The sequence below is a fragment of the Pongo abelii genome, chromosome 7 (assembly GCF_028885655.2).
Source record: "Pongo abelii isolate AG06213 chromosome 7, NHGRI_mPonAbe1-v2.0_pri, whole genome shotgun sequence".
Classification (NCBI taxonomy): Eukaryota; Metazoa; Chordata; class Mammalia; order Primates; family Hominidae; genus Pongo; species Pongo abelii.
The window spans coordinates 159,774,965-159,840,454 of record NC_071992.2 but is presented as its reverse complement, the minus strand read 5'-3'; the positions used below and the strand labels follow the sequence as shown (position 1 = coordinate 159,840,454).

Here is a 65,490-nt window from a genome sequence, read left to right as displayed (position 1 = left end):
CAGATGAGTTGAGGTCAGGAGTTCGAGACCAGCCTGGCCAACATGGCGAAACCCTGTCTCTACTAAAAATACAAAAATTAGCTGGGTGTGATGATGTGCGCCTGTAATCCCAGCTACTCAGGAGGCTGAGGCTGAAGAATTACTTGAACCCACGAGGCAGAGGTTGCAGTGAGCCGAGATCGTGCCAGTGTACTCCAACCTGGGTGACAAAGCAAGACTCTGTCTCAAAAGAAAGAAAGAAAGTGTAGAGATGAATCTCTAAACAAAATGTTTTATTTGGAAAAACAGAATTGCAGTTCAGGCATACACACAGACCAAAGTGGTCTTTGGTCCCAAGAACGAAGAGCATGCTGGGGGGTTTATTGGAAAGAGAAATGTTCCCTGTTGTTTTGAAAGAAAACACATTGGCACTAGTGAAGTTTTGGGGAGCTGGCAAGCTCAGATTGGTGAAAGACACAGTCGGTAAACCTAGTCTTTGAGTCAGGTAGGTTGTTCCGGCAGCCATTAGGTACATACGCCTGGTCGTAAGGTTGCAGCAGGTCATTTCTGCATTTAGACTTGTGGGGGGCGGGGGGCGGGGAGGGTGGAGGGGGGCTCTGGGAGCAGGTGCCGTGTGCCTGAGAGCTTTTCCTGGGTCCCTCGACTCTGATTTGGTTGGGTGTGGTAGAAAAAGCTCAATTTGTATGATGAGTTTTCATAAGCTGTTCTCTCTCTGTGTGTGCTTGAGATTTTCTGCAATGAAACATTAAACAGAAGAGACTCCTGGCCCGCCTGTTGGCCTCTGGTGGGTAGTTTTGTGGTGAGGAGCTGAGAACCTGCCTCCTGAGGAGAGGCTCCTCAGGTGATTTGGCTGCTGCCCTGGAGGACCACGGTTCTGCCCTCTAAGCCAGCTACGAGCGTTCTGTGCAGGTGTTAAGCAACGCCTGGTCATAGCTCACAGTTCTGTAGGTCAGATGCTAAAGTGGGTTTGGCAGGATTCTCAGCTTAGGGTGAGATGGGGTGCGCTGAGCCAGGGTGCATTGGCCGGGCTGGGCTCCTGCCTCAAGTCACCAGGCTCCTGGGAGTTGGGTCAGTCCCTGTAGCTGTGGAACCAAGGGCTGTTTTCTTGCTGGCTGTCAGCTGGGGTCTGTTCTCCCGTACCCCTCCATTTGGCCCTTCATCCTCACAGCCAGCAGAGGCACCCGAATCCAGTCTCTGACTCTCCCTGTCACCACCTGGAGGAAACTGCTTTTCAGTGGCTCATGGGGCTAGATCAGGCCCACCTGGAGGGCCCACCACCCCCACCCCCCCGGCTGTCAGTGAGTACAGGAGTGACACAGGGTGAAATGTGCTGGTCTTCTTAGGACCCTCCTGCCACACCCCTGCAGGGCACCCCTTTACGTGGCAGGATTAACAGGCTACACAGCTGGGCTTGTGGGGGGGGTCAGTGGGGGGGATGTCTGTCAGGTAAGTGTGGGACAGAAGGGCCACAGAGTCACGTGGAGTCCTGAGCCGAAGCTGCGGCTCAGGGCATGAGGTCCTGGGCCCTCTCAAAGCTGTGACTGGGTTTTTTGTCAATTCTCTTATTGCCCCGAGTGGTCTCATGGCCTTACCACTCCTCGTGCTGTCCTCTGTGTGGACATTTTCTTGTGATTTTCTCACATGTCTGCTGCTCACTATTTGTGACAATGACTGAGGGACTTTGGAGCAGGGAGCTGGTGGGAGTGTCTCTGGATGGGGCGGGCCTGGGTTTACCAGTGGGCTTTGTCCTGACTGGGGCCTCTCCAGGGTGGTAGGGCATATGGGGCAGGACTTTCCAACTCCAGGAACTCCACTCTTAGCACAGAAGGAGGCCCTGGGTGGAGGTTCCCTCCGGCTTGCAAGGCTGCTGTGGGATGCAGAGGCCCTGGTCAGGCCCCACATCTCCTGGGCACCTTCCATGGCAGCCACCCCTTCTCACCCTCCTCAGCGTGGGGAGACCCCTGGCTGCTGCAGCTGCGTCACAGAGGAGCCTGCTGAGCTCCAGGTACCCGTCTTCACCTCGATGCCTGAGCTTTGAGGCCTGGCCTGCTGTGGGGATCGAAGCGGTGGTCCCGCACAGCCCACCTTGGACTGAGGGTGGCTCTGCCCTCTCTCCCATTGTGCTTTATAAAGTTCCTGGATTGTTTCAACTCTTCCCACTGGCTAGCTGGCTGCTGTGGTTTCAATGTTCCTTCTAAAACTCAGGTTGCAATTTAGTTGCCATTTGTAATACTTAATACTAAATAGTAACTACTTTTAAGAGGTGAGGCCTGGCTAGGCATGCCTGTAATTCTAGCACTTTGGGAGGCCGAGGCGGGTGGATCACTTGAGGTCAGGAGTTCGAGACCAGCCTGGCCAACATATAGTGAAACCCCGTCTCTACTAAAAAATACAAAAATTAACCAGGCGCGGTGGCTCATGCCTGTAATCCCAGCACTTTGAGAGGCCAAGGCGGGCGGATCACGAGGTCAGCAGATCAAGACCATCATGGCTAACATGGTGAAACCCCATCTCTACTAAAAATACAAAAAAGTTAGTTGGGCATGGTGGCAGGTGCCTGTAGTCCCAGCTACTTGGGAGGCTGAGGCAGGAGAATGGCGTGAACCCAGGAGGCAGAACTTGCAGTGAGCAGAGATCGTGCCACTGCACCCCAGCCTGGGAGACAGAGCGAGACTCTGTCTCAAAAACAAAACAAAACAAAAATTAGCCGGGTATGGTGGCGCATGCCTGTAATCCCACCTGCTTGGGAGACTGAGGCAGGAGAATCGCTTGAACCTGGGAGGCGGAGGTTGCAGTGAGCCAAGATCGTACCACTGCACTCCAGCCTGGGCAACAGAGCAAGACTCCATCTCTCAAAATAAATAAATAAATAAATAAATAAGTGAGGCTTTTGAAAGGTGATTTGGCTCTACCCTCATGAATGGACAATGTTGTTATCTTGAGAGTAGATTTCTTACCATGGGAGTTGGTTCCTAATCAAAATCGTGAGTTTGCTCAGTATCCTCCCTCTGCCCTGTGCGCTAGTTCATCTTCTGCCCCTGGGGTAATGCAGCAAGAAGGTCCTTGCCATATGCAGCTTCTTGATCTTGGCCTTCTCAGCCTCTGGTGAGCCAGATAAATTTGTGTTCTTTATAAATTGCCCAGTCTGTGCTATTTGTTACAGCAGCAGAAGATGGACTAAAATACATCCTCCTTCCTTCTCTTTTTCTCTTTTTCTCTTTTTTAAGATGAGGTCTTGCCGTGTTGCCCAGGCTGGTTTCCAATTCCCGGGCTCTAGTGATCCTCCCACTTCAGCCTCCCGAGTAGCTGGGACTACAAGCATGCTGCCACACCCAGCACAGCCCCCTTTCTTATTCTCTTGTGCTGCTTTTTTTGTTTAAAATACATCTTTTTAAAAAAAATCCTTTTGTGGGATCTTGGCAAGGGAAAGCAAATTTGAGGGGCAATACCTAGTCCAAGAACCAAGTTTCTGGGTGTCTCAATATCCCATTAGTTGGGTGGTAAAAGTGCCCTGTGAAGATAACCCCTCTGGGTGTTCTGTTCCTGCATTGCCTGTGAGGAGTTTGGAGCAGCCTCATATTTAGGAACCTGGCATTTCCTCCTCACTCCTGAGCTTCAGGAGGCCTGGCATTGCCTTCGGAGCTGTTCTGGAGGTGAAACAAACCCTTGGCCAAGAGCCAGAAGAGCTTCCCATTCTCCTGGCCTCTGGAGTCACACAGGAGCACTTTGTGAGGAGTGAACTTTACAGACACATTATCTACACGTGATAAATTGTACTCGTTGACAGTGACCATTGGATGAGTTTTGGCAGAATTGTCCCTCTGCAAAGCCACTGCCACACTCAGAATACAGACATGTCCACACACACTTGACCATCACCCCTGCCCCCAGCATCTCCCTGGTTATGATTTCTGCAGCTGTTTCCTGCTGGTGCCGATAGGGCAGAATCAGACCCCTCCACGGTCTACCCCATTACCAATGGGTTGTTAGATGACGGTTTGTTTGAAAAGCAATGCAATAATAAATGCTTCGTGGGATTTCAATTTAGAGAAAGTGTTGATGATTTGGATTTTTCCATTTTACTGATGACTGACTTTATCAGTATAGTTTAAGTGTGAATTACTTTATCTCTTCTCTGTGTTCTGGTACTATGTAATGCGTTCTTGTATATTTTATGAAAGCCCTGAGTTGGTGCTAAACTTTTCTACTAAATTAATGCAAGCCTTATCTGTATTTGCATTTAAAACAGTGAAAAACTCTCTGCTGCAGTGCCAGCCAGAGGTGTGGGGGTATAGCCCGAGAGGCTCTGTTCCACGTGGGGTGTGAGTGACACCTCCCAGCCGCGCATGGCAGCAGGAGCTGGAGGGGCCAGTCTGCTTCTTTCTGTCTGTGTAGAGTTTGCAACTGTGTCCTCCAGAGACCAGCAGACGCCTCGGGCTGGCATTGCTGGGCTCCTGTGCCTAGTGCTGGTTCAGACCTTTCAGCCACCAGGGATGCCCTGTGGACCTGCCTCCTGCAGGGCTCTGCCAGGTCAGGCATGGGGTGACCTTGGCTGCCAGTGGGCTTGTGGGCTCTGCCTCTCAGTGCGTGGCTCTGCCCAGTACGGGTAAGCTCCTCGAGAAGAACTGGCTGGTGCCTGCAGTGTGGTGCGTGTCTGTGTTTGGGGACCGGGATCTGTCTATGGGGAGTCTCCCACGGGTACCCTTTTTACAAGCCCCGGTGCTGGCCCAGGTGGAGCCAGAATTGTGTCATTGAGTTGGGATGAGGTAGAGAATGAGTTACCTTTTCTTTTTTTTTGAGATGGAGTCTCGCTCTGTCGCCCAGGCTGGAGTGCAGTGGCGCGATCTCAGCTCACTGCAAGCTCCGCCTCCCGGGTTCACGCCATTCTCCTGCCTCAGCCTCTCCGAGTAGCTGAGACTACAGGCGCCCGCCACCACGCCCGGCTAATATTTTGTATTTTTAGTAGAGATGGGGTTTCACCGTGGTCTCGATCTCCTGACCTCGTGATCTGCCCGCCTCAGCCTCCCAAAGTGCTGGGATTACAAGCGTGAGCCACCGTGCCCTGCCAATGAGTTACCTTTTAACATGGCCCCTGGGTCTCTTATCACTTAAAACTTTAACGTTTCCTTCTTTCCGATTTTTCTACCCCAGACTGCAGCCTGTGCTGATGACTGTGGCTGTGATGAATTCGTGCCTGTGACCACAGCAGCTCTGCAGGTGCTGGGTGGGCTCCTCCCGTGGCGCCTGTCCTCCCGTGGCGCCCGTCCATCGTGTCCCCTGCTTGGCCTTGTTCACTGTTGCTCACCTCGCTCAGCTGAGGTCGCTCCTCCTCCGCTGTTTGGTGTCTTTGCCAGTTAATCACCCTTAGGTGCTGGGCCCTGCACTTACGGACAACATGGAGCCTGGCTTGTTGACAGGACAGTGTCTGCGCCTCTCCATCTGTACCCCCCACGACAGGGGTTACTGGGGAGGGGGCATCTGGGAGTGACAGGGATCGCTGTGGGGTCCAAGTGACCATCAGCTGTCCCTGTAGCTGGGGAATGGTGCTGCGCAGTGGGCGGATGGCACAGTGAGCAGCCGCGGGTCCTCACTGAGTAAGGGAGCGGCTGGAGAGTGGGGAGCCTTGCCTTCGTCTCCTGGGTGGGCATGGGGCTGGGGGAGTCACGGAGACCTGGAGGACCAGCTGCTGCTGGCCAGTGCGGGGTGGTGTCTCAGGGCCAGCCCAAAGCCTCCTGAGCTTCTGCCACTGCTCCTGAGTGCTTCCTAGCCTGTCCCTCTGGTGTACCCCGTCCTCCTTCTTCCTCAGGCAAGAGGGCTGGGCTGGGGCAGAGGGGGCCTCTCATGGCCTCCCTGTGGGATTCTAGGCCTCTGCAGTCAGCACATCCCAAGAGGAGCGTGGATGTCTGCCGCCCTTCCCTCCCTAGTCCTCTCGTTTCGGTGAAGTGGCTCCTTCTGTCTTCTCAAGCACAGACCTTGGTGTCATCTTTGAGGGCCCCATCCTTGAGGGCCTAGATTCCACGTGAAATCCATCTATGAATCCTGCTTTCCAGCTGTGTTACAACAGGGCCTCCTCTCATCTTTCTCGGCTGGCCCAGGCCTCTGCCTCCGTAGGGCTCTAACATGATTTTCAGAAATCTCACAGGTTTTTCCTTGCAAGGCGCGTGTTTCACTGTGTCTCCCGTCTGCATGGATGTGGGCATGTGTTGTGATGTTCAGATGATGGAGAGAGAGCAGCCGTAGTGTGAAGTGTGAGTGAGGATGGGCAGTCAGCTGATGAGTGGGCAGGCTCAGACCGGGGTGCTTGATGCCCCCATAATCTCCTTGGGGTTCCCGGGGACAGCGCCTCTGACCCAGCGTGCAGCCCGAGGTGGGCCTTGTGCCATTCCCACTTAAGCGAAGTGTCTGTTCCTCTCTCTGTTCAATGTGGGTTTTGTTTCTGAATATATTTTCTCACACTTCTTCTTCAAAAATTACAAGGCCACAAGGGCTGAAATCAAGAAGCCATTTTCCAAATTGATGATTTCTGAACTGCTGTGGTGTTGGTGGGGACAGAGATGGGCCTAGAGGGGACCTGGGAACTGCCTTTTACTGCCCGCCCACTCTTCCCGGGGGCCGGGAGTTGCCTGAGATGTGTTCGCAGCTTCTGGCCTCAGGCGGGGACTTCCCACCACCAGCTGGTGCTGTGCTCAGAGTCAGAGGCTCCTTGATGCCCCAGCGTGTGGGTCACCAGCAGCTTTGCCAGGTGTACTTTTTAAAAATGAGAAAAAAGGGTCATTAAGAGCTTGGGAGGCTTCCATGAGGTTGTTTTGACTCTCTATTGTTAAAATGGCAACCCTAAATGAGCTGCAGAGTTGCATATTTATGTATAAATTTGTATTCTAGATTTGCACAGATCACCAAGCCAGTGAAGACCAATAACCATGAAAAGCCACCGAAGAAAAAAGGCCAAGTCGGCATCTTAAATAGTAAATAGAGGTGTGAATGTGATTCTGATGAGCAACTTCACAGGCACTGATGCCTGGCAAATGCTTATTCTTGCAGATATGAGAAAACAACAAACGAACTTAGTGTCTGATTTTCTTCTAAGATTTTATTGTGAAATAAGCAGGCCGGGCGTGGTGGCTCGCACCTATAATCCTAGCACTTTAGGAGGTGGAGGTGGGTGGATCACCTGAGGTCAGGAATTTGAGACCATCCTGGCTAACATGGTGAAACCCTGTCTCTACTAAAAATCCAAAATTAGCTGGGTGTGGTGGTTGGGAGGCTGGGGCAGGAGAATCGCTTGAACCCAGGAGGCAGAGGTTGCAGTGAGCCGAGATCACACCACTGCACTCCAGCCTGGGTCACAGAGCGAGACTCTGTCTCTAATAATAATAATAATAATAATAATAATAATAATAGAGTGAGACTCTGTCTCTAATAATAATAAGAAGAAGAAGAAGAAGGGGAAGAAAGAAAGAAAAAGGAGGAAGAAGGAGGAAGAAGAAGGAAGAAGGAGGAGGAGGAGGAAGCAGTGGATGGGGCAGTGGTGTCGGAATAGTGCAAGAAGAAGAAGGAAGAAGAAGAAAGCAGTGGATGGGGCAGTGGTGTCAGGATAGTGCTCTGTGACCTTCCCTTTCTGGTGTTTTGTGCCTAGGTCAGGGTGGACGCTGGCAGCGTGGCCTGTTGCGGCCTGTACCTGCTCCGGAGTTGGGAACAGCCCCAAGCTGACCCCTGACCCTTTTGTTCATTGCCCTTGGTTTCTGCTCCTGACAGAGGCCACAAGGGCTGAGATCAAGAAGCCATTTTCCAAAGCTCAGTTAAAAGCATCTGTTAGGCCCATGAAGGGCAGTCGTTGCTGGGGTGGGGAAGGTGAACCTTCCCTCCTCCTCTGGCGTCTCTGGGCGGGTATGTTGGTAGCCCTGTGGCTCCTCTCATGGTGTGTGCTCTTTATTCTGAGCAAGGTCCCAAGGCCACACGGAGGTTCCTGCAGACGAGATGAAGATGGCCCTTGGTGGATGTGCCCGGGGTCCTGACACCCAGGAGAAGAGTTAGAAGGACACGGCCCTGCAGGCGGTGCCCAGCCAGAAGGGGGCTCTGGAAGAGGACCTGGACTGTGAGCTCACAAACACTGGCCGGGTCAAGGGCTTTGTGGAAGAGAGGTACAAACCGAGAAAAAAGAAAGAATATCCGAAGAGAAAGGGGAGAAAGGGCTTCAGGACAGACGTGTGGGGAGATGCACTGGGGCGGCAGCACGAGAAGGGGGTGGCGGGGACGCGAGGAGCAGGCCTGAGACCCTCAGCTGTGGGGAGCGGAAGAAGGCAGGGGCCGCGGTGGGAGCTGGGGAGGAGTGTACTCTGGGTGGCAGGGATAGACAGAGCGGCCCCCACAGGAGAGGTGCGAAGCGTGGCCATGAGCAGGTGCACAGTGAGGGCATGGTGCTCACCCCAGCACAGAGGACGAGCCGGGGCCACACTGAGGAGAAAGGAGAGTTACGGGCCAGGAGACGAGCACAGAACGAGGATGAGGAGGAAAAAGAAGTGTGGGTGGGAACAACCAAGAAAGAAGAAAGTGACAAATTAGGTAGTGGCATAAAAGTGGGACAGGAGGCCTTGGTTTCCAGAAAAGAAAAGAAGAGGGAGACAGACAAAGCTGGGGAAGAAGGGACTCGAATACCAAAGAAATGAAAATTAAAAGCTCAGGACCTGGAGGAAGACAGACAAGTGCAGTGTGGGAGTGAGCTGGACAGGACACCACTGCCAATGAGGGACCTCGCCATTGCCCTGGGGCAAAGGGCGACTGGGAGGTGGGGGGCCTGGTGAAGAAGCCCCAAGAAGAGAAAGCTTGGGGCAGCCGGAAGCCAGCCAGAAGCAGACAGAAGTGGAAGGAGGAGGAGCCAGTTGATGCTGGGGTGTCCAGAGGGAAAGAAGAAAAACGGCCAGGAGGCAGCTAAGCCATAGGAGGAGAGCCAGAAAGGCTGGGAGAAGGCCGAAGGCAGCAGGTGGAAATGGTATGTACCCCAGTCCGCCCCTTCTCTCCCTCCATGTCCTGACGGGGTGGTGGGAATGCTGTGTAGACCAGTGCTGGGACGGGGGGAATGCTGTGTAGACCAGTGCTGGCCTGCCTCCCTTCCCTGTGCCTGGTGGGGGAGGGTGGGAATGCCATTGTAGACCAGTGCTGAGAGGGGAGGAATGCTGTGTAGACCAGCGCAGGCCCACCTCCCCTCCCTGTCTCTGGTGGGGGAGGGTGGGAATGCCGTTGTAGACCACTGCTGGGAGTGGGGGAATGCTGTGTAGATCAGCCCTGGGAGCAGGGGAATGCTGTGTAGACCAGCGCAGGCCCACCTCCCCTCCCTGTCCCCGGTGGGGGAGGGTGGGAATGCTGTGTAGACCAGTGCTGGGAGTGTGGGAATGCTGTATAGACCAGTGCTGGCCTTTGCCTGCCCACTGTAGGTTGCCAGGGAGCCTGGGTGCCCCCCAGAGTGCCCTCTTGCATCGGCAGCTTTGAGCTGTGGGTTGTAGGGTACTGGGAGCAGCCAGCAGTAAGTGAGTGAGTGCTGTGTGTCTGGCATTGCTTTTGGTCAGTCCTCTATGAAGTAGGTACTGCTATGTCCATTTTTCGATGAGGAAACTGAGGTACAAAAGGGTTAAGTAACCGGCCCAAGGTCACACGGCCACAAGTGGGCCACACTACAGTTGTAGCCGTCACCCCTGCTCTGTGCTGTACGCAGCCACGAGCTGCGCAGCTCTCCCAGTGGAGACGTGCTGGGGGTGTGACACGCACGCCTGCTTTGAGAAGAACGATGTGTACCATCGCATTAGCATATTATGTTGAAATGACAGTATTTTGGTTGAAATAGTTGGAAATAAGTATATCATTAAGGTCAAAGTCACTGTTTCTTTTGCAGTGTGGCTTCTGGATGGGGTAAACTCCACCGCTGCTCGCAGCTGTGTCTGCTGGACAGCGCTGCCTCCCACCTGGGCAGTCCCTGCATAGCCTTGGAGCTCCGGCTTCGGGTGGGAAAGGTCTTTATGGGTATCAGCTCCTGCATTCAGCACCTGTTTGATTCTGGGAAAATTCTTTAAATTTTCTAAGCCTAGTTTCTCTCATGCAAAACAGGGGTCCTCCTACCTGCTGTGAGGAAGAGTGCGTGAAGCCCTGTCTCCGCTCCCTTGGGCAACCCCTGAGTGGCCTGGGGAAGAAGAGGGCACAAGGGGAGGAGGCCGCCAACCCCAGGAATATTGGCAGACAGTTCATAGAAACCCCTTCTGGTCTGCAGGCCCAGACTCCCCAACTGTGTCTCTGGCCTTGTGCAGTGGGTGCCACTTTTCCATGCCCTCCCCAGCATGTTGACTGCAGCCACCCAGGTGTGAGGTGACCTCACTGTGGGTTGGATTTGCATTTCTCCCATGGCTGATGATTGTGGGCATCTTTTTACAGGATTGTTGGCCTTTTGTATCTCGTCTTTGGAGAAATGTCTATTTAGATTATTTATCCCCCTTTTTTAAATTAACATTTTTTTTTTTTTTTGAGACGGAGTCTCACTCTGTTGCCCAGGCTGGAGTGCAATGGTGCGATCTCAGCTCACCACAACCTCCACCTCCCAGGTTCAAGTGATTCTCCTGTTTCAGCCTCCCGAGTAGCTGGGATTACAGGCATGCGCCACCACACCTGGCTAATTTTGAATTTTTAGTAGAGACGGGATTTCTCCATGTTGGTCAGGCTGGTCCTGAACTCCCGACCTCAGGTGATCCGCCCACCTCAGCCTCCCAAAGTGCTGAGATTACAGGTGTGAGCCACCAAGCCCAGCCCAAAAAAAATTTTTTTTAAAGAGATGGAGCCTGTTGTTCAGGCTGGAGTGCAGTAGCCTGATCATAGCTCACTGCAGTCTTGAACTCCTGGGTTTAAGCAATCCTCCCACTCAGCCCCCTGAGTAGCTAGGACTACTGTAGCAGGACAGGTTGCAGACAAAACCTCTCGGACACCGGTTTTAGGGAATAAGAGGTTTTAATCAGCTGGGAGCATCAGTAGAATCGCTTCTCAAGATCTGGGCTCCCCGAAGTCCAGATTCCTGTCCCTTTTAAGGGCTTACAACTCTAAACGGTCCATGTGAAAGGGCCGTGATACATTGTGCAAGCGGGGGCTATGTAACTGGGGCCGCATGCACTGGTGATCAGAACAGAACCAAACAGGGAGTTACACAGTGCTTCCTCATACAATGTCTGGAATCTATAGATAACATAAGCGATTAGGTCAGGGTTCGATCTTTAACTACCAGGCCTGGGGTGTGGTGCCGGGCTGTTTTACTATTGAATTTCACTTCTGCCTTTTCTTTAACTCCTACTTTTTCTTTTCTTTGAGGCAGAAATTAGGCAGAAGACAATATGAGAGGTGGTCTTCTCCCTTATTACAGGCGTACACCATCATGCCTGGCTAATTTAAAAATCTTCAGTACAGATGGGGTCTTGCTGTGTTGCCCGGGCCAGTTTTGAAGTTTTGAAATCACCAAGTATGAATCCTCCAACTTTGTTAGTCTTTTTCAGACATTGTTTTGGCTATTCTGGGTCCCTTGTATTTCCCTGAGAATTTTAGGATCAGGTTGTCAATTTCTGTAAAAACGCCAGCTGGAATTTAGTGGAGATTGTATTGAGTTTTTAGATCAGTTTGGGGAGTATTGCTGTCTTTTTTTTTTTGCGACGGAGTCTCGCTCTGTTGCCCACGCTGGAGTGTAGTAGCGCGATCTCGGCTCACTGCAAGCTCTGCCTCCTGGGTTCACGGCATTCTCCTGCCTCAGCCTCCCAAGTAGCTGGGACTACAGGCGCCCACCATCATGCCGGGCTAATTTTTTTAGCAGAGACGGGGTTTCACCGTTTTAGCCAGGATGGTCTCGATCTGACCTCGTGATCCACCCGCCTTGGCCTCCCAAAGTGCTGGGATGACAGGCGTGAGCCACCGTGCCCAGCCAATGCTGTCTTAACCATATGAAATCATCCAGCCCATGAACATGGGATGGCTGCTCATTTATTTAGGCTGTCTTTAATTTCTTTGGGAAATGTTTTACAGTTTTCGGAGTATAAGCTTGATACTTCCTTTGTTAAATTTATTGTGCAGGATTTTATTTTTTGATGCTATAGTAAATTATTTTCTTAATTTCATTTTCAGTTTGTGTATGGCTACTGGTTAGAAATAAAACTCATGTTTGCATATTGATATTGTACCCTACAATTGTGCTGAATTCATCTATTAGCTCTACTAGTTTTTGTGGATTCTTTTTTTAAATTTTATTTTCTATAGAGATAGGGTCTCACTATGTTGCCCAGGCTGGTCTTGAATTGGCTCAAGTGATCCACTTGTTTTGACCTCCCAAAGTGCTTGGATTACAGGCATGAGCTATGGTGCTCAGCCAATTTTTGTGGATTCTTTGGGATTTTCTATATACAAGATTATGCCACCTGCAAATAGACATAATTTACTTCTTTCTTTCTGATCTGGGTGTCTTATTTCATCTGCTTGCCTGTTTGCTCGGTTAGAGCCTCTGGTACCATGTTGAGAGGCAGTGGTGAGAGTGGACATCCTCGTCTTATTCTTGATTTCAGCGGGAGCGTCCAGTCTTTCTTCTGGCATATGAGGTTAGCTGTGGGGTTTTGTAGATGCCGCTTTTCAGGTTAAGTTTCCTTCTGTTCTGTTCTTGAGTGGGTTTTCCATTCTGTTTATCATGAAATGGTGCTGGATTTGTCTGCTGCTTTTTCTGCATCTATTGAGAAATCTTAGGGTTTTTGTCCTGCCACACTCCCTCTTACAAAACCTGAAGAACCAACTGGGCATAGTGGCTCACACCAGAAATCCCAGCACTTTGGGAGGCCGAGGTACTTGAGCCCAGGAGTTTGAGACCAGCCGGGGCAACATAGGGAGACCCCATCTCTACAAAAAGTAAAAAACAAAAAATCAAAAACCCTTAGAAACCTGAACTGGAAAACACATTGACCTCAGGATTCTGTTGAAGGAATGGTGGGCCTGGGCCAAGGCCCTCTTCTGGTTTGTAGAAAGGGTTATCTGAAAAAATATGCATCACTGTTCCGCAGCCCCTGGGAGGAGGTGGCCCACCCAGGAGTCAGCTGCTGTGTCCTGGTGTGTGTGTACCTTCAGTTGCTGAGCTGCTCATTCTGAAATGATGGGACACCTACCAGGTCTGCCTGGGCCCTGAGAGCCAGCAAGTGCAGCCCTCGGTCTCTGCCCATGGCTTCCAGCAGCTAGATGACATGGACACTGAGTCAGTTGGTGGCAGGGGAGGGTCGCTGAGGGCATGTGGTGGCAGCCCGGACTCCTTTCCTGCCTGCGTCCACTGCATTCCCACCAACGGTCACAGTGAGAGTGCGGAATGCATGTGAATTCATCTGCTTCCCACGGTCCTGGTGTCAGGATTTTACCGGGGAAGACCAAGGCTGCAGTGCTGCCAGAGGTGAGCAGTGTGGCCTGTTGTGGCTCAGGGCCTGCCGCCAAGTGCTGGTCTAGAGGTTTTGCCCCTTGGCCATGCTCCCCAGTGAAGACACGGGGGTTAAACCCTGGTCAGGGTCAGCAGTCACGCTGGGGACTGAGTGCAGGAAGGAGGCTCCAGCTGTGCCTGGTCTCTGGTCTCTTTGGGAGTGAGAGGCTGGTTGGCAGGGATGATTTCACAGGACTTCCTGTGACCTTTGTCCAGAGGCACCACCTCTGAGGGGCTGCTGTGGGCTGGATAGCAGGTGCTTCTGCTGGTTTCTGTGTCCTGGAAGTGCTGCTGTTTGTAGGGGATGAGGTAGGGGGCCATCTGAGCCTGTGAGGTCCCTTCTCCCGAGCAGCAGAGCATGTACTTAGGAAGGACCTGCCAGGTGCCCCTGCCCTCAGAGGCTCTGGGAGAGAGCTGTGTGCAAGCCCTGGGCAGGAGTTCACTGGCCTGGTCGTGTGAGCTGTGGGGCATCCTGACAGCCAGCCCTGTGCTGCAGAGGTCAGTGGGACTGGGTTTGGATCTAGGTCCCCGCCCCAGCGTGAAGGGGCGCGGCGCTGGACCACGAAGGCAGGGAAACCGGGGGGAGGCCGGCAGGACAGTCAGTGGTCCCGCTGCCGCAACCTCGTGCAGGCTTAGACCGCCCAGCCTTGGGATGAGCGCCGCTGGGGGCGGAGGCCGCGCTCGGGGGCGGGGCCGGCCGCCGGGGCGGGGCCCAGCTTGTCGCCCTTTCCCAGAGGCTGGCAGATGCGCGTGGTGCGGCTGCTGCGGCTCCGGGCGGCTCTGACGCTGCTCGGGGAGGTCCCCCGCCGCCCGGCCTCCCGGGGTGTCCCGGACTCGCGCAGGACGCAGAAGGGCAGTGGAGCCAGGTAAGGTGGCCCAGTGAGCAGGGGCGAGGGCCCTGAGCACCGGGCTGGGGTAGGTCCAGAAAGGGGAGTGACAGACCTCGTGGGACGGCCTTGCCCTGCTTCCGGTTTTCCCAAAAGTCGGGCCAGGAGAGCATGCGTGCCGCGGTGTGACCGGCCCGCCTCCTGCCTGGGATGTACAGGCCCCGCCATGACGTCGCCCCTGCTTCCCCAGGCACCACCCCACCAACCCTATTTGGGGAAATCTCCCCTTTTTTTTTCCGCTTGTGGTTTCATCATTTGTGTAGCTGTGCCTGGGCCTCAACACGGTAGGGTTTGGTTAGGTACTTTATAAAAAGCTTATGTTGCTGTGCGTGGTCTTCTGAGACCCGCTCTTTCCTGGAGTCGGTTCCCGGGTTGTCTCCAGGACCGATTCTGCATGACCGCGGGCACTCACTGTCATATCTACATCACCCGGCACACGCCGCATGGATCCAGTGGCCCTGGTGGCCGTTGGTGGTCCCAGGCGCTTTCCTGGGGGACATGTGAGAAGCCCTGCCGGCGCATACTGGGCCTGGGGTAGCCGCATGGGGATGGGTCTCTGCGCATGAAATGCTGGAGGTTTCCGAAGAGCTGGAGAGTTGACAGCCTCACTGGTGCGTGGGAGATCCTGCAGGAGTTCCCGCCAGTTCTCGCGGTTTACCATCATTCACTTAATGCTTCCAGCGTGGCATGTCTCTGTGACCTGGTGGTGCGCTATCAGCATACCCATTCACAGCTGAGGGCCTGCACAGCTACCCAAGGCCATGCTGCAGAAATGTCCTGTCTGCCTGCAGGAGCTTGGGACCCAAAGAGAGCCCAGATGGGGGAGGGTGTCTTGGGAGGAGGGAGTTCTGGCCTGCGTGTGGAGCTGGGGCTGGCTGTGGGCCCTGCACTGAGGCATATCTCTCCCAGGGTGCACAGGCAGGTAGGTGCTCTCCAAAAAGTGCTGCTGAGCTGCAGTCGCCTGGGTGGGACAGGTGGGTTTGGAGCAAGGTCTCTGGCTTTGAAAGCCAGCTTGCGTCTGATGGTGGTGCTTGGTACCCTGATCTCTGCAGGGGTGAAAGAATGTCACTACAACGTGCAGCCCTCAGTTGGGCTTGAGTGCACACGCAGCGCTGCAGCCCTGCCTGGCCGCTGGCCAGCAAGTTGTTTCACCTCAGTGTCTTCATCTCACTACCCTAGAGGCTTTGTGAAGAATTTGGCAGTCAGGGTTACTGTCAGTCAGTTCTTTATTTTTATTTTTATTATTATTTTTTGAGACAAAGTCTTGCCCTGTCACCCAGGCTGGAGTGCAGTGGTACAATTTCAACTCACTGCAACCTCTGCTTCCTGGGTTCAAGTGATTATCCTGCCTCAGCCTCCTGAGTAGCTGGGATTACAGGCGCCCGCCACCATGCCTAGCTAATTTTTGTATTTTTAGCAGAGACGGGGGTTTTGCCATTTTGGCCAGGCAGGTCTCCAACTCCTGGCCTCAAGTGATCCGCCCGCCTCGGCCTCCCAGAGTGCTGGTATTACAGGCGTGAGTCACTGCGCCTGGCTCTTATCAGTTAGTTCTGAGATACATGTGGTTTCACATTTTCTCACACCCGACATGATCCATCTTCCCTTATTCTCTAAGAAGGCGTTGTCTAGGTTTGCATCCTTCAGGGCACTTAGTGGTGCAGCCTCCTATCAGCCCCACCCTAGACATGCTGTATTAGGGCTGGTGGGCTCTCTTGAACTCCTAAAACCTGTAAGAAAGGTGAGGCTGGTCTCACCTGACGTGGAAAAGCTCTGCAGAGTCAGCAGAATCCCCCTCCGCCCGACTCTCCCTCCAGACTCCAGCTGCCTGCAGTATCTGCCAGCTAGTTTTTTTGTACTTTTGCCATGTTGGCCAGGCTGGCCTTGAGCTCCTGAGCCTGCTTCAGCCTCCCAAAGTGCTGGGATTGCAGGCGTGAGCCACTGTGCCCGGCTCCACCCTGGAAGGTTCTTGAGCCCATTAACTTCTCCCTACTTTATCAGCTCCGTCTCTACCTCTTCTAACCTTGCCCATTCCCTCCTCTGAAGAAACAGCCAGAAAGACCCTTTCAGAAATGTCTGTCGCACATGCTTTCCCCTCTCAGACCCTTCAGAGACTTCCCGTTGCTCTGAAGACACTCATCCCAGCCGACCAGGCCCACCAGGCCCCCAACAGCACTACCTGGGTGGGGTCACGTGCAGGTCTCCTGGCTCTGGCAGGTGGGGGTGTGCTCTGGAACCTTCTGTCCTTGTGCTTCTGGGGGAGGCTCAGAAGGCGTGCCCATCTCACTCTTCTCCATTCTGATGGCGCTCCCACCCTCCCGCTAAAGCCTCTCCCACTGAGGCCTTTGCACTGGCCATCCTGGGTGCTGGACTTGCTCTTTCCGCAGGCCTGCTGACTGAGCCTGCCCACTGCCTGCCAGCCACGCCCCGTCTCGCTCCTCTTCTCCCAGGCCCATCTCAGTGTCTAGGTTCAGTTGAGCCCTTCGTATGGATGGGTTTTGGTGATCTGCATCCACAGGACCCAGTGCAGTGCTGGCTCAGGGCAGGCTTGGGCTTGCCTGGAGCCTCAGTGGATAGATGATGACTGGCCTGGAGAGTTAGGATGGGCTGTAGTCGCCACGCTGGCTGTGTCCCCTCAACCCCCCAACCCCCAACCTCCAGAGCTGGGCTTGCCAGGAGGGGGCGCCCTGGGGAGGGGGACCTTGGCAGGGAGCCCCGTGGAGCCTCATTGTGTTAGTGCCTTACAAAAAGGAGCCCTTCCTTGAAAACCCCTGAGGCTTCTGGCTTCAGGGCCTGCCCTCCCTGCCCAGCCTCCTCCACCCTGCCCGATCCTCTGTGGGCAGCGGTCCTGCGCCCTGCTGTGGTGCCTCTCCACTGGCTGCACTGCTGGCCCCCCGCTCACCCAGCTCCTCGGAGGCAGGGCTCTCTCCTAAGCAGCCAGGTCCTTTATTTAGCAAATGAAACGGTCCCATGGAGAGGTTCCCGAGGATTCTAGACCGGCTCTGAAGGGACCCAACTGGGGAGAGGCCCTAGAGCCTGGGAGAGGCACGTTGCCTTTCCCGCTTAGCTGGGCTTGGTGGGATCCGTGACTCAACAGCACACGGGCCTCTGCGGGTGGGGGCATGGGTGGGTGCACGGGCACGGGGTCTGAGGTCAGGTGGGGTTGCCTCCCTCTGCAGGCCTTGTTTTCCTCCCCCGTGAGGTGGAGGCCACACTGCTCGCCTGCCGTGGGGTGGAGGCCACACTGCTCGCCTGCTAGGAGCCACAGGGAGGGGCTACCGTGGGAGCGGGGAAGAGGCTCATGCAGGGCCTGGCCCAGGAGAGTGACACGTCCTGTCTCCATCTTTAGGTGGGAGGAGGAGAAGCACGAAGACGGGGTGAAGTGGAGGCAGCTGGAGCACAAGGGCCCGTACTTCGCACCCCCATACGAGCCCCTTCCCGATGGAGTGCGTTTCTTCTATGACGGTAAGGATGCAGGGAGCCGCTCCTCCCCAGCCTGCGCTTGGCTCCCTGGCCGTGGGCTCCTGGTGGGCATCCGGCTCACTCCCTCAGCCCTGCTGCAGGTTTCGGCTATGAGCGCTCTGTGCCTTCTTCTTGCAGGTGATGCGTGGGGGCTGCTGACCGACTGACCCATGCTCAGAGGGCAGCAGTTCGGGGGCTCCTGTCCCTGCCTTTCCTGCTGAGCCTGCACTGGCTGTACCTGTTGTGTCCAGGACCCTCTGGGCAAGGCCCACCTCCCCTTCCTCCCCCTGCACCACTGTGTTCCCTGTGTGTTCTGAGTATACACAGTACGTACACTGTGTGTAGGCAGTCACTTGACCCCAGCTTGTGATTCTCAGCAAGAAGCGGAGCCTGTGGTTGACATGAGCACTGAGCCACCCTCAGAGGCAGGACCCCAGGGCTCTGGGTCATCAGGGCCCACACACCCCTCCTGCCCTTGAGCCCTCCTCTCTACCCCAGGGCCGAGGAGCTTCGGCTTGGCTCTTGTGCTGCTGATTTTAGCTGCTTCAGCCCATTTTCTTCATCTCTGCTAGAAGGCATCCTTCTAAGAAAAGCAAACCTCTTCTCCCCCAGGGTGGGCCCCCACGCCATGCTGTGCCCCTCGAGCCAGTCCTCCTGTGGGCCCCCTGCCCAGTCACATGCACACCTGAGTTCGCTGAGCTCCTTTGATGCAATTTTTTGTTCAAAGCCTGTTTTTCCGAGCTGGACTGGAGCTTCCACACATGCACACCTGAGTTCGCTGAGCTCCTTTGATGAAATGTTTTGTTCAAAGCCTGTTTCTCCGAAGCAATACTGGAGCTTCCACAGGGACAGAGGTTCTAGCTGTGCCTGTGGGGGCTGCCCATGGGAGGCCATAGGGCCTTACTAGTGTCTTGTGCTGTGACCCTGGCCTGGTGTAGTGGCCGCCTCACCTGCCCCACAGCGGCCCTGCAGGACCTCCCTGGCCAGGAGGGACGTGGCAGGCGAGGACTGCCTGTGCAGGGCCATGGTGGACAGTCCGGGGAGCAGTGGTGTTGCGTGGGGCCCAGTGGGGCCAAGCCTCCACAGAGGGGCAGCGGGAGCTGAGCCCCTCGGGCCTGTGCTGCTGGCCTCGGGGCCTCTCGTCCTCTGTCCTGAGAAACTAGTTTGGGGAAGGATTGCTGCTGTTTATCAGGAATGCCTTCTTCCTTGTTACCAAATGATTACACATTTATTTCTCTAAAATCTTCTTATGAAAGCTTTTCAGACGTGCAGTTGAAAGAATTCCTGGTGAACACCCTCGTTCCCGCCACGAGCCTCTCACTCTGCTCACCTGGTCCCAGCTGACCCCCCGCATCTCTAAACCACACTGATCTTACAATAAAATGCAGGGAATGGTGGGACAGAGGCCGGCAGAGTTGTAAAATGTTACACCTACAGTTATTCAGTTTTCTGCTTTGAAGCCTTAACTTTTATTTTGCTTGTGTAATTTTGTGGAAATTGCTGTGTTTTAAAATTGTACGTGTTCCATTTTCATGTAATATAAATGTAGTAGCAAAGTTAAGTACTAAAGGAGGAGAAATCAGTAGCGCCTGAAATCTTCTGCAGCATTCTCACGACCCACTCCAAGATCACTGTGGTCGTCACCTCCACGCAGGTTGATTGTCGTGTGTCATGCAGAACATGCTTCTGAACTTACACAATAAGGCCTAGCTTCTTGTTTTTGGCATAGTACGCACGAAAGCGTAGTTTAAAGCAATGAAGTCATGTCAGCTGGAGGCCGAGCCTGTGGCCGCTCTCTCATGCGATGTGTCTTTGGATGCCTGCAGGAAAGCCTGTGAGATTGAGCGTGGTAGCGGAGGAGGTCGCCACTTTTTATGGGAGGATGTTAGATCATGAGTACACAACAAAGGAGGTTTTCCGGAAGAACTTCTTCAATGACTGGCGAAAGGTAGGTACCCTGGGCGGCCGCCACAGCTGTCCTGGACCTGGCTGGCCAGGCGCCTGCGGTTCTGCAGTGCTGCCTCTGGACGCCCCTTGCAAGTTCTCAGTGGCCCCTGTGTGACCACTCACAGGTGCGATCATGGCTCTTTGCAGCTTCGAGCTCCTGGGCTCAAGCCATCCTCCTGTCTCAGCCTCCTGAGTAGCTGGTACCATAGGCGGTACCAGTGTGTCCAGCCTAGTTCACCTCAGACCTTTCCCTTCCCAGGCAGGCTGTGGGTGTGGAGCCTGATTTGTGGTCGCTTTACCCCATGGACCACTGAAAGGACAGGGGTCTGGCATAGAAGGAGAGTGGAGGAGGCCGCATGCCATTTCCCAGCCCCCAGGAAGACACGTTTGGCGAGAAGCTGTTTGGAGGGAAGGGTGCTGCCTCAAGGTTTTTTCCTTGCTCATTTTCAAGGTGACTGCCCTTCGCCCACGGCCTGACTGGTTTTATGTATGTGCCGCGGGCTCTGTGCCCTCCGGGGTTTCTGTCTGCACCACACCTGCGAGGCTCGCCCCTGACTTGCTTGTCCCGCAGCATCTGCCTGGCTCTGGCTGGGTCGCGTTTCCTCTGTTGTGTGACTCATGCTAGTCCATTTCCCTATTCGTGGGTGTTCGATTAATTCCTGTTTTAGGCCTTTGCATGTGTAAACCTGCCATGAACATTCCCACATGGGTGAGGGCACATACGTGTGAGTTGCCTCTGACAGGACTTGGGGTGAAATTGCTGGGTCACGGGCTACACGTGTGTCCAGCTTACTAGAAACACCAGGCTGAACCGTCCACACGCCTGCCACGGGTGTGAGGCACCTTTCTAGTGGGCACAAAGTGACACCTCACCGTGGGTGGGGTTTGCATTTCCCTAATGACTAGTGATATTAAGCATCTTTTGGTGTACCGATGTGTCATTTCACTATTTTCTTTCGTGAACTTTTGTCTGTTTAAAAAATTGAGTTGCTTGCATATTCCTCGCTAATTTATCGAAGTTCTAAAAACGCATTCTGGATGCGGGTTCTTTGTTGGATGCACGTGCTGTGAATATCATCTCCCAGACTTTGCCTTTTTGCTTCTCAGTGAGGTCTCCAAACAGAAAATCGTAACTTAGTTATTCAGTTTATCGATCTTTTATGGTGAGTACTTTTGTGTCCTGTTTTAAGTCCATTATCAGAAATATGATTTGCAAAAATCTTTTACGGTGTTTGTAGTTTCTATTTGCGTTCTCTTAACAACGTCTTTGGAAGGTCAGGAGTTCGGAATACTGATGAGGTCCCACATTTCGTGTTTTGTCACAGGTTGTGCTTTTGTTGTTTTGTCTAAGAAATCTGCTGAATTCAGCAGCACAGAGATTTCCTCCTGTGTTTTTCCTAGAAGTTTCGGTTTTAGGTTCCCATCGAGGTCGGCTTGGTTTAGGTGCAACTCTGAGTTAATTGTGGTTACGGTGTGGGGTAGAGGCCGAGGCTTGTGCTTTGCATGTGGGTGTCTGACTGTCCCGAGCCAGCTGCTGGAGCCTGTGCTTCCTTGTCCCCTGTGTGGGCTCCGCTTCTGGACCCTCTTCCTCTGTCCTGATGCCACCCCCCTGCCTGTCACGACAGCTTTGTGAGGTGGCGCCAGCTGCCCGGCGTCCTCATTGTCCCCCTGGTCAGCACTTCTTTCAGTCACTAGCAGAGCTAGGAAGGGAGGCAGTGTCACACAGCAGCAGAACAGGAGTGGGTGGCAGATCCGACGGCCCCGGGAGACACAGGGACGGACCCTGAGCCCGTGGTTGTGGCCGAGCAGGGCTCCATCCCGGTACAGATGGTGTCGTACCTGAGCTCCTCGGAAGAGGCGAATCGTCCCCATCCCACAGCGAGACACGTTTAGCAGCAGCTCCTGAGGTCTCACATGCCTAAGTGGCCGAGCCTGGACTGGGACCGTGAGCTGGTGCCCGCAAGCCTGGGCTTTTGGCCATGGGCTGTGCAGAGTTTTTGTTGTGTAGGAAATGAAAGGAGAAACAGTTGCCTGTGATCTGCGGCTCTCCCTCAGGTCAGTGTCTCCTGTTCCCGTGTCCTGGCTTTTCCTGGGCACTAGTTTTTGTGTGAGTGTGATCAGTGTGCATGTAATGTTTTCCCCACTTAGCATTTTATCCTGTTTAGTCTCCACACGGGTAGATCATCATCGAGCTGTTTTCTGCTGCGCTTTCCAAAATTCACCTTGAAACTGAATCCCAGCACCACAGGACAGAGGGAGGGCCTTTAGGAGCTGATTGGGCTGTGAGGACTCCGCCTTGCTGCAGCCCTTAGGATTAATTTAGGGCCTTAGGGCAGGGCTGGGTGGAATTAGCTGGGCCCCTTCTAGCTTCTGTCCCCCTCCACTGTGTGAGGACAGCCTTCAGGGCACCCTCTCAGAAGCAGGGACTGGGCCCTCCATAGATGTCAAATGCTGGGACCCTGATCCTAGCCTTCCAGACCCCAGAGCCGTGACTGTGATTTATAACTGACCAGTCCCCGAGGTTTTGTTGCAGCAGCACGTATGGACTGAGACTTTGCCCTTGGTAATCCCGTCACATTCACCAAATGAGCTCCCGACCATTTATCCTGCTCTGTCCGGTCATGGAGTTTCTGCAGTTGCCCTTAGTGCCGTCGTCATCCTGGTTTTCATACCGGAGAGTTTATTTAGGATGGATCTCAAAGTGGAATTACTGGGTCAAAGGTTTTAGCCAGTTTTACTACCGACTTGTTGTGAAGTTGCTTTTGGAGAACTGTGCCCTCAGCTGCCCCACCCCACTCCACGCCTGCAATAACAGAACCAGCTCTATCTGTGGGGTCTGCGGGGAGAGGCTCTATTCACGGGGCCGCAGGACTGTGTGCACGTTCTGCCTGTCACACGCATGCCTCCGTCAGACATGGTGAGAGCGCGTGTCTGTCCGTCAGACATGGTGAGAGCGCGTGTCTGTCCGTCAGACATGGTGAGAGCGCGTGTCTGTCCGTCAGACGTGGTGAGAGCGCGTGTCTGTCCGTCAGACGTGGTGAGAGCGCGTGTCTGTCCTTCAGACGTGGTGAGAGCGCGTCTGTCCTTCAGACATGGTGAGAGCGTGTGTCTGTGGTTTGTGCAGGAAATGACGGTGGAAGAGAGGGAAGTCATCAAGAGCCTGGACAAGTGTGACTTCACGGAGATCCACAGATACTTTGTGGACAAGGCCGCAGCCCGGAAAGTCCTGACCAGGGAGGAGAAGCAGGTCGGGCTGCCTCGAGCGTTGTGTGACCTGAAGTGGCCCCTGGGAATGAGAGGCCGGCCTGGCCCAAAGGCTGAGAAAGGCCTGTGGCCTTAGAGAAGCCCCTTCTCACAAAGCTGCTCTTTTCTCGTCAGCCTTAGCGCCCCTGCGTGTGCTTAAGTGTTGTTCCGCTTCCCCAGAGCACATTTGAGAGTAAACCTGGTTTGAAATGGATAATTTACCATCATTGATCAAGGGTGGGTTCCCAGACGGGCCGTGGGCTGAGGGCGGGGCTTGTGCGGGCCAGTCGGCTTCTTGCTGTTCTGTGCCATGTGTCTCCCTACATCTAACAGGAACCTGCCGTGCTGTGATGTCCACGTGACCTTCTCAGGGATCCCCTTAGCCCTCCTCCTCCATGGTGGGCAGCCACGCTCCCTCCACCTGCCTTTACTGCTCAGGCCTAAAACAGCCGAAGCCTGTGCAGGGGCCGGGGAGTCCAGGCCATGGCTCTCGGTGCCCCCTGCAAGCCCACCTGCACTGTCCCCTGCCCCTGCGACCTCCATGGATTGTGAAGGGCTTTGAGGGTCCAGCTGAGTTAGCCAGAGCAGGGTGGTCCCGGGTTAGCAACAAGGGACTGAGGCCTGTTCTCTTCTCTTCACTGCTAATATCCACTGACTGTTTTATTAACTCAGAAGCTAAAAGAAGAGGCAGAAAAACTTCAGCAAGAGTTCGGCTACTGTATTTTAGATGGTCACCGAGAAAAAATAGGCAATTTCAAGATTGAGCCGCCTGGCTTGTTCCGTGGCCGTGGTGACCATCCCAAGATGGGGATGTTGAAGCGAAGGATCATGCCAGAGGATGTGGTTATCAACTGCAGCAGGTGTGTGGCCGGGTGGGCAGCAGGCGGGCGCTGGACCCCCGCCACCTGGGTGAGGCTGGCTTTTCTTCACCTCCTGGGAGAGGGAGGCACACCGAGAAACGTGTGGTTGGTGACCCCCACACCATTCCTGTGGAGCTCAGCCTGCGGGTGTGGCCGGGCAAGGGCGGCCCTCCCAGGGTGCTTCCCACGGGGTCGGAAGTCCTCGCCTTGCAGTGGCTGAGACTTTCTCCCGCCAAGGACACCTCCGTGTGGTTTTCATATCCCACACCGTCTGGATGACCCAGTAGCATTAGGTGTTTTGAACTTATTGGAGGGACATTCCAAGTGGTGGAGAGGGGACCGCTGGGCCGCGTGTTGTACTGTGTGACAGCAGCGTGGAGTAGGAACCCTGCCTGCAGGACCCCCAGTGGCCAGGCTGTGTGGAGCAGGGCACTCGTCGTCCCAGTTGGTGCTGAGAGGTCCGTGCAGAGCAGTGCCGTGCTTGGGTGGCCACCCAGCCTCCTGGTGCACTGTGGTCTTCCTGTGTGTGCAGAGGGTAGACTGAGCAGCTGCTTTTGTCTGAGCTGCCAGGCAGACCACCTCTGATGCTGGACTCGGTCAGGAGCCTAGCCACCACGTGGGATGGTTGACCAGAGCAGCTCCTTTTGCTTGCATTCCAGAGAAAAAGGTCTCCAAGTTATGTTTGGGTCATTGTTCTGCTGCAGGGACTCGAAGATCCCCGAGCCGCCGGCGGGGCACCAGTGGAAGGAGGTGCGCTCTGATAACACTGTCACGTGGCTGGCAGCGTGGACCGAGAGCGTTCAGAACTCCATCAAGTACATCATGCTGAACCCTTGCTCGAAGCTGAAGGTGAGCGCAGGGCTTGGCAGGGTGTTTCCTCCCCGGGAGGTCCCCCTGAGGATGCCGGCAGGGAGGTGAGTAAACTGGGCGCCGGCAGAGGCTTCTGAGATGGGCTGGGAGTCGGCCAGCCCGCGCTGAGGTCATGCTGTGCCAGCAGCCACAAACGCCAAAGCCAGGAGTGGGCATGGGTGCTCACTGCCAGCGTCACCCAGCTGGATTTGCTGCCCCAGCCCCTGACCACACCACCACCTAGTGGAGAAGCGCGAGGTTTGGGGGAGGGAGAGTTGACAGCCTCCTCCATTATTTAACAGGAATGCAAATGTTTTCTTTCCTGTTATTTTCTTCGTTTAGGGGGAGAAAGCTTGGCAGAAGTTTGAAACAGCTCGACGCCTGCGGGGATTTGTGGACGAGATCCGCTCCCAGTACCGGGCTGACTGGAAGTCTCGGGAAATGAAGACGAGACAGCGGGCGGTGGCCCTGTATTTCATCGATAAGGTACGCGGCCTTCTCGCTTCCTGGCGGCTCTTCGTCCTGGTTCTCCTGGCGAGGACGCCCAGTTGGATGGTGCAGTGTGGCGACGTGGGCCTGTGTGTGGGGTGGAACCTCATTCTGATGGGAGTGTGTGTGCATGTGCACACGTGTGTGGGTGTGAACGTGTGTGTAGGGTGTGCATGTGCATTGTGTGTGTGTGCACTTGGGGGGGCGTGCACGTGTGTGTGTGCACGTGTGTGTGTGGCTTGCCTGTGTGTGGCATGCCTGTGTGTGTGGCGTGTCTGTGTGGTGTGCATGTGTGTGTGTGCATGTGTGTGTGTGCATGTGTGTGTGTGGCGTGCCTGTGTGTGGCATGCCTGTGTGTGTGGCGTGTCTGTGTGTGGCGTGTCTGTGTGTGGCGTGTCTGTGTGTGTGGCGTGTCTGTGTGTGTGGCGTGCCTGTGTGTGGCGTGTCTGTGTGTGGCGTGCATGTGTGTGTGGCGTGCATGTGTGTGTGGCGTGTCTGTGTGTGGCGTGCCTGTGTGTGGCGTGTCTGTGTGTGGCGTGCCTGTGTGTGGCGTGCGTGTGTGTGGCGTGTGTGTGGCGTGCCTGTGTGTGGCGTGCCTGTGTGTGGCGTGCCTGTGTGTGGCGTGCCTGTGTGTGTGGCGTGTCTGTGTGTGGCGTGTCTGTGTGTGTGGCGTGTCTGTGTGTGGCGTGTCTGTGTGTGTGGCGTGTCTGTGTGTGGCGTGCGTGTGTGTGGCGTGTCTGTGTGTGGCGTGCCTGTGTGTGTGGCGTGTCTGTGTGTGGCGTGTCTGTGTGTGTGGCATGTCTGTGTGTGTGGTGTGCATGTGCACGCACCACCCATTTTGACCATTCCCCACCAACTAGCTGGCGCTGAGAGCAGGAAACGAGAAGGAGGACGGTGAGGTGGCTGACACCGTGGGCTGCTGTTCCCTCCGCGTGGAGCACGTCCAGCTGCACCCAGAGGCCGATGGCTGCCAACATGTGGTGGAATTTGACTTCCTGGGAAAGGACTGCATCCGCTACTACAACAGAGTGCCAGTGGAGAAGCCTGTGAGTGCCCTCGCGCTGGCTGCCCCTGCTACGTGACATGTATTTGCTCTGGATGTCTTTGGGGGCGTGCCGGAGCTGCTGTGGGGTCTGTGGCCCGTTTGCCACCGCCTGTCTGCTGGGTGAGGCCTGCTGTGCTGGGGCTGATCAGGGTGAAGATGAAGGAGAGGCTGTGCACCACGGTAGACCCAAGGGGTCACAAGGGAACTGGTCAGGGGCTGAGCAGGGCGCGTGTGTCACGCCAGCTTCGTCTCCTGCCCCCAGGCCGGAGCATCTCCCAGGGCTGCTGGAGGAAGGCACTGCAGACCCAGTGGTTTAACCACAGACGTTTATTGTTGCTCAGCCCTGGGGGCCAGAGTCCAAGTCAAGGTGCTGGCAGAGCCGCATCCCACCCACACTCGGGGAGGATCCTCCTGCCTTCCCAGCATCTGGTGGGGCTGTGGATCCTGGGTGTCCTTGGCCTGAGGCCGCCTCACCCCAGTCTCTGCCTCCATTGTCACATGGCCATCTTCTCCCTGCGTCTCTGCCTCTGTGTGTTCTCACAAGGACTCTGTCGTATTGGAGTTAGGGCCCACCTCACTCTTTCTATGACTTCATCTTACCAGTCTCTAAAGACCCTATTTCTAAATAAGGTCAAGTTCTGGCCAGGCATGGTGGTGCACTCCTGTAATCCCAGTGCTTTGGGAGGCTGGGGTGGAAGGATCACTTGAGCCCAGGAGTTTGAGACCACCTGGGCAACATGATGAGACCCTGTCTCTAAAATAATAATTTAAAAAAACAGCCAGGCATGGTGACTCACGCCTGTAATCCCAGCACTTTGGGAGGCCAAGGCAGGCGGATCACGAGGTCAGGAGATTGAGACCATCCTGGCTAACATGGTGAAACCTCGTCTCTACTAAAAATCCAAAAATTAGCCCGGCGTGGTGGCGGGCGCCTGTAGTCCCAACTACTCGGGAGGCTGAGGCAGGAGAATGGCGTGAACCTGGGAGGCGGAGCTTGCAGTGAGCCGAGATCGTGCCACTGCCCTCCAGCCTGAGTGATAGAGCGAGACTCCGTCTCAAAAATTAAAAATAAAAATTAGCTGTGCATGATGGTGCATGCTTGTGGTCCCAGTTACTCCAGAGGCTGAGGTGGGAGGATCGCTTGAGCCTGGGAGGTTGAGGCTGCAGTAAGCCTTGATCACTCCACTGCACTCCTGCCTGGGCGACAAAATGAGAGCCTGTCTTTTTAAAATTTTTTTTCTTTTTTCGAGACAGTGTCTCGCACTGTTGCCCAGGCTGGAGTACAGCGGTGCGATCTCGGCTCACTGCAACCTCTGCCTCCTGGATTCAAGCGATTCTCCTGCCTCAGCCTCCCGAGTAGCTGGGATTACAGGTGCCTGCCACCACGCTCAGCTAACTTTTGTATTCTTAGTAGAGACAGGGTTTCACCATGTTGGCCAGGCTGGTGTTGAACTCTTGACCTCGTGATCCACCTGCCTCAGCCTCCCAGAGTGCTGGCATTACAGGCATGAGCCACTGTGGCTGGCCGAGACTGTGTCTTAAAAAAAAAAAAGGTTACATTCTGAGGTTCTGGTGAGGATATGAATTTGGGGAACACTTTTCACCCCAGTACACCTGGGAGGGGCTGCCCTCTTTCCTCTGCTGCAGGGGCTAGTGGCTGCCCACCACCCCCACAACCCCTCGCTCCACCAGCATCGATGCCCAGAGGGATGAGTGTGGTCGGGAAGGGCTGGGTAAATCTCTGGTCTCCAGGCTGGCTTGAAGGAAGATTGGAATCTGGGGAGCATCCTCACCTTTGAATGGCTGTCCTGAAGAGTCACGGTGTCCCCTGTCTGGGTGGGCGCCACATCGTAGTGATGTTGGACAGATCCACGTACGAACTCCCTGCACCTCAAAAGCACAAATGTGACTCAGGCTGGGCTCAAGGCCCACGCCTGTAGTCCAGACACCTTGGGAGGGCTAGGTGGGTGGGTTGCTGGAGCCCAGGAGTTGGAGGCTGCAGTGAGCTATGATCATGCCACTGCACTCCAGCCCAGGTGACAGAGCCAGACCTAGTCTCTTAAAAAAAAAAAAAAAAAAGAAAAAAAATTAATGTGACCCAACCGTAAGATGGAGTGGAGCCGTTCAAAAACAGAAATGGAAGTTTGGGGACAGGTGTTGAGGGCAGCAGAGAAACAGGAGTCCCTGGCAGGGCCAGGCCTCAGGCAGTCTGGTTGGGAAGTCAATCCTAAGGAATGAATTAATCGGAGGTAGGAGACAGAAGCCAACACACAAAAGGAAGAGGCGAGGAGGTGCTCACCACAGTGCCCCTGCCGTGGTGAAGCGTTGGCCGCGGTGCAGGCCTGGGCGGGGAGTCGCACTCTGTCCAGACAGAGGACTAGCCAGCCATTTACAGTGCTGTCGAGGGGAGCACTCAGTAACGGAATGCATGTGATGTAAAGAAAAAGGCAGGATATAAAGCCTCGTCAAGATCAGCGGTGTGAAACCAAATGTGTAGAGGAAGATGAGGGAAGAAGCCAGAAGTTGGGAGCTGTGGGCCAGGGCTTCCCGCTGTGTCCTGGCCTGTGGGTTTGTAGAATGGGGTTCCTCAGCCGTGGTGCCAGGCTGGTGAGGGGGCCAGTTGGGGATGCGGGGCCTCCTGCCCATGTCTGGTGAGGGAGGGCTGCCATGCTGGTGCTGCAGAGAGCAGTGCAGAGGCCACGGCAACCTTCGCCCTGGAGCCGATGCACAGTGCTCAGGGAGGCCACCTGCCACTTGTAGGAGGACCAGCAGGTGAAACCGAGGGGAGGGCAAGCATGGGTGCAGGTGCAGGCTGGCATTTCCTCGGAGCAGGGTTGGTCTCTCCAGAAGGGAATTAGTGTCCTCTCCCCAAAGGGACTGGTAGAGGGAGGTTGGACACAGGCACCCCAAAGGCCCTGAGGTCCTGTGATGTCAGATGAGTGTCCCATGACATTACAAGGGTGTGGGCTCACCTGGTGGAAATCCGGCATTGGTGGAAAAAGGAGCCGGGGACTCCTGGCCACCTGCGGTGGTCACCCAGGGGGTTTGCAGGGCAGGAGTCACACCCACCTCCTGAGCACGCCACCTGTGCACGTGGTAGCGGTGACTGCCGCACTGGAGGGCGGGGGCCGTGTCGGGGGAGGATGCTGACAGGTGACAGCGATGCTGCTCGGGCCACCTTCCTCAGGGAAGCCTCCCGTGGGCTCCCAGGCTCTGCGTAGATGCCCTTCGGGTCCTCACTGGATTCGAGTTTTTTCTGTCCTCTGAAATTCCTTCTTTCTCCTTCAGGTGTACAAGAACTTACAGCTCTTTATGGAGAACAAGGACCCCCGGGACGACCTCTTCGACAGGCTGACCGTAAGCCGGCTCGTGTTTCCTCAGCAGTGGGTGGCAGCAGGACCCAGCGAGAGGGCGTGGGCGCTGAGTCTGGCTCCATCTCTCATAGCAAGGCCCAGGGTTTTGTCCTGATCCAACAAATGCCCTTTCCTTCCCGCGGGAGGCTGGGATGGCCACGCAAAACCAAGTAATTATAGAGACCATTTCCTCCCCAGACGACCAGCCTGAACAAGCACCTCCAGGAGCTGATGGATGGGCTGACGGCCAAGGTGTTCCGGACCTACAACGCCTCCATCACTCTGCAGGAGCAGCTGCGGGCCCTGACGCGCGGTGAGCAGGCCCCATACCCACACTCAGTGTGGGGGAGCATGGCCCCTGCCCCAGGCAGGGCTCCCTGGCTGGCCCTTGTTGAGTGAGCTTCGGGGTGGGGCCGCTTCTTTGGGAAATGGGCTGAGGTGGTGGGCTGGCTGCTTGGCGGCCTGGGTGGCCAGAGTCCTGGGGAGGAGGAGGGAGGTTCTGGCTCTTGGGACCCCAGGCATCCCAGCCATGTACTCTCTGCGGGGTGGCCCCTACTGCTGAGCCCTACTCAGGACCCCGTGGCCAGGCATTGTTCTTTGGCTGCATTCCAGCCAGGTGCTTCCTGTGGAGTGGCCCCTGCTGCTGAGCCGTACTCAGGCCCCATGGCCTGGTGGTGTTCCTCGGCTGCATCCCAGCAACGTGCTCCCTGTGGGGTGGCTGCTGCTGCTGAGCACTAGTCAGGCCCCCGTGGCCAGGCCTGGGGTTGTTCTTCAGCTTCTCCTCAGGGTTCTTTCTTGAAGGCCCAGGAGGCCTCTGCACTTTCCAGTGGTTCTGCCCCTCCCGCCCTCAGCTGTCTGAGCACCCCGACCTCTGGGCCTCTGTCCACAGCCCTGTCTCAGCTTTAGGGCCCTCTGCTCGTTGTCCCTTGCCATCAACCTGGGGATGCCGTCTAAGCTTGGCGAGGGCCTCTCCTCCCTCTGCCCTTGGCGCTGCCCCTGCTCCGTGATGCCCGGGCTGTTGCGTGATGTCCGGGCTGTTGCGTGATGCCTGGGCTGTTGCGTGATGTCTGGGCTGTTGCGTGATGTCCGGGCAGATTGGACGTGCAGACTCTGTCCAGAGGGTACCTCCCACACCAGTGCCCACCACGCTCCCCAAGCAGGGCTTCCTGGAGGAGGCGCCGAGGCCGGGTGTTCAGGGGCGCTGATGCTTGGCATGTGTTTTGTGTGCACCCATGGGCCTCAGAGGCCGGTGCTGTGCTGCCCTGGGGACACCCTTGGAGCTGGGGCAGCGTTGGGGCTGTGGGGATGTGGAGGAGCTAGCTGGCATCCAGGTGAGAGCCCCAGCAGAGGAGACGCCCCCTCCACCGAGGGAGGCAGAAGATTCTGGGTGAGGGCGTAGGGGCCGAGGCCGAGCCTGGGAGAGGAAACGAAGGTGCTGGGCCCACTGCGGATGCGCTTCCAGAGCTAGGTGGGCCATGCAGGAGGGGCATGAAGGAGTGGCCGCTCCCGTAGGTGCCTTGGGGCTAGTGCTTATGTTCTCTGAACCTCGTTCCTGACTGGAAAATGGAGACAACATGGTACCTTGAGGGGATGTCGCCAGGGGAAGCTGGGTGCTGGGGACTTGTGACAGACAGGGACTCCAAAGGCGCGCCAGGGGAAGCTGGGTGCTGGGGACTTGTGACAGACAGGGACTCCAAAGGCGCGCCAGGGGAAGCTGGGTGCTGGGGACTTGTGACAGACAGGGACCCACAGACTCGCCAGGGGAAGCCAGGTGCTGGGGACTTGTGACAGGCAGGGACCCACAGACTCGCCAGAGGAAGCCGGGTGCTGGGGACTTGTGACAGGCAGGGACCCCAAAGATGTGCCAGGGGAAGCCGGGTGCTGGGGACTTGTGACAGGCAGGGACCCCAAAGATGCGCCAGGGGAAGCCGGGTGCTGGGGACTTGTGACAGGCAGACTCACCTTTCTAGGCGGCTGGGCCTCCTCCTCGCCATGGGGCCTGGGAAGGCCCAGGTGGTGCTACCTGTGCTGTGGCCCCACCTGAGGCCTTGTTGTGGTTAAAGACGCTGGGCCCTGCTCTCGGGGCCACCTCGGAGGGTCACTGACCTTCAGCCCTTGTTCTCCCCATCTCCCAGTGGGTGCCTATGTGAGTAGAAGGGGCTGCGCTGTGTGGCGGGTTGAGTAAGTCCGGCTCAGGGCAGACAGGGAGGGTGGCCGGCCCCGTGGGTGCTGCTTCTGACAGCCCATGCCTCTCAGCCGAGGACAGCACAGCAGCTAAGATCTTATCCTACAACCGAGCCAACCGAGTCGTGGCCGTTCTCTGCAACCATCAGCGAGCGACCCCCAGCACGTTCGAGAAGTCGATGCAGAATCTCCAGACGAAGGTAGCAGCTCCCAGGAGAGCCCCCAGCCCAGCCCTCCAGGGACCCCTCCCCCTCCCTGGAGCCTCAGCACAGGTCGGGGAGCCAGCTGCGGTGGGCATGTGGGGTGTGGGAGGGTGTGAGCACAGGGGCTGGTGTGGGATGGGGAGGGGCAGCCCTGTCTGGACCCTTTCCCTGCAGATCCAGGCGAAGAAGGAGCAGGTGGCTGAGGCCAGGGCAGAGCTGAGGAGGGCAAGGGCCGAGCACAAAGCCCAAGGGGATGGCAAGTCCAGGAGGTGAGTACCTGTGCCCTCAGACGCCTTCTCCCGGGGCCCTGTCCCAACCTGTAGGGTCCAGCCCCACAGGGTCGGTGGGTTTTTCTCTCCGTGTGCGGAGACGAGAGATTGTAGAAATAAAGACACAAGACAGAGATAAAGGACAGCTGGGCCTGGGGGACCACTACCACCAAGACGCGGAGACTGGTAGTGGCTCCGAATGTCTGGCTGTGCTTTTATTGGATACAAAGCAAAAGGGGCAGGGTAAAGAGTGTGAGTCATCTCCAATGATAGGTGAGATCACGTGGGTCACATGTCCACTGGACACGGGGCCCTTCCCTGTTTGGCAGCCGAGGCGGAGAGAGAGAGAACAGCTTACGCCGTTATTTCTGCACATCAGAGACTTTTAGTACTTTCACTAATTTGCTACTGTTATCTAAAAGGCAGAGCCAGGTGTATAGGATGGAACATGAAGGTGGACTAGGAGCGTGACCACTGAAGCACAGCATCACAGGGAGATGGTTAGGCCTCTGGAAAGCTGTGGGTGGGCCTGACTGATGTCAGGCCCTCCACAAGAGGTAGAGGAGTAGAGTCTTCTCTAAACTCCTCTGGGAAAAGGGAGACTCCCTTCCTGGTCTGCTAAGTAGCGGGTGATTTTCCTTGACACTGATGCTACCGCTAGACCACGGTCCGCTTGGCAACGGGCGTCTTCCCAGATGCTGGTGTTACCGCTAGACCAAGGAGCACTCTGGTGGCCCTGTCCGGGCATAACAGAAGGTCTTCTGGTCACTCCTCACTATGTCCCCTCAGCTCCTATCTCTGTATGGCCTGGTTTTTCCTAGGTTATGATTATAGAGTGAGGATTATTATAATATTGGAATAAGAGTAATTGCTACAGACTAATGATTAATGATATTCATATATAATCATATCTAAGATGTATATCTGGTATAACTATTCTTATATATTTTATTATACTGGAACAGCTCCTGCCCTGGGTCTCTTTCCTCAGCACGTAGGTAGCTTGCCGCCCACACCAACCCAGATGTGGCAGCTTCAGATGTGCCTTCCCACGGCCAGTTTTGTTTTCCTCTTCAATTGTTATTTTGTGATTTTTTTTTTTTTTTTTTTGAGACGGAGTCTCTGTCGCCAGGCTGGAGTGCAGTGGTGCGGTCTCAGCTCACTGCAACCTTTGCCTCCCGGGTTCAAGTGATTCTCCTGCCTCAGCCTCCCGAGTAGCTGGGGTTACAGGTGCCCACCACCACGCCCGGCTCATTTATTTATTTAGTAGAAATGGGGTTTCTCCATGTTGGCCAGGTCAAACTCCTGGCCTCAAGTGATCCTCCTGCCTCAGCATCTCAAAGTGCTGGGATTACAGGCATGAGCCACCGCACCTGGCCAACTTTGTGGTTTTTAAAAATACAAACTATATGCCTCGTGGACAAGAGTGGGACATATGGAGCTGGGGGAGGAGGAGACCCTGGCCGCCGAGGAGGTTTGTGATTGTCATTGTGGGGTCAGGAAGTGAGAAGAAGGTGCCAGACTCTTCTCCGGGGCGGCGGCACCATCCCCTCCCCACCAGCAGCATGTGAGGGCTCCGATTCCTCTGTCCCGGCACCACTGTAGGGTCAGTTTTCCATGTGTCGATTAGAGCCCAGTGGCTGTGAAGGAGCGTCTGATCGCGGGTGCTCTTTGAAGGTGCTTGTTGCCCATTTCTGTATCGTCTCTGGAGAATGACTGCTCAGGTCCTCTGTCCATTTTCCGGTCGGGTTGTTGTTTTATTATTGACTTGTAAGAGCTCATCGATGTTTCTCCCACTCTTGGGTTGTCTTTGTTCTTTTTTTCTTTTTTTTTTGCTTTGGAGACAGAGCATTGCTCTGTCGCCCAGGCTGGAGTACAATGGCGTGATCTCAGCTCACCGCAATCTCTGCCTTCAGGGTTCAAGCATTTCTCCTGCCTCAGCCTTTTGAGTAGTTGGGATTACAGGTGCCCGCCACCATTCCTGGCTAATTTTTTTGTATTTTAGTAGAGACGAGGTTTCACCGTGTTGCCCAGGCTGGTCTTGAACTCCTGAGCTCAGGCAATCTGCCCGCCTCGGCCTCCCAAAGTGCTGGGATTATAGGTGTGAGTCACCACTCCCAGCCTTTTTTTTTTTTTTTTTTTTTTGTGATGGAGTCTTGCTCTGTCACCCAGGCTAGAGTGCAGTGGCGTGATCTTGGCTCACTGCAACCTCTGCCTCCCAGGTTCAAGCGATTCTCCTGCCTCAGCCTCCCGAGTAGCTAGGACTACAGATACACGCCACTATACCTGGCTAATTTTTGTATTTTAGTAGAGTTGTCGGCCAGGCTGGTCTTCAACTCCTGACCTCAGGTGATCCACCCACCTCGGCCTCCCAAAGTGCTGGGATTACAGGCATGAGCCACCACACCCAGCCATATCTTTGTTCTCTCTTGTTGGTGTCCTGTGACACATTTAAGATTTGGATAAGTCAGCGTGTCTGAGAAGGCTTTGCCTAACCCAAGGCCATGAAACATAGATTTCTCTGTTTTCTCCTAAGAGGTTTATTGGTTTACTCTTACATTTAGGTCATTGGTTCTGAGTTAATTTTTGTGTGTGGTCTGAGGGAATGGCCCAGGGTCGTTCTCTTGCATGTGGGCAGCCAGATGTCTCAGCATCCTAGCTCACCATAGTCTCAACTTGCTGGGCTCAAGCAATCCTCCCACCTCAGCCTCCTGAGTAGCTGGGACCACAGGTGCGAACTACCACACCTGGCTAATTTTTACACTAAGAAGATTCTTGTATGTTGCCCAGGCTACTCTTGAACTCCTGGCTTTAAGCAATCCTGCCTTGGCCTCCCAGAGCTCTGAGATTACAAGTATGAGCCACCGCGCCTGGCCCTTAGGACTGTATCTATAAAGGCCATATTGTATGCAAACAGAGACTGTTTTACTTCTTCTTTTCCAATCATATGCCTTTTATTTCATATTTTTGCATTATGGACCTGGCAGGAATCTTCAGTACACTGGACGTGAGTGGGCAGCCTTGCCTTGTTCCTGATACTGGGGGCAAAACTCTCATGCTTTTATCATGGAATATGATGTTAACTGTAGGTTTTTCACAGAAGCTGTTTGTCAAGTTAACAAAATTTACTTCTATTCCTAGTTTGTTGAGGTTTTTTTTTTTTTTTTTTTTAATCATGAGGAGCATTGGATTTTGTCAAATGATTTTTCTGCACCTGTTGAGATCTTGTTTTTGTCCCTTCCTTATATTGATAGGATGTATTATACTAATTGATTATCAGAAATGAAACCATCCTTGCATTCCTGGGATAAATCCTACTTGAGCAATTGTGTAATCATTTTTGTCTGTTGCTGGATTTAGTTTGCTGATATTTTGTTAAGGTTTTTGCGTCTGTATTCATGAGCATGTTAGTCTATAGTTTTCTTATGATGTCATTGATTTTGGTATCAAGGTAATACTGGTAATGAGTTGAATAATATTTAATATCTAATATTTCATGAAAGTTTATGAAAAATTGGTGCCTTTTTAAAGAGAGAGTCTTGCTGTGTTGCTCAGGCTGGTCTTGAACTCCTGGGCTCAAGCAATCCTCCCACCTTAGCCTCCCGAATAGCTGAGACTATAGGCTTGCACTGCTATGCCTAGCTAGGGTCAGTCTGTTAAATGAATTCACCAGTGAAACCATCTAGGCCTGGGCTTTTCTTGGGAGAAGTTTAAAGTTACTGATACAATCACTTGTTATAGTTCTATTCATATTTTCTATACTTCGTGAGTCGGTTCTGGTAGTTTGTATCTTTCTGGGAATTTGTTTAGTCTAGGGTGTCTAACTGGCCGGTGCCCAGTTATTCATAGTATTCCCATATTATCTTTTTTCTTTCTTTAGTGATGTTCCCTCTTGCATTCATTCCTCATTATTGTGGCTGTGGTTCTTTTTTTTTTTTTTTGAGACAGAGTCTTGCTCTGTTGCCCAGGCTGGAGTGCAGTGGCATGATCTCAGCTCACCACAACCTCCGCCTTCTGGGTTCAAACGATTTTCCTGCCTCAGCCTCCTGAGTAGCTGGGATTACAGGCGGACGCCAACATGCCTGGCTAATTTTTGTATTTTTAGTAGAGACGGAGTTTCACCATGTTAGCCAGGATGGTCTCAATCTCCTGACCTCGTGATCCACCCGCTTCGGCCTCCCAAAGTGCTGGGATTACAGGCATGAGCCACTGCTCCTGGCATGGCTGTGGTTCTTAAAGGGTAAAAGTTTTCTCTTCAGGACGAGCATCCTGAGATGCAGGGGTCTGTTTTTAATAGTGGCATGTGCAAAGGAATTGTCAATTGGACCAAAGGGTATTCAGTGAAAAATAAGGCTGTGACCCACCTCTGACCTTCTGTCCCCAGCGGCAGCTGCTGTGAAATTTCTTTAGCATTTCCCGGCCAGGCACGGTTGCTCACGCCTGTAATCCCAACACTTTGGGCGGCCGAGGCAGGCAGATCACTTGAGGTTGGGAGTTTGAGACTATCACGGCCAACATGGTGAAACCCTGTCTCTGCTAAAAATACAAAAAAAAAAAAAAAAAAAAAAAAATTATGTACGTGGTGGTACATGCCTGTAGTCCCAGCTACTCAGGAGGCAGGAGAATCACTTGAACCCAGGAGGCAGAGGTTCCAGTGAGCTGAGATTGTGCAACTGCACTCCAGCCTGGGCGACAAAGCAAGACTCTGTCTCAAAAAAAAAAAAAAAAAGACAAAACAAATTTCTTAAGCATTTCCAGAAGGACTGTGTGTGCCTGCTGGCTCTCCCTCTGTTTTCCCTCATGTGCTTCTCTGCCCCAGGGATGTGGCTCATGCTGGGAAGGCACTTCGCGGGGCCTGTGCTTCCGGCCCGGCAGGCTGCCCCGTTCTCGGCCGTATTTCTGCAGGCGCAAGTGTCTTTCCACGCACATTCGAGTGTTTGTGGCACAAATTCCTAGAAGAGTTGGGGTCAAAGCTGGCGTGCGTGGGTGATGTTGTGGCGTTGGAGGGTGCGAATAATGTGGAAAGGGCACCTCTGTGCTGAAATTTGCTTTCCCTAAGGAGGCAGGAAGGAGGGCTGAGCGGCTTCCTGGAGGTTAAAGGGCATTTGTGTTTGCTTTCTCAGGCTTGTCTCGCTGCCCTCTTCCTGTTTGGGCCGGCCTCAGTCTGTTGTTTCGAGCATCTCACCCTCCTGCGAGTCAGGTCCTGATGGGCTGCTCACCCTCCGCCCAGGGCCCTCCTCTGTATCTGACTTGGCAGCTGGAGTGAGGCTGGGCTTCCACCTTTGATCCTGGCTGGTCTTTTGCTGTGACGGATGACTGATGACAATGACAGGGACGGGGCTGCACCGGGAGGGAAGGCGGCAGGGCCGGAGAAGTGCAGGTCTCCTCAGGTGGCACTAGTCCAGAGCAGGGCCTCGTGGCCTCCTCTTCTCTTGCCAGTGTCCTGGAGAAGAAGAGGCGGCTCCTGGAGAAGCTGCAGGAGCAGCTGGCGCAGCTGAGTGTGCAGGCCACGGACAAGGAGGAGAACAAGCAGGTGGCCCTGGGCACATCCAAGCTCAACTACCTGGACCCCAGGATCAGCATTGCCTGGTGCGTGTGCCTGGGGTCTCAGTTCCCACCTGTGGCCTATGGGGGGCCTGGGTTTTCCAGGAGGCCTCTGTTCAGTCCCAGCATTGCCCCTGTCCCCTGTGTCCCCTGGGGTCAGCACAGGCCCTCCCTGTGACAGGGACCCCTGATGTTGAGTCCTGTGTCATCAGCTCTCCCTGCCCTGAACGTTGGGATGGACAGGGTGAAGTGGGGGTGCTGACAGTGGCCTGGGACTCGGAATCATCAGGAGGGCCTGTGGAGCTCAGTCTGCCCACTGGGAGTGGGAGGTGGCTGAGCGCCCTGCTCGGTGGACACCTGGGCCACAGCAGGTTGTCTTTGACACCTCGCTGATGCTCCAGGGTGGCGGCGTGCATGGGGTGGAGTTGGCCTAGAGGAGCAGGCCCCAGCTACACCAGGCAGCTCTGGTGTCTCTGCTGCACGGAGGACGCTTGCCCTTGCCGAGCGCCCTGACCTGGCCTTCAAGGTGGGTGAGTTGCCCGCTTGCCTGGGCTGACGCTGCCTCCCACAGGTGCAAGCGGTTCAGGGTGCCGGTGGAGAAGATCTACAGCAAAACACAGCGGGAGAGGTTCGCCTGGGCTCTCGCCATGGCAGGAGAAGACTTTGAATTCTAACAACGAGCTGTGTCTGTGTTGAAACTTCTTGTGTGTGTGTGTGTGTGTTTTCACTATTAAAGCAGTATTGGGGAATTTTGTACAATAAAATGTTGTGTGCAAGTGTTTGTACGTCACTATAGAAAAAGTCCCCAGGCCGGCCAGGCGCGGTGGCTCACGCCTGTAATCCCAGCACTTTGGGAGGCCGAGGCAGGTGGATCACGAGGTCAAGAGATCGAGAGCACCCTGGCTAACATGGTGAAACCCCGTCTCTACTAAAAAATACAAAAAACTTAGCCGGGCGTGGTGGCAGGCGCCTGTAGTCCCAGCTACTCGGGAGGCTGAGGCAGGAGAATGGCCTGAACCTGGGAGGTGGAGCTTGCAGTGAGCCGAGATTGCACCACTGCACTCCAGCCTGGGCAACGGAGCGAGACTGTCTCAAAAAAAAAAAAAAAAGAAAAAGTCCCTAGGCCAGGCACAGTGGCTCATACCTGTGATCTTGGCATTTTAGAGGCCTGAGGCTGGAGGGTCGCTTGAGCAGACGTTGAGGCTGCAGTGAGCTGTGATCGCGCCACTGCACTCCAGCCTGGGCGACAGAGCAAGACCCCATCTCAAAGAGAAAGAAAAGTCCTCGACGCCTGCCATGTCCTTTGAAGCCTCCACCCCAAGCATGGAGTCTGCTGGGCTGTCACATCCAATCAGCGTCCCAGCCTGGACCTCCGGTTCCTGCTCGACAGGAGGAGAAACACCTTCGTGTGCTCTGAGGCTGAGGACCTTGGGTGAGGATTCCACATTTGCGCACGTACCACCCTCTCAGCAGGGGCCTGGACTCTTCACCAAGTTCTTTAGCACCTGGAATTCAGCAAGGGCACAGTTGCTGCCTGGTCACTAAGCCCAGCGGCCCCTGTTCAGTTCTCATCACATCCATACTCTCCGTACGTAGCTCTTAGCTCTTACGATGGCCTTCTGCCTCAGTTTCCCAACCCTGTATCCTCCCAGAGCTGCCTGTCGGCTGCCCTCTCCTCTGCCACGCGGGATCCTCTGCCATCTGCTCCGCGCTTTGCTTTCGGGGCTGCCTCTGCGGCTGTCTCCCTCACGCCGGGGCTCCCGCCAACCCCATGAGGCAGCCCCCTGTGTAAGGCTCCTGGTCAGCTGAGAGGACCCCAGTGCCCTGGAGGCTGCACCCCCACCCCTCCTGCTGTGGGGCCCTTGGTGCTCCAGGCCTGAGTCTCTCACACTGCGGCTCACCCGCTGCCCCAAGGGGCTCAGGCAGCAGGTCCAGCTCCTCCCGGGGCCTGTGACAGAACAGTTCCAGGGGCCCTGAGGCTCTCACGTCCTCACCTGCTCCCAGAGAGGCGCTTCTGTGCCCAGACATGGAACAACAGCTCCACAGAAAATGAGGGCACTGGCCGAGCAGGCTGACTCCAGAAAGGAAATCACTGAGGGTGCAGGCCCGACCCACATCACCTCGGAGTCTGTCCTTGCGGAGACGGTGGAGATGAGCCCTTCAAAGCCTCACTGTACAGATGAGGACACACAAGGAGCTGACTTCATGCCTGGACATTAAGCCCAGGAATTCCCAGCCTAGAGCTGGCTCTCCAGGTTGCGGGGTCTGGTCCCAGTCCAGAAACATCTCCCAAGCCACAGCTCAGGACAGAGCAGGGTGGGGGGTGAGGGGGTGAGTGGGAACTCCAGGGAGAGGCCCCTAAGGCTGTTCCCTGTCGTCAGAACTTGCAGGCCAGTGGCCTCTAAAGGTATTCATTAGAGGGCTGTGGACCTCACTTGCCCAAAACCCCGGGCCTGCTCAGCACATCCTTCTGAGACGTGAGGCTGTGACCACCTGCTGCCTCAGCGTCCCCGTCTCACCCTGAACAACCCGCCTTTAACCCAACTCTCTCCAGACTGACACGATCTCTGCAGACTGTGAGAGCCTCGTTTGGATAGTCACAGACTACCTGGATAAAAGATGAAATATGGCCGGGTGTGGTGGCTCATGCCTGTAATTCCAGCACTTTGGGAGGCCGAGGCGAGCGGATCACCTGAGGTCAGGAGTTCAAGACCAGCCTGGCCAACATGGTGAATCCCCGTCTCTACTCAAAATACAAAAATTAGCCAGGCGTGGTGGCGGGCACCTGTAGTCCCAGCTGCTCAGGAGGCTGAGGCAGGAGAATCGCTCGAACCCGGGAAGCGGAGGTTGCAGTGAGCTGAGATCATGACATTATCCTCCAGCCTGGGCAACGAGTGAAACTCCATCTCAACAACAACAAAAAAAGATAAAACATGCAGAGTAGAAACCCCAGGTGCATAGATACCAATCTCAGGCAGAGAAAAGCTGGGTGGTGCCATTGACGGGCAACAGTAGTGGAAAAGCCAGCTGCGTGTGCTGGTGCGAGACGTGTTTCCATGATGGAGGATGCCACGCACTCAGCCTCTCCTGTTACCCTGTGGCCTGGCGAGCCCTCTCTTAAGTGCACCAACAGCAGCGAGCGACTTCGAGCAACTTCATTCACTGCTGCCCAGACGGAAATGGGCGCGCAGGCCCTGCAGCCGGAACTGGGTAACAGGCCGGGTGGAGACTCACACTGGATCCCACTCAGCCATGATCACAAGAACAGAGCGACTGCTGCTCGGGTCTCACGGGTGACTGGCAGCAACCGGGAGCCCCGACGCCTTCCCGACACCTCCTGTTCCATCCACGAACAGGCACGCCCGCTGTTGTTTGAGTTTTTACATCTCTTTGAGTAATGCTCCATCTCCCCGACAGCCCCTCTTCCGTCCACGAATGGGCACGCCCGCCATTGTTTGCACGTCTGTGAGTAATGCTCCACCTCCCCAACACCCCCTGCTCCATCCACGAACAGGCACCCGCCGTTGTTTGAGTTTTTACATGTTGACACCCCCTGTTCGATCCACGAATGGGCACACCCGCCGTCGTTTGAGTTTTTACATGTCTGTGAGTAATGTTCCATCTCACCAGCCTGGGCAACATAATGAGACCCTGTCTCTACCAAAACAAGCAAACAAAAACCCCCAAAATTAGCTGGGCATGGTGGTGCGCGCCTGTAGTCTCAAGCTACCCGGGGGGCTGAGGCTGGAGGATGAGCCTGGGAGGTTGAGGCTGCAGTGAGCTGTGATTGTACCACGGCCCTCCAGCATGGGTGACCCTGGCTTAGAAAAATTTGTAATAATAACATCCCATCTCTTAAGTTTACATGTAGAAATCTTACACATCTTTCCTAAATATCATCTAAGTCAGTGCCAGGTATGTTATGTCCTCTGAGTCTATTCTAAATGGTTTCTTTTGGATTTTTTTTTCCTTTTCTGTCAGATGCTTTAGGTACTGATTTTCTCCTCTCTGCCTGGCTGGAACGTCCGTCTGCATCGGATGGGCTTCCTTCTGCATCTGTGACCTCAGAAGGGCTCTCCTTGGGGATGCAGGACCAGAGCAGCCCTGAGCAACCGAGCACAGCCAAGGAACAGGCCCCAGGGAGGCCAGGACCCGGGTCCTCGCGCCTGCGGCCACAGGAGCACCGTATCCCTGCGGTTCTGAGCCACCAGGTGTTTGGGTGGCTTATTACTCAGCAAGTGCTAATAGAGAAACTGGGTCCCAAAGGGGGGGCTGCTATAGACTAGATACTTGTCCCCCACCTCCAGTTCACATGTTAAAGTCCTCACCCCCAGCAAGATGGTGTTGGAGGTGGGGCCTTTGGGAGGGGAGCAGGTTTAGAGAAGATCCTGGGGGACCCTCACGATGAGATCGAGCGCCCTCATGGGAAGAGACACCGGAGCCTCCTCTCCAGGAGCACGCACGGGGACGGCCACGTGAGCAAGAGGCTGCTGTCCGTAAGCTGGGGGTGATCCCTCACCAGGAACTGGGTCTGTGGCACCTGGAGGCTGGACTCCCAGCCTGCAGAGCTGGGAGAAAGAAATGTCTGCTGTGAAGCCAGTCGGTCTGTGGAATTTTGACACAGCAGCCTCATCTAAGACAGGTGCTGGCAGAACCACCTCATCTAAGACAAGTGCTGGCAGAACCAACAGCTAAGACGCGGTGCACTGGCTGTGAGTGCAGTCTGGGGCTGGAGGCCAGAAACACGGGGAGGAGACTGTTAGCAGAGGAAACCATGATTAGGTAGTAGTGAAAAAATTGGGTGAAAAAAAATTGCCTTTGGACGGGCGCTGTGGCCCGTCTCTAATCCCAGCACTTTGAAAGGCCAAGGTGGGTGGATCACCTGAGGTCAGGAGTTTGAGACCAGCCTGGCCAACATGGCAAAACCCTGTCTCTACTAAAAATACAAAAATTAGCCGGGCATGGTGGTGCGTGCCTGTAATCCCAGCTGCTCAGGAGGCTGAGGCAGGAGAATCACTTGAACCCGGGAGGCGGAGGCTGCAGTGAGCCGAGATTGCGCCACTGCACTCCAGCCTGGGAAACAGAACCAGACTCTGTCTCAAAAAAAAAAAAAAAAGAAAAAAAAATTGCCTTCAGTAACTTGGAAATTAGAAAATGGATCCGGCTAAGCAGAGCTCCAGACAGAGTGGCAAAAATGTCAGCAGAACGCTCCTCGTGGCACTGGTGAGGCCTGTGAGGGTGAAATGTGTCAAAGGAGGGATCGTCTAGTCTGCAGGTGGAATCTGGAGGACATAGAGCAGGGGCCTGAACTGGCTTGGGAAACAAAACCATCTCACATCTTGTCTCTGCAGTCAGCAAAGCATTTTCTTTTAAAAGTTGTTTTAAATTTACTTTTTATTTTTTAGAGGCAAGATCTCCCTATATTGCTCAAGGGATCCTCCTGCCTCAACACCCTGATCAGCTGGGACTATAGGGTGTATCACCACTGCCCGCAAAAAATTCAAGTAATAAGTGGCCTCAGGATAAAGACAAAATCAAGGTTGTGGCCATATCCATTGTTAAGGCCCCAGAAAGGTTTACTATCTTGGGGCTGGGTGTGGTGGCTTGCACCTGTAATCCCCGTCCTTTGGGAGGCCAATGTGGGAGGCCACGAGTTCAAGGCTGCTGTGAACTGATTGTACCACTGCACTCTAGCCTGAATAACAAAGCAAGACCCTGTCTCTAAAAAAAAAAAAAAAAATAAATAAATAAATAAATAAATAAAAAGATAGAAGACAGTATATAGTACCAATCCTCTCAGCTAGACAAAAGTGTTTCTAAGACCCTAAAGGATGTTTTCCCACAACATGCTAACACATCATACAAAACAGAGAAAACACTGACAAATGTTTAAGTATATTTTTTGTCTAGTGAAGAATATAATCTAAGAAACCCACAAGATTTTGTTTGTTTGTTTTTTTGAGATGGAGTCTCGCTCTTCTGCCAGGCTAGAGGGCAGTGGCACGATCTCGGCTCACTGCAACCTCTGCCTCCTGGGTTCAAGTGATTCTCCTGCCTCAGCCTCCTGAGTAGCGGGGACTACAGGTGCGCACCACCACACCCACCTAAATTTTGTAATTTTAGTAGGGACAGGATTTCACCATGTTGGCCAGGATGGTCTCGATCTCCTGACCTCGTGATCCACCCACCTCGGCCTCACAAAGTGCTGGGATACAGGCGTGAGCCACCACGCCTGGCCCAAAACCCACAAGATTTTTAAGGGCATTGTATCAGTTTAAATGAACAGAGATGGAGACGGTTGAAAATGAAGCCCTTGGGTTCCCGCCTTCTACAGGCAGTAAGCAGCTGAGAAAGCTGCTTAGCCTCAAATACAGGCTATCGGACATCTAAAAACACAGAGGAGAGAGACCAAGGGCAGAGCCAAAATCTGAGGGAAAAAAAGGATAATAATGTCACTTCCAGGGAAAATGGGGCCCTAAAAAAGACACAGACTCTGCCCCCTTAATGAGGTCCCTTGGCAACATGCTGCTGACTGAGTCACAAAAGTACTACAGACTGGGGTCTGCAGTGAATGAGCCCCCACCTCTCTCTTTTTCAAACAAGAGAGTTATTGTGCTTATCCTGGGCCTGTCTCAAAATCCTGTGCTGGGGCAGAGGCAGGTAATTTTTTTCTTTAGTTTATAGCCTCAAGAGGCATCTCACACACATCCAGACCAGAGGAGAATCATGAGCTGACGGCCTCTGAGCTGACACAGCAGCAGGAAGAGACCTCTGGGTGGCTTGAGTGGGGGGTGGAGAGCATATTTCACTTGTGGAAGGAAAGTAAGTCACTGTGGCTCCAGAGTGGACTGTGGGAAATATCGGACGGTCCCAGGACACGCGGCTCTCTCTGCCCAGCCCTGGGGCTCCGTTGTCACGTGGGGATGCCCCTCACCACTTTTTTTCTATGAAACCCCATTTATAAGATTCCACTTCTTCCTTTTTTTTTTTTTTAGACGGAATCTTGCTTTGTCACCAGGCTGGAGTGCAGTGGTATGATCTTGGCTCACTGCAACCTCCGCCTCCCGGGTTCCAGCAATTCTCCTGCCTCAGCCTCCTGAGTAGCGGGGACTACAGACACGCGCCATCACGCCCAGCTAATTTTTGTATTTTTTAGTAGAGGCGGGGTTTCACCATATTGGACAGGCTGGTCTCGAACTCCTGACCTCGTGATCCGCCCACCTCAGCCTCGCAAAGTGCTGGGATTACAGCACAGTGGCCAGCCCCACTTCTTCCTCTTTCTTGGTTTGCTCCCTTGATTTGGAGCTCCTCCTTTAGTAGGCTCCTGAAAACATGTATTATGAAAATGAATTTTTAAAAGTTTGCATATCTGAAAATGTTGTCATACTGTCACACTTGACTGACAACTTGGGTAGGTATAAAATTCTAGGTTGCAAATTATTTTCACTTGTAATTTTCGAAGCATTGTTCTGTCGTTTTCTAACTTCCAATCTGCCCTTGGGAAGGGATTTATTCCTCAGCCTCTGTGTGTGATCTGCGCTCTCAGATCGTCCCTATGTCCTAGACTGTCTGGTGTTTCACGTCGTGCCTGGATGTAGGTCGTTCCTTCCATCTTTGTGCGAGATATTGGTAGGTGCTTTTACTCTGGAGATTCATGTTTCTCGGTTCTGGGGGAAAATTATTTCTCTAATCACTTCATTCCCACCATTTTCTGATTTTGTTTTTCCCCCCTTGGAATTCCTGTTAGTCTTAATCTTTCTATCCTGTCACCCACCTTCTTGTCTTTTCATTCTTTCATACAGATTTTCTCCACTTTCCACCTTCTTGCTAATTTAATTTTGCCCATCACATTTCCATTTCTAAGACATTTTTATTATTTTTTAATTTTTTTTGAGGTGGAGTCTCACTGAGCCTGAGTGACACCCAGGCTGGAGTCAGCGGCGTGATCTCGGCCCAGTGCAGCCTCTGCCTCCCAGGTTGAGTGACGCCCAGGCTGGAGTCAGTAGCGCGATCTCGGCTCACTGCAACCTCTGCCTCCCAGGTTGAGTGACGTCCAGGCTGGAGTGCGGTGGCGCGATCTCGGCTCACTGCAGCCTCCGCCTGCCAGGATGGTGACATCTAGGCTGGAGTCAGTGGCGTGATCTCGGCTCACTGCAACCTCCACCTCCCAGGTTCAAGCGATTCTTGTGCCTTAACCTCCCAAGTAGCTGGGATTACAGGCGCAGACCACCACACTTGGCTAATTTTTGTATTATTAATAGAGATGGAGTTTTGTCATGTTGGCCAGGCTGGTCTTGAACTCCTGACTTCAAGTGATCCGCCTGTCTCTGCCTCCCAAAGTTTTGGGATTACAGGGGTGAGCCACTGTGCCCAGCCCATCATTATTTTTGAGTTTCCTTTTTAAAACATGTTCTGGGCTTCACACGGCACATGACTGCCTCTTACCTCCAAGGCACCTGAGCTTGCCTTTCCTCCCCTTGGTTGACTCATGCCTCCCTCCTATCTGTCTTCATGTGTGTGACTCTGCGTCATGGGTTTTCCTCCTAACCTTTACGTGTGTGTGTGTGTATGACAGAGTCTCACTCTGTCACCCAGGCTGGAGAGCAGTGGAGCAATCTTGGCTCACTGCAACCTCCGCCTCCCAGGTTCAAGCCGTCTCCTGTCTCAGCCTCCTGAGTAGCTGGGATTACAGGCATGCACCACCACAACCAGCTAATTTTTGTATTTTTAGTAGAGACGGGGTTTCACCATGTTGGTCAGGCTGGTCTCAAAGCCCTGACCTCAGGTGATCTGCTCGCCTCGGCCTCCCAAAGTGCTGGGATTACAGGCATGAGCCACTGCACCCAGTCCTAACCTTTACCTGTTAACCAGCAATTCCATACAGCTTACTATGGTTAGGGACATATTTAGTTTTGTTTCCACCATCTTAATTTGCCCAGTTTGTTTCTGATTTTTTTTTCTTTTTTGAGAGAGGGTCTCACTCTGTTGCCCAGGCTGGAGTGTAGTGGCGCGACTACAGCTCACTGCAGTCTCGAGCTCCCAGGCTCAGGTGATCCTCCCACCTCAGCCTCTTGGGTGGCTGGAACTACAGGCATGCTCCACCATGCCCGGCTTACTTTTTGTATTTTTTGTAGACAGGTTCTCCCTATGTTGCCCAGGTTGGTTTCAAACTCCTGGGCTTAAGTGATCCACCCACCTTGGCTTCCAAAGTGCTGGGATTACAGGTGTGAGCCACAGCACTCAGGCCCAGCCTGTTTTTTTTTATTTTTTAATTGACAGAAGTTTGTGTTCATTTATTTATTTTATGGGATCTCACTGTGTTGTCCAGTCTGGAGTACAGCGGCACAATCATAGCTCACTGCTGCCTCAAACTCCTGGTCTGAGGATCCATGCTGAGATCCTCCTGCCTCAGTCTCCCAAGCAGCTGAGACAACATTTTAAATCACAGCGTTTTATTCTTTTTATTGGATTAGAGATGTATAGACTGGTTACACTCTTTTAGTAATTAACATTAAATTACACTATGCACATTTAACTTATCAAAGTCAAATTAAACACTGTCTTACACCCGCTTCCCAACAACCGGAGGGTCTTAGAACATTTCTGTCCCTTCTAATTTACAAGCTATTGTTGTCTAGTATTTTAGTTGACACTATTCTTTTATACATACGTATATATTCATATTTATAATTTTATTTGCTTGCCATTCCATTTTGTATCTAAGACCATCACTCAGATCATTTTCCTTTTTTTTTTTTTAAGACGGAGTTTTGCTCTTTTTGCCCAGGCTGTTGTGCAATGGCGTGATCTCGGCTCACTGCATCTTCTGCCTCCCAGGTTCAAGGGATTCTCCTGCCTCAGCTGCCCGAGTAGCTGGGATTGCAGGTGTGGGCCACCATGCCCAGCTAAATTTTGTATTTTTAGTAGAAATGGGGTTTTGCCATGTTGGCCAGGATGGTCTCAAACTCCTGACCTCAGGTGATCCACTGCTTCTGCCTCCCAAAGTGCTGGAATTACAGACGTGAGCCACCGTGCCCAGCCCTATGTTGCCTAGGCTGGTCTTGAACTCCTGGGCTCAAGTGATCCTCCCTCCTAGGCCTCCCAAAGTGTTGGGATTATAGGCATGAACCACTGCGCCTGGCCTGTTTTTCATTTCCAAAAGTTCTTTAAGAAGTCCTGCCTATTCACGCGTGACAGTATGTATCCTACAGCTTTCTCATCACTGTGACTGCGCGACGTCTTTGAACACCTCACACATAACTGTCTTCTCACCTGTATGATGACAGTTTCAGGATCTGCATTTCTTTGTGGCTGACAGCGGCTGCCTGCTGTTTCTGTTGGCCCTCAGTCAACTGACTCTCATTGTGTGCTTGGGGATCTTTGCAAGCTGAATGCCTGACTTACGAGCAGGGATGAGGCTAAGCCATGTAAGCTTCCTTCAGGCAGCAGGTGCTTTGACTGCTACTGGTACCTGGAAGGTCACCTTCAGCTGACCTGAGGATCTTGGCGCAGCATGGGAGACACAAGCTCATCTTCCCACCTCACCACGGGCCCAGGAGTCAGGAGCTCAATTAACTGTGGGGCCACCAAATCCATTCTGAGAGCACCCCTGCCCCACAGGCTGCACAACCCTAAGCTCATGCATTTTAACGAAATCGGTGCCAAGAGCCCTCAAAGCGACTGTCTTGGAAGCGGCAGCCAGCTCAGGACCCAGAATTCTTCCCAGTCAGTCCTTACCTGGGCAGAGAACTGCAGGAGGTGGTCACAAGCCACGCCCAGACCAGGATGGGCGAATCCTGCAACCGCGCCCCAGGGCTCACGGCCAGTGGGCGGCCCACATTTCCCTCTGTCATCCCAAGAAACTCAAAGCCCACCTCGCTTAATTCATGATGACAGAGCTTTACCATATGCCCCCAAAAACGGACCCCAAAGAGACACTTCTACTTTTCTATCTAGAAAATAACATTTTAAAAAATGAAAATATTTTACAGGAAATAACATTTGTACATACTCGTAAGTCTCAAAGAGAAAACGATTCCTCTACCCAAAGAAGGCTTCTGAAATCACGTGTGTGTGAGCCTTTCCCTCCACACCAACCAGCTCTCCAACTCTCAAGACACCACCGAGATGCCCTACAATTTAACTTGATTCTGACACCAATTGCCCGGAGCTAGTGCAGAACCCACAGGGTAAGGGGTCAGTCTCACTCTGTTGCTCAGGCTAAAGTACAGTGGCCGGATCTCCGCTCACTGCAATCTCCGCCTCCCGAGTTCAAGTGATTCTCCTGCCCCAGGCTCCTGAATAGCTGAGACTACAGGCTCACAGCACCATGCCCAGCTAATTTTTGTATTTTTAGTAGAGACGGGGTTTCACCATGTTGGCCAGGATGGTCTTGATGTCTCGAGCGTGTGATCCGCCCGCCTCTGCCTCCCAAAATGCTGGGATTACAGGCGGGAGCCACCGCGCCAGGCCAGATTCCATAATTTTCTAAGCACACAGAAGTCGGGACCATATGAACCGGCTGTGAAAAGGCGTTGAAATACAGGATGAACCACTGACCGGCAAGGAACGGGGGAGGACGCGAGGCTTCCATGCCCTCTCTGGGCGCCCCCTTCCTAACTGCCCCCCCACCCCGCCTTCACCAACCCGAAGCTCGAGGCCCTCACCTCATGCAGGGTTTTGATGGAGGCCTGGTTGCAGAGGACTGACCGATTCAATCACCGGCCACTGCCCCCCAACAGGAAATGAGATCGTCGCTGCAGCTGACCGTGGGAGGCGGGGCGTCTCAGCAGCGGGCGGCTGGCCCGGGACAGACCCGAGACCTCCCCGCCTCAGGGAATCGCCTCCCGCGGGCAGCGCTCGCCTTCCCCGAGCCCTGTCTCTCCTGACTGCTCCCGAGCCAAGGCGGATGCAGGCCTGGCGAGGCTTTCGCAGCCCGAGAACCAGGCGCGCAGCCGGCTGTTACTTCCTCACCGCGCGCGGGGCGGACAGGAGCCTCCCCCGGCCTCGGCCTCGCTCCCACCAGGCCGCCGGCATCTCCTCCGCCGCAGCCCCGGCTCACTCGACGCCATGCACCCGCCGGTGCTGGATGAGGTGGAAGCTCAGGCGGAAGGCGCGGCCGCACTCGGTGCAGCGGAACGGCTTCTCGCCCGTGTGGAGCCGCTGGTGCCGGAAGAAGCCCGACAGCGCCCGGAACGCGCGCCCGCAGTGGCCGCACTGGTGGGGCTTCTCCCCGGTGTGGATGCGGCGGTGCTCGCGGAGGAAGGAGCTGCGGCTGAAGGCGCGGCCGCAGTCCTGGCAGGCGAAGGGCCGCTCCCCCGTGTGCACACGCTGGTGCTGGAGGAGGTTGGAGCTCTGGCTGAAGGCCTGGCCGCACTCCCGGCACTCGTACGGGTTCTCCCTGTGGTGGGTCCGCCGGTGCCGGACCACGTTGGAGCTGTGCAGGAAGCGCTTCCCGCACTCGCCGCACGCGTACAGCCTCTCCCCGGTGTGGGTGCGGCGGTGCTTGGCGGCGTCCGACCTCTGGCCGAAGGCCTTGCCGCAGTCGGCGCACGCGTAGGGCTTCTCGCCCGTGTGCACGCGCTGGTGCCGGAGGAGGTTGAAGCTCTGGCTGAAGGCCTTGCCGCACTCGGCGCACGCGTAGGGCCTCTCCCCGCTGTGCGCCCGCTGGTGCCGGACCACGTGCGAGCTGTGGATGAAGGCCTTCCCGCAGTCGCTGCACTCGTACGGTTTCTCCCCCGAGTGGATGCTCCGGTGCTTTGCCGCGTCCGAGGAGCACTTGAAGCTGCGGCCACAGGCGCTGCACGGGAAAGGCCGCCCCTTCCAGCTGCCCCCGCCCTCCGCCCCGGGGCCTGCGTTCGGAGGGACGTCTGACTCGCGGCCACTCTGTCCTCCAGTTTTCTCAGAAATGACCGGGCCTCGAGGGGAACCTCCGGGCCTCTCTCTGGCTTCCTCGTTTTCACAAAGGCCAAGAGACCCCAGCACCCGGGGAGGCCCCCCTCTGTGGCCCTCTCCCTCGGGAGCGCCTGCCTCTGAGGCAGGCTCCGTGCTCTGAGCTGCCTGCACCTCGGCTGACCGGCTGCCACTCGGGGCCTGCGCCAGGAAAGCAGCCTTCACAGCTGAAAAAGAGGCCAGACAGGAACGATTTTAGATGTAAGAGAAAGTGAGTCGAGGGTGGCTCTGGCAATCGTGGTAACGACAGAGTGACAGTGATGGTGACGTCAGTGTGCCACAGACACCTTCCCGCCTAGTTTTTTTCAGTTTTTTCTCCTCCCCACCTTCTTAACCCCTATGGTTATGAGGTGGACGAGAATCCTGCACTGCCACTCCAGAAACGGGGCTGTGGGGCGGGGTGTGGTGACTCACACCTGTATCTCCGCACTTTCGGAGACTGAGGCAGGAGGACCACTTGAGACTTGGAGTTCGAGACCAGCCTGGCCAACATAATGAGATCGTGTCTCTTAAAAAAATAGAATTTTAAAAATATACAAACAGAAACGAGGCTAAACGGGGCTAGAAACAGGGCGAAACCTCTAGCCTCAGCCCACCCAGTCCTGGGAGGGGAGGGGACAGAAACGCAGGCTCTGGGCACTGCCTTGCTCTTCGGGGCAGCTGGGAAAACAAAGGAGGCTGGAGACAGCTGGCAGCAAGCCAGGACGGGAGCGAGGCAGATGCAACAGGAGGCCCGGGGACAGTGGCACCCAACAGAGCCCACGGCCCAGCTCTGCCTTCTGTCTGTCCTTCCTTCTTTTCTTTTTTGTGAGCCAGGGTCTTGCTGTATCACCCAGGCTGGAGAGCAGTGGTGCCATCATGGCTCACTGCAGCCTCAGGGCTCAAGTGATCCTCCCTCCGCCTCCCAAGTAGGTGGTGGACCTCCAGGTGAGCACCACCCCACCAGGCTATTTTAAAAAATGTTTGTAGAGACAGTGTGTCAATGTGTTGCCCAGGCTGGTCTTGAACTCCTGGGCTCAACCCGCCTCCCACCTTAGCCTCCTAAAGTGCTGGGATTACAGGTGTGAGCCACACCCAGCCACGGCCCCAGCTCATTCCTTTCACCCTGGACTCCCTGAGACAATGCGGCCTCCTTAACAACTGCCCCCAAACACCACACTCTAAAGGCTTCTGTTACGTGCAAACAGGAGCGTCCTCACTCAGACAGAAACCCGGACCAAGAGGCCAGTCGCGGTGGCTCACGCCTGTAATCCCAGCACTTAGGGAGGCTGAGGTGGGCAGATCACGAGGTCAAGATATCAAGATTAGGTGAAACCCTGTCTCTAATAAAAATACAAAAATTAGCCGGGTGTGGTGGCACACACCTGTAGTCCCAGCTACTTGAGAGGCTGAGGCAGAAGAATCGCTTTAATCCAGTAGGTGGAGGTTGCAGTGAGCTGGCGCCACTGCACTCCAGCCTGGCAACACAGCAAGACTTTGTCTAAAAAAAAAAAAAAAGAAAAAAGAAAAGAAAAATCCGGACCAAGAGCTGGAAGCAGCAACCCACGTGGGCTGGGCGGGCTGGCCAGGCTGAGCAGCCCCATCCAGGCTGCATTATCAATGGCCCTTGTCTGGCAGTCAAGCCACTGGTTAGATTTGGCTGGCTCACAGGGACAGACCATGTGGCCATTTAGAAAAAAGGCTTAAGGGGTAGGGGTAAAACCCTGGGACACGAGAAAGCTGGCAACTGAGCTTGCCCTGCATAGGAGGCAGGAGGGCTCAGCAAGGAGGGGCAGCAGGAGGAGGGGGGCCGCCGAGGCCAGCGCAGCAACTGAGCGGGACTTCTCTGCTTGCAGGCAGTCCGCTGTGGCAGCGGCGGAGAAGCGGCTGAGTCCCGGCTGCACGTCTCAAGAACGTGGAGGGTGCAGATGTGACAGAAACTCTTGTGGAGGTGGGGGTGGGGCAGGGATGTTCCAGGGCAGATGAGAGCAGGCTGCTGTCAACAGTCCCCACCTCTCTCTGCCCTTGCAGACCATGACACTGAGCAGCCAGGGGGCGGGAGGGGCTCAGGGTGGCGTGCAGAACAGAAGCCCCTTGGCAGAGGCCCAGCCCTGGTTTTGTGGTTTGCAGACTTGGAAGTTCAAGAACTGACTCAAAGGTATTGCTTATGAGGAAGAAGAACCAAAACTACAATGAGAAGGGGCCACATACATGGTGGAGCTCTACTGGATCCAGCCTGCAGGCCCTGAGGACGCCTTTCTGATGGAGGCAATCCCAGACCCCACAGCAGGGCCTGCACTGCCCACTCCACCTCCCTGGCTGTCGCTGTGACACACTCTCAGGGTGGCCCCGAAACATAAAGGAGTGTTCTCATGGGGGCGATTCTGTCCTGAGGGCACATTTGACAATGTGTGGAGATGTTTTGGGTTGTCACAACTGGGAGGGGGCGCTACTGACACCAAGTGGGCAGAGGTGAGGGTGCTGCTGAACGTCCTACAACGCACAGGATGGCCCCTCAACAAAGACTCATCCATTCCAAAACAGCCACAGTGCCAAGGTTGAGAAGCACTGAGAGAGAGACCTTCCCAGAGGCAGAGCCTGGGGCTGCCAGACTTTCTAACCAAAAGCTCTCAGTTCACTGGCAAAGACAGTCACCAAACAGATGCCCAGGAGATCTGACGAGCCTGTGTTTACCTCCCTCCCTCACCCTGCGCCCGAGGACACAGTATATGCTCTGCATCAGTGACCGAGACATGGTGTTTTTCCTGTATTCCTGTTCAATTCCTGCATTCCTGTTCAATTCCTGCCCTGGAACTCTGGGCCCGACTGTGGACATGTCCCCTCACCTGCAAGGGACTCCATCAGGGTACTGCTGTCTTTAGCACCTGCGGGCTCTCCTCCTGGCTCCATCTTGCAGAACACCAGCCGTCGGAACAATTTCTGCTTAGGTAAAAGAAAAGGAAAATAAATCACAGCCAGGGCTAGGTACAGGGGCCAGGGGCAGTGAGGTCAGAATGCCTTCAGAGGAGACGGTCAGATTAGGCCCTGTGGGAGCTGCATCACCCAGCTGGGCCCACTCCTGTCACTAGCAATCAAGGTCCTGGCTCAACAGACACTCCCAGAAGCAGGTGTTCTGTGGGATGCCCGGGAACGCTGGTCCAGGCTCTGCGGGTCCCCCTCCACCCAGGGCTGACAGAGCACAGGTGGGTGTGGCCACAGCTTCCTAGCTCCATGCTGAGCAAGCGCGCGCCCTCCAGCAGTCTTCAGATATCTAGAGAAATTCCCATGGGTTTTAACATTTTCTTGGTAGTTATAAGGATTATGAATATAAAAATGTTAAACCAGAAAAAAAGAACAAATTATTTGAATGGTAAAGTTTTGGAATGAGGGATGATTTTTCTAAGCCTGACATCAAATATCTGACAAATTTAACTACATAAAAAAATTTGATGTAAAAAAACAAAAACCAAAAAGGGAGGAATACGTGCAATGCAAAGATTCATCCCTATCTGATAAAGACCTCTATATATTAATGAGAAAGGAAGGAAAATTGGCAAAGATCATGAATAGGTAACTCACAAAGAAGAAAAACCAGTAGGCGATACATTTTTTTAGGTCTCACCTCAAGCGCAATTAAGAAATGTAATTTGGCTGGGTGCTGTGGCTCACAGTTGCAATCCTAGCACTTCAAAAGGCTCCGGATGGAGGACTGACTGAGTACAAGAGTTCCTGACCAGCCTGGGCAACATAGTGAGACCCCGTCTCTACAAAAAATCAAAAAATTAGCCAGGTGTGATGCTAGGCGTCTGTAGTCCCAGCTACTAGGGAGGCTGAGGTGGGAGGAGTGCCTGAGCCCGGGAGGCCTAGGCTGGGGTGAACTGAGATTTCACCACTGCACTCCAGCTGGGCGTTGGAGTGAGACCCTGTCTTAAAAAAAAATAAGTAAAGTGATTAATTAGTAAATTTAATTTAAGCCGCCTGTAATCCCGCCTGCCAGGGAGGCTGAGCGGGGGCGATCGCTTGAGCCCAGGAGTAGGAGGCCAGCCTGGGAAACACAGCGAGACCCCGCCTCTTTTACAAAAACGTAGTTTAAAATGCAATTTTTTAGTCTGGAAGCAGATTTTTGAAAGTACCTTACCGGCAAGAATTAGGGAACAGGCCCTCCTGTTCACAGCTGGGAAGAAGCTCGATGAGCTCGGCCGTTGGGAAATTTGACAACTTACAAAGGCCTGAAGACGCGCAGCGGGGACTCAGCTCGCAGGAAGCCCCGCACGTGTCGACACCCCGGGGACGCACCTGCAGGGCCGCCTCCCCCACGCCGCGCCCGCGAGCGGCTGGGGCCTGCACTGCAAGGGGAGGGCGGGACGCGCGGGCCAGGGCGGCGGTGACAGCCCCGTTCTCTCGGCCGCGCCCTCAGCCCTCCCGAATCGACGCCCTAGCAAGAGAAGCCGGGGCCGCAGCGTCCAGAGCAGCTGGACTGCACCCGCTACGGTCCCCGCCCCGTCGCGCGCCGGAAACGCCACAGTCCCCACACCTGGCCCGCCCCCTCGGCACTTCCGGCGACGCTCTGGGCAGCTGGAGGGCAGCGCGCTCTGTGGCGGGAGAGCGAGACGGTCCAGCCGCGGCGCTTTCAGCTCCGCGGTTGCCCGCAGGCGCCGGCCGAGTCCTTCCTGCCGGGCAGGACGCCCCGCCTCGTGGGGGGCTAAGGTCGAGCCGTTGGCGCGCCGGGATCCGCCTCGAGCCAACTGAGGACCGGGCCCGGGCACCCGCAGGACGTGTCAGGAGGTGTCGAAGGCCCGCTGTGGGGAGACCACGCGCGTTCCCGTCCGTTCCCCGCGGCGCCCCGCGCTTGTCCCGGGTCCTCCGCTCGGCTCACGGGCCCCTCCAGGCCCCCGGGGCTGTGGCAGCACGCGGGTCCCGAGCGTGGGCTTCCTTGGGGCCGAGAGCTTGGAGCGCCCCGGGCGCTGCCCCCGCCTCCCTGCAGGACGCCGCCCTAGCGTCTCCCCTGCAGAGAAGCCCTTGCTGCCCGGCTCTCGCATGCTCTGGGCTCTTTCTCACCAGGGATCGCGCTCTCATTCGTTCAGCCTTCCCCGGGCAAGATGCACCTCCTGTCCAAGTCTCTCGCCCTTCCGCCTGCCGCAGACCGAAGGTCACGCATCTCCAGCTGGAATGCTGCAAAAGTGACGCTTTTCATCATGGGTGCAAAGTGTACAGCTGCAATGTGGACTTGTTCCCTCTTACAACGAGTAGACAGACCCTCTCTGGGGAGAAAAGAAAGGCTGAAGAACCGATCCCCATGAAAGAACCCTAAGAAGACAGCAACAGAGGGCCAGACGCGCCCCTGGAACTGGACCCTGGACTGGGGCGGGGGGGCCACAGCCTTGGGAGCCCAGGTCCCTGCCCGCGTCTCCGACAGTCCCGCGCCGCCGCCACTGGGCTTCTGCCTCTGGGCCTCCATATCTCGTGACTGGAAACGCGTTCATTGCGCACTGCACCAGTAAATACCTGAACACTCTCAGCACATGCTGCACGTTTATTTGTAACAAATTAGAAGCTGTTGTAAAAGATAAAAATTAAAACAGACTGGGTGGGCGAGAGGCTCATGAATGTAATCCCAGCAGTTCAGGAGGCCAAGGCAGGAGGATTGTTTGAGTCCAGGAGTTTCAGACCAGCCTGAGCAACATAGTTAGACCCGTGTCGACTAAAAAATTTTTTAAAAAATTAGCCGGGCGTGGTGGCCGGCGCCTGTGGTCCCAGCTACTTGGGAGGCTGAGGCGGGGGGATCACTTGAGCTCGGGAGGCGGAGGCTGCAGTGAGCCGAGATTGGCACTGCACTCCAGCCTGAGTGACAGAGATTCTGTCGCAAAACAAGAACAACAACAACACACACCACACACACACACACACACACACACACCCCTGAAAGAGATGATGTTGAAGTACAAATAACCGTTTCCCTCTGCACCCCGGTGGAACGTCGTGGGTCTTCTGAAGACCCTCTCTTGCCCTGCAGGCTCCGGTACAACAAGCACGCGAGCCTGCGCAGGAGGCGCTTCGCTCTCCGGAGCCCCCCACTGCCTCCTAGACACAGCCCCGGCTCCTTACGCCGGGCGGAGGCTCTTCGCGACGGGGCGTAAGACTGCCTCTGCATGCCCACTGCTGCCGTGCCAGAAGCCACTGCCCTCTCCTCGCCCTTTTCCAAATGCGCCCTGCCTCAGGCCCGTGTCATGCTGTTCCCTGTGCCGCTTTTGCCCGTCCCCTCACTCCCCCCCACCAGAACAGGGAAGGCGGTGCCCCCTTTCCAGGCCCAACTTCGGGCTCGCGCACTGAACCTCTAGGAGTCCGCAGCCTCCTCCGCCCGGGCCTCTCGCGTCCGGCTCAGACCCCAGGGCCGGCAACTCCGCCCACACGGAAGCCCCGCGCATCAGAGCGACCCCGCCCCTCCTGCCTCGGCCTCGCCCTCGCCTCGGCCCCGCTTCGTCGCTGGCAGCCGCCAGGCGCAGTCGGGGTCCTGGGACCCAGGCGAGGCCTCCAGCAGGTGCCTTGGCGAAGATCCTGGACTGCATCACAGCCCAGGGTAGCCGTCCCGCGGCCCGGCTTTGGAGCTTCCCACGGACACCTGGGGCTCTGCCTCCTCCGAAATAACCCCTCACCGCTTCCCTCCTGCTCTCCCACAGTGGGAGGCCACACGCTAGGGCCCCTGAGAAACAGACTCGAAAACACAAGGCAGGACTCGGGCAGGGACATGGGGGTGGGGGAGTGAACCCAAGCAACTCAGGACGCACGCGAATAGCTCAGATCCCGCGAAGAGCCCGCGCCCTGGAATTCTGTTTGGTAAGGGGGTCCTCACAGTGTGGGGTGAGACAGAGAACCGCTGGGCAGTTGCACGTGGTAAATGTCTATGATAAAGGGCAAGTTCACAGTCTAGAAAATTCTGGATTTCTTGATCCAAAAGTAGCCGAGTCCAGGCCGGAGAGGTGGCTCACACCTGTAATCCCAGCGCTCCGGGAGGCCAAGGCAGGAGGATCACTCGAGGTCAGGAGTTCGAGACCAGCCTGGCCAACATAGTGAAACCCCGTCTCCACCAAAAAAAAAAAAAAAAAAAAATTACAAAAAATTAGCCAGGCATGGTGGTGCTTGCCTTAGTCCCAGCTACTTGGGAGGCTGGAGCAAGAGAATTGCTTGAATCCAGGAGGCGGAGGTTGCAGTAAGATTTCACCACTGCACTCCACAGCGAGACTCCGTCTCAAAAAAAAAAAAAAAGTAGGTGAGTCTTAGAATCTTAGAATAACACCCCTTCAAGTACTGTTTCCATGAGCCTGTCCACTGAGTCCCTTACCTGCTACCCTGAAAAAAAAGTACGAGGAAGAAATTACCAAAGGCACCCCTGAAAAACAAAGACAGCTTGGCCAGGCACAGTGGCTCACACCTGTAATCCCAGCACGTTGGGAGGCGGAGGCGGGTGGATCACCTGAAGTCAGGGGTTTGAGACCAGCCTGGCCAACATGGTGAAATCCCATCTCTACTAAAAATAAAAAAATTAGCGGGGAGTGGTGGTGTGCGCCTGTAATCCCAGGTACTCGGGAGGCTGAGGCAGGAGAATCGCTTGAGCCCGGGAGGTGGAGATTGCAGTGAGCTAAGATCATGCCATTGCACTCCAGCTTGGGTGACAGAGTGAGACCCTGTCTCAAAACAAACCAAACCAAACAAAAACAAACAAACAAAAAAGAGCTCAGAGAAAGAGAACCATTGTTCAAAGAAGAGGCTGTGGGTCAACTGAAGCAAGTGGACACGGAGCCAGGACACAGGTGACATGGAAAGGAAGGACTCCCGGTCTCCTGGCAGAAGGAGCAGAGGAGGCAGAGACCTCTGAGTTACCCCTGGAAGCCGAGGGCCTGACCCCCACCGCCGCAGGATAGAAATCCTGCCATGGCCCGAATGGTCAGGGAACGACCTCAAGCTCCACAGGAGATCGGAGCCCGGGACAGCTTAATGGCAGCCCCAGGAGACCGTGGCAGAGACCTCAGCCAAGCTGTGCCCGGCTCCTGCGTGGCAGGATGTGCGAAGTAACGGACTGGTTTTTGGTGAGCAGGTTCCAGGTGAGACACACCAGTGGCCCTAAGAGGAGAAAATGCAAGGGTGGTAGGAAGTGGCGGGCGCACCAAGACCTAGCGGCCGGCCTGACCAGCACTGACTGGCACCTCAGTGCTGTGCAGTCAAGGAGAACTGGCCCAGGACATTCAGTCCTGCTGCACTGGGCACCAGGGGCATCCCCAAAGATGGACAGAGCACCACGGGGGCTGCCCTGGGAGCTCATGAAAGAGAAGGGAGAAACACAGAGGCACAGCGGGCACCGCCTGCCAGGTGCCAGAAAGCAGCGTGTGGAGGCCTCATTAGAAGCAGAGACCAGGGAGCAGTGACTCGAACAGCACTGACAGTGGGTCCTGAAGTGTGAGCAGGAGTTTGGGAAGGGCGCTGAGATGGGGAGGCCGCTTGGCTCTCAGGGAGCCCAGCCTTGTCACACGGATGCTGGGCTTCCTACTCTGGGGCCCTTGTAGCCACTAGGGTGTTCTAACTCAGAAAAGATACCACAGGTTTGGGATTGGAAAAGGGCATGAGAAGCACACAACCCCAGCAATAAAAATGGGGTCAAAGCAAACACTCAGAATGGGAAACCACATGCCGGCGCGGACGGGGCCAACAGACACACGGAACCACCTGGAGTGACCTCTAGCACATCGTGTGGAGCAAAAAGGGTGCCAGGAAGGTGGGTGGGCGAATCAATTCCTGAGATGCTCGATGGCAGACAGGGCCCTCCAGAAGCTAGAATACCCATCAGCTTGGGGAGGGGAAAGGAAGGGGAGGAGAAGCTCTGGAAAGTTCCATGCTGTGACCTGGGTGGATTAGCAAGAGTGTAAACATGTAAACAGTCAAGCCGAGTGCTTAAGATTTGGGCATTTTCGCTATGTAAATTATACCCTAATTCAAAAAAATCAAGAACACCATATCCCAGGAAAGCTTAATATAAAATATTGACACTAGCATGGATCTTGCTGAAGCTATTCAAGGTTATGGATGAGGAAAGAATGACCAAGGCATCCAGGCAGAAAAGGCACGTTTCAGAAAAAGGGCAGAGGCCAGGGGCTTCCCAGTGGTGCAGGCTCAGCACAGTCCTGCAAGGAAAAACCCAAAACCCAACCACATGCCCCAAGCCCTTGCTATTCGCCATGCCCTCTGTCGAGTGTAATGGCTACAGATGGCATTCTAGAGCTTTCAGGAGCTGAACATGCAGCTCCTCTTGCCTGCCCCCGTGGAGCCCTCTCCCCAGATGGGAGCTGGGCTCAGGGTCCTGCATAGGACCATAGGCATATGGACCGAGGTCCTGGGAAGCCGCCTGCTCCCACTTGCATCCTCTCTGTTACTCTCGTCACCCAGACGCTGTTCACCCAGGCTCTGCAGCAGGCGCTGGGCTGGACGCTCTACCGTGTAAACGAGGGGATTTCCCATCCCACGGGCTGCTTGAGGAACAGCAGCTTCACAGAATGGCCACACACAGAGTGCAGGGCGGCAGGACGGGAAGGCCCTGCCTGGAGTCAGGCACACGAGTGCCGCAGTGGTGGCATGATTTTGCCCACCTGAGACTCAAGGACTGGGAGTTCCCGGCTCATGTATACGCATGTCTGGACACCTGTCCCTCCTCCTCCACCCACGCTGCGGGGAACTGCATGGCTTCTCCGGGTGGGGACCACAGCTTTCCGCCTCAACGTACCTGGGGGGCCCGGCATGCTGCGTTGAATTTTGGAGTGGATGAAGAGTGAGGGTGTGGCAGGGCGGCTGGAGCTGTCCAATTGCTGAAACTGCTGCAGGTGCCACAGCGGCCGGCTCCCGGAAAGCGTCCTCCTGCCTCTGAGACCGTAGCGCAGGACGGTGCGAGTGCACCTCCGCAAGGCCTGACGCCGCTGATCCACTTCCTCTCCCCACGATGGGGACACACTTGGCGACAGTTCCAACTGGGGTAAAAGACCCACCAAAAAGTCGCTGGCATGGGCACTCCAGGGACACCAAAGTGGAGTCTGGGAGACCCTGCAAACACCTCGGCTTGCTCCCCGCAATGCTCGTCCACTTCTGCTTACAGCAATCTTTGAGGGCAGGGAGGGTGGCCAGCAGGAGGCACTGTGGAGCAAGCACCTGGGCCTCGGAATCCAAGCCTGGGTTCAAATCCGGGCTGTGGGACGTCCTCACCAAGTCTCGATTTCCTCCTGTAAATGAGGGATGCTGGCGCCCCTCTCGCTGTGGGAGAATAGGGCTTCCAGCACTGCTCCCAGCGGATCTCAGACCTCAGGACGTGAAGGTTATTTTAGGGACAAGTTAACCATGAAGTCTATTTAGTGTAACAGCAAGAGCTGCTAAAAATGTGCACAGACGTTCCTTGTACAGCCTGAGTATCCCTTATCCAAAATGCCTGGGACCAGAAGTGTTTTGGCGGCCGGGCACGGTGGCTCACGCCTGTAATCCCAGCACTTTGGGAGGCCAAGGCGGGCGGATCACGAGGTCAGGGGATCGAGACCATCCTGGCTAACATGGTGAAGCCCCATGTCTACCAAAAAAAAAAAAAAAAAATTAGCTGGGCGTGGTGGCGGGCGCCTGTAGTCCCAGCTACTCTGGAGGCTGAGGCAGGAGAATGGCGTGAACCCGGGAGGCGGAGCTTGCAGTGAGTCAAGATCGCGCCACTGCACTCCAGCCTGGGCGACAGAGCAAGACTCCGTCTCAAAAAAACAAAACAAAACAAAAAAACAAAACAAAAAAAAAACCTTTGGCTTTTTTTTGGGAATATTTGTACCATAGTTAGCAGGTGAGCCTCCCAAATTCCCACATCCGAATTCTGAAGTGTTCCAGTGAGTATTTCCTTTGTGCGGCATGTCGGCTGCTGAAAAGTTTTGAATTGGGGGTGTTTGGATTTGGGATACTCAGCCCGTAGTGATGAGGAGAAAATTTCTGTCTCTTCTATTTTTCCTACACTTCCCAAATTTCTTTAAAGAGTATGAATAAATGCTATTGGGTAAAAAGAAATCTGTTTAAAACCTGGGATCTTTAAAGACTTGACCAGGGGATCCCGCGCTTGGGGCACTACCTAGGCCCAGTGAGCTGAGCCCAGCCCGAGTCGGAAGCGCAGCCCCGCCCCCGCAAGCCCCGCCCCGTGCCGAGGGCATTTCCGGGCGCTCTAGGCAGCTCGGAGGACCCGTTCGGAGGACCCCGGGCGAACCCAAGGGTGGCGGGCCGGGGGCGGGGGCGTGCCTGGCGTTGCTCGCGCGGCTGGGGGCCGTGGTGGTGGGGCCTCTCTGGGAGGGGTCGCGAGGCTGTGAACCAGCACGGGGCTACGTTGTGGAGAGAGATGGGGCGTCACGGAGACAGGGGGCGCCAGGCAGGGCACGGCTGCCAGAGGCCCAGAGGCCGAGCTGGGCCCTGCAGGTCTGAGGTGCAGGACCCGATTCTGGCCCAAGCAGGGGCGTCCCACGGCTCGAGCTGCCCGTCCAGGTGGTGTCTGAGGAGGGCCTGGGCAGCGGCCTGTGCAGAGGGCCAGCCAGCAGCTCCTGCTTTGAGGGCTTGGAGAACAGATTCCCGAACCTGGCCCATGATCAATGTATTTGGGTATCTGAACTAAATCCAGATTCCCTGGCTTCCCCTGAGGCCTGCTGAATCCCTTGGGGTGGGGCCTGGGAATCCACGTTTTCCAGCGGGCTTCTCAGGTAGTTGGGTGGTCCCTGAGTGGGTTCCCATGACCCCATGAAGCAAGACCTAGAAAACGCAAGGAAAGTGGCCTGGTGAGTGGCCAATGGTCCACAGGAACTGGATGTGATCAGAGCGAGACCTGCATCAACTGGGCAGGGGAGGCGCGGAGCCATTCTGAGGAAGAGACCCAGCCGGAACCCACGGAGGAGCGGGCTGTGAACACTGGGCAGAAACGTGCGGCGACTCCGAAGACACTGCCAGGAAACCCTCCCCGGGCCTCCTGTGGGACCTGTAGCAGCCGCAGGGGTCGGTTCTCACCCTCTGGTCCCAGCCAGGTTGTCTTGGAGTCAGCCAATGGGCAAGGCCCCTACCTCTCTTAGGATCTGAGGATGGGAGGGGCTGCGTTTTTCCAGAGGATCTGCATGTGTGCAGGCTGAGTGTCGAGACTTGATTGGTGTCAACTGGCACTGCCTGCCCGTGATGCACAGAAGCTGCTGTAAGAAACAGGGTCCATGTCTCCAGGGAGCAGGCCCCCGTTCTGAGGCCACAACCCCGAGGGCAGTCTCCGCCTGCAGAGTCCTCCCTCTCGCACCGGCTCACCTCGTGGTGAATCCCTTGGGTACGGTTTGGTGTGAGAAAAGAGACGGGTGTTTCGCTCCCTGTTGCATCCCTGGTGACGGCCCTGGCATTTCGGGGCATGAGATCTTTGCTTAAAGGTTTTGCTGTGGTCACTGCACAGGGGGTGGGGGTGGGGTCCCTTGGTGCAATTTATCAGATTCTGCTGCGTGGATGACATCCGCAGCGTTCCTCTCCAGTGGGGATTATCTGAGACCTTTCCACATGCCCGCACCCACAGTCTGCTCTCTCACGGCAGCATGAACTCAGGAGGCAGGCGTTCCCACAGTCATTACATTTTCAGGGCCACTCTATATCCACTCTGATGCCTGAGGACCAGCGCTTCCACGAAGGTGTGGCCACGTCCAGTGCTGCTCATTGGCTTCTCTCCTGCGGGAATGTTCTGATCCCGAACGGAGCCTGAGCATGCGCGAAGCCCTTCCCACGTTCACAAGGTGCTTCTCCCGCGTTCCATTACATCTCACCTATGCACACTACATGCATATGGTTTCCACCGGCTGTGCGTGTCCCCAGAAGTCACGTTCACGGCGTTTCTCCCTGGGAGGAATTCTCCCGTGCATGGCTGCTCTGAGCTCTGAGACCGTTTACACCTGTGGCCACGCGGGGGCTCCTCGAGGCTTACAAACCAGGCTGGACTCCTGAAGCTGTAGCTGCACTTGGCACACGGCGAGGTTTTTCTACAAAATCTCATCTCAGCCATCTGAGTCCTTCACCATTTATCTTATGAATCCGCTCGAACGTACAAGGAAGGCCTCTCTGCCCTCCTGCTCCAGGGAGGAGGTTTTGACCTCCACCTCTGAGGCTGGCCCGGTCTCCGCAAACCTTTTTCTGCTTGGCCAGCTGGTGCCATACTAAGCTTTCCCACTAGGGGCGCCAGAGAAAGCGCGCGAGGCTGCGGAGGAGAGAGGGGCACACTCTTTCCGGGTTGCTTCCGGTTTTTTCCTCAGGCTTCCGGTCTGTTTGGTGCGCTGGTCGCGTGTCTTCCGAACTCTGCTGCTTCGCCCCGGCAAGAGCACTTCCTTCGGCGGCTGTTAAAACCGGCGCGCGGGTTCCCAACTTCGCAGAAGCAGTTCATCGGCCCTCCGCTGGAGACCTCAGACCGCAGCCATCGACGCCCCGCCTCGGGGGTCTGTCCCCACCCTCGGGGCCAGGTCACGGACCAGAGACCTGCGAAGCCCTCTCCTTAGGGGTTTAGTTCCCAGGCTTTCTGACCCCAGTAATTCCAAACGCTTCCCTTTGTTTCCACAGCCCTAGCGTAGCAGCTGCTCCTTGCAGTTTTTGCTTCTGAGATACTTAGAGTTCTCTTTTCAGCTCCTTCGGTAGTCACTTCGTACATAGTGATTCATGATGCGAAGTCCCTCTGTTGAAATAACTGACGAGGCCTCTGTCTTCTGACTGTACTCTGACTTCCATGCTCTTTCCACCCTCACTCGAGTACATGCCCAGTCCCCAATCTGTGGTGCTCCAGGCGTTGCCTCTGTGGCGCTGTGTCCCCTCCTTTGAACTCTGATCCTTCTGCTCAGGCCCTTTCTCCCAGTCTGAAGTAAGGAGTGAAAAAATGTGAATTATTCTACTCATCTGGAAAAGAGAACCCTGAGGCAGGAACAAGTCGTTAATTGCATGCGCGTTTGTCCACAGCTCACCAGGAGTCAGGCCCTGTGCTAGGTGCTGGGATGAAGCAGTGACTGACACAGGCCTGGACCTGTCATTGTGAAGACTGCGTCTGTGACACAGATACTGTGCCATGTGGCAAAGTAAGCGCGTGGGACAGCAGAGCCTTGTTTGCCATTAAAGTAATATCACAAGTCTGTTAAGGTTGGAGAATCAAGCGAACATGCTGAAAAGTTATGGGGAACGTAGTCTCATAGCTGGGGGAGCTGGGGGCCTTGTCAATTGGTTTCCCCAGTCTGGAGAGCAGTCCGAGAGTAAGTAGTGGCACTGTGTGTGCTGAGTGCGTCTGTGGGGGTGTTTTTGGATAAAATTAACATTTGAATTTGTGAACTGGATGAAGCAGAGTGCCCTTCATAATGTGGGTGGGCCTCATTCAATTAGTTCAAGGCCCGCATAGGAACCACCTCCTGCCTGATTGAATCGGGACTGACGTCTTTTCTTGCCTTCAGACTTAAATGGAGACATCAGCTCTTTGTGGGTCTCAAGTCTACTGGCTTTCAATCAGCTCTTCTGCTTGACAGCTGCAGGTCTTGGGACTGCCCAGCCCCCATAACCCTGTGAGTACATTCCTGATAATAACCCTCTTTCTCTTGCCCTGCCCCACCCCACACCATTTGTTCTGTTTCTCTGGAGAACCCTAATACATCATTTACTAATCAGGAAACAGATTCAGAGACATTAATAACTCATCCAACCTCACAGTTAACTGTAGAGTTGGGCTTGAAATTC

At 54.9% G+C, this 65,490-nt stretch overlaps 2 protein-coding genes across 10 annotated transcripts; one reads left to right on the top strand and one right to left on the bottom strand.

The window, feature by feature from the left end:
- Positions 1–14,175: 14,175 nt before the first annotated feature.
- Positions 14,176–45,234, top strand: TOP1MT (DNA topoisomerase I mitochondrial). 7 transcript variants are annotated; one of them, XM_024250886.3, is made up of 14 exons: positions 14,176–14,328; positions 17,696–17,811; positions 19,635–19,756; positions 22,880–23,002; positions 23,671–23,858; positions 24,563–24,707; positions 25,050–25,193; positions 26,057–26,242; positions 29,530–29,598; positions 29,793–29,907; positions 31,851–31,978; positions 32,156–32,250; positions 37,690–37,839; positions 38,366–38,558. In XM_024250886.3, the coding sequence occupies exons 1-14, from the start codon at positions 14,207–14,209 to the stop codon at positions 38,466–38,468; spliced, it is 1,806 nt and encodes a 601-aa protein (XP_024106654.3). In that variant the 5' UTR covers positions 14,176–14,206; the 3' UTR covers positions 38,469–38,558. The 7 variants fall into 7 exon arrangements, with proteins under 7 accessions (XP_024106654.3, XP_063582957.1, XP_024106653.3 ...); XM_063726887.1 differs by lacking the exon at positions 38,366–38,558 and adding an exon at positions 41,776–45,234 and having other exon boundaries at positions 14,188–14,328; XM_024250885.3 differs by having other exon boundaries at positions 14,188–14,328; positions 23,671–23,870.
- A 1,995-nt stretch (positions 45,235–47,229) lies between these two features.
- On the bottom strand, positions 47,230–55,231 carry ZNF696 (zinc finger protein 696). Of its 3 annotated transcripts, XM_054518985.2 has the most exons (4): positions 54,863–55,231; positions 54,347–54,488; positions 53,571–53,664; positions 47,230–50,912 (listed from the first exon to the last, which is right to left on the bottom strand). In XM_054518985.2, exons 3-4 carry the CDS (start codon positions 53,632–53,634, stop codon positions 49,852–49,854), a joined length of 1,125 nt encoding a protein of 374 aa, XP_054374960.2. In that variant the 5' UTR covers positions 53,635–53,664; positions 54,347–54,488; positions 54,863–55,231; the 3' UTR covers positions 47,230–49,851. The 3 variants fall into 3 exon arrangements, with proteins under 3 accessions (XP_054374960.2, XP_024106662.3, XP_054374961.2); XM_024250894.3 differs by lacking the exon at positions 54,347–54,488 and having other exon boundaries at positions 54,863–55,002; XM_054518986.2 differs by lacking the exon at positions 54,347–54,488 and having other exon boundaries at positions 53,571–53,667; positions 54,863–54,947.
- Between the last annotated feature and the right edge of the window lie 10,259 nt (positions 55,232–65,490).

Coding starts and splice junctions, on each gene's coding strand:
- TOP1MT (XM_054518979.2), top strand. CDS start 14,500: ATGTACAGGCCCCGCCATGACGTCGCCCCTGCTTCCCCAGGCACCACC. Junction 17,812..19,634: donor AGTGCGTTTCTTCTATGACG/GTAAGGATGCAG, acceptor GGATGCCTGCAG/GAAAGCCTGTGAGATTGAGC. Junction 23,003..23,670: donor TGACCAGGGAGGAGAAGCAG/GTCGGGCTGCCT, acceptor TTATTAACTCAG/AAGCTAAAAGAAGAGGCAGA.
- ZNF696 (XM_054518985.2), bottom strand. CDS start 53,634: ATGGAGCCAGGAGGAGAGCCCGCAGGTGCTAAAGACAGCAGTACCCTG. Junction 50,913..53,570: donor CCTGATGGAGTCCCTTGCAG/GTGAGGGGACAT, acceptor CCTCTTTTTCAG/CTGTGAAGGCTGCTTTCCTG.